The sequence below is a fragment of the Protopterus annectens genome, chromosome 8.part0, assembly GCF_019279795.1.
Source record: "Protopterus annectens isolate FY-2018-M chromosome 8.part0, PAN1.0, whole genome shotgun sequence".
Classification (NCBI taxonomy): Eukaryota; Metazoa; Chordata; order Ceratodontiformes; family Protopteridae; genus Protopterus; species Protopterus annectens.
In genome coordinates this window covers 1,127,526,788-1,127,598,876 of record NC_056741.1, presented here as the reverse complement: position 1 = coordinate 1,127,598,876, position 72,089 = coordinate 1,127,526,788, and positions in this window count along the sequence as shown.

Sequence of the window (72,089 nt, the reverse complement as noted above, 5' to 3'; positions counted from 1 at the left end):
CACATATCTGATTTTACAGGACAACACATACCCACAGTCAGCACTATGGATAACACTTTTCCTTTCTGCCTACATGTTAGCTTATTGTTGTAGCAGTTTATATGCTCCTTTGTTTCATTTTCTTGCTTATTCTATTTCTTGTCACAAGTGGTATGTTACATACGGACATATCTATTGTATGTGACTATTATATGCATTGTGGGATATAATTCTGTCATACGGTCGCTAGATATTTACATTTATCATGGTTTTAGTATGGACACATCTGCCCAGCTGTGTACTATCCCTCACAATGTGGGACAGCTGGTAACCCTGACCATTGGGCTAGACGTAGCTATTGGTGGTGCGCTAACATGATGCGTTTAACTTCCATTTGGTATAACTATCTACACTGCATTAGAATACGGGCACACGGTTTTCAATGTCATTTGTTCAAGGGATGGAGACTCGATATTCCCTACCATGCATTTGTGTTTGCTTCTTAATTTTGTGTTCGCAAGAACTGTCTTGCATGCTTTGCATACGTTTCAGTATCCACGGACACTGACAGGTGTGATTACTATTGCAGACAAATTGTTAGTCAAGCATTTTAGGTTGCACGTCAACAGCTGACATTTCCATGCCTCCGTGCGGCACTTTGACATGCCCTATGCACTCGTGCTCATTTCCTATAAACGTGGCTGTGGCGGCAGTGAGCCTTCATTAATTTGCATTTGGCGCTACTGCACCATCTACATGCCGCATGGTTGGTGCAAGCCTAACGCCAGCCTTGCGCCGAGCTTCATGAATCCCGGGGCATATAAGGAGAATTAAGTTAATATAATTTTGCATATTCCAGAGTAGACAGTGTTGTGCAAATATTTCTTTGGCAAGTTATTTCAGATCATGTAGTGTACTGAATTCTAAGATTTCTAAATTAAATTTGCTTTTGTCATTTAATACCACTTTGCTCTCCCCATTCCTATCTATTGAAATCTGACAATCTTCTTGCAAATAGTCTGAAGAAATTTGTTTTTACTACTTTTCTCCCATTTGCCGTATGCATAGGTGAACAAGAATACAAACAGTTTTTGTTTGCAAACATCAGTTTTTGTGGTACTTTATTTTTTTCACCATGTTAGCAACTAGAATATTGCTAGGACAGTCAAGTGGTAAGACTAGACTGGCTAAAATAGCACCATGCATGTTGGCTGCAAATACAGAATGCAGTTAAAGGGCTGATAACTAAAATATATGGTGTATCCATAGTTTCATATTAGAAAAAGAAAAGACTTAGTAGGTTTTTGCTCTGACCTTGCACTGATGCATATTGTGGCTATCACTCCAGTACAAAAAGACCAAGTCATAGTATCCTTCTAAATAGCCCAAAACACTAAAACTCCAAATGGTAGGCATGAACAGTAAAGTAGAGATCCATAAATGGCAATTTCTGAGTCCCATATATAAGACAACATGGCCATTAGCTGAACATATGGAACACAGATATAAAGCCCTTGCAGGAATGCATAAGGTGCCAGCACAGTAAATGTTGTTTTGCAGGAAAAAAAATGAAAGCAACATATTCATATATGTAAAATGTTTTCAAAATCTAAAAATAAATAAAGATCACTTGACTTAATTTAATGTGCTACCACTGGAATTACCATGATAATATTTTTACAGCTGTCTAGCTTTTGTTTCAAATTAAAAAATTGTCTGCAAAGTAAAATTTGCAGTTTAGATAGTTGCATGCAATTATCAAATGAACTAAAGATGCCAAGCTCCAAACATTAGATTAGGCCAGAGAGGTAGCAAAGCAAAAAAAAAAAAAAAAACAGATGTGGATTACAAAGACAGGTATGGCACACCCGAACAACATTTTATTTTTTTACATTGTGCTGCTTCACATAGAAAATGTCACCAAATGGAAGATGTCAAAACACAGAATTTCACTGCACTAAAATGTTCAATATGTACCAATTTAACATATTGATCTTCCCTAGAATCACAACAAACATACTGTCCCTTAATACACTTATTGCTATAAGTTCAGAGTGTCCCTAAAGGAAGGAAAAAAGATAAAAGTCTGCAGAGCACAGGATTGCACAGATATGGCCAACTGCTCTGGTCTATATTGTTGAATCCTTCCTGCCAATGTTCTTTATAAAGAGTTTGTTGCATAGTAATCACTCGCTTAGCAATAAATGCATCATGAAATACTTATTCAGGAGACCTCAGATGAACAACATATAAAAAAAGGAAAATATGTATAAAGTAAAACCAAAGCTTATTAAGTATTGGCTTTTATAGGGGAATATTATAAGATATATACCTTACTAAATCTTATTATTGAAATCAAATTGCAAAAACTTATACTGAACTTAAACTACATTACATAGCAGCTTACCACATCATGGTAGTGTGGAGAGTCCTTGCCTCATGGGTCCCTGGACATCTTTATAAATGAAGACACCCTACTTTATGTGTGGTATATGTCAAGATGTCTGTTGCAGAGCTTGATTCAATTGTGGACTGTTCATACAGCTATTATAAAGCACTGTATGCATACTTCTGTTCTGTGCAACACCACAGTGCCCCTGTAGAGATGTTCAGACCCACAGAGGTAGAATACATGTTGCTGCTTCACATCCACTAGTAAACACAAGAAGCGAAAAAACTGAACCTTTAAACAAACAAAATGGAGCCACAGCAGTTCAACTGCAAAAAGATTTTACTGGTGTTTCTGGTACCTCGGCTGTTGCCACTTCAGGGAACGGTTTACACCACAAAGCAGTGACTTTTATATTAAATCAATTACCAATTCACACATAACTTGCTAATAAAAGTATTCCCTTAATTCCCCACTATTAAATGATTAACAGATCTGTGCCTCTTTTTGCAGCTAACTACTGTGCTAAAATCTTTTTGCAGTTAAATTGCTTCACATCCACTGTCATATGCTGTGCACAATGGCATATCAGTTTTGGGTGACTGCCGCTTGATGACTTCTGCCATCACTGCTGCTCTTCTCAGATGATGTGTTCATTGCTACAACAAGTCCAACTGCTATGGTAGAAGATGTGCCCATGCAGATGGACACTAGAGGTACGACTGCTGAATCCTACACAAATGCACTTTATAAGCACTTACATGAGTGCATGGATTGTGCTATCCTTAGCAGAACCAAGATGCTTTCCTCCAAAAAAAGGAAGTCAATCTGGTGGCCCCCTGCCATAAACAAACTCTACAACAGAAGAAAGAAACTGTGCAAAAAAAAAAAAAAAGTAAAATCCCATGATTGGAGGAACTCCCTGGTCAGCCTCAGTAAGAAGCTGAGATCCCTCATAAAATCCTCCAAAGCTAGTTATGAAAACAAAATCACCACTGATTCTAAAGACAACCACAAAGCATTCCATAGCTATGTCAAGAATCTCAATGGCAACACTCAGATCTGCTCTGAGTTACAGCACAATGGCACTAAATATACAGAACCAACTGATATTGCCAACGTCCTGGCATATAGGTTCAGTGCTAAGTTTACCCCCCCACCCCCTAAAGGGCCCATCTCTATTACAGAAGAATGCAACATTTCTGTAAGCATGGCTGCACAGGTAAAAACATCAGACAACAGACAAAATCCCAGGCTGCGTTTTACATAAACTACAGAACAAACTGGCACCCCCACCTAAGTACCATGTTCAATCATAGCCTCACCTCATGCTTTGTGTCCACTGAATGGTACACAATGACATTTATCCCACTCCACAAAAGGGGAGCCACCATAAACCCCAGGAACTACTGTCTCATTAGCCTGGTGAGCCTGGTCTGCAAGGCCATGGAATGTATCATAATGGAACTTATAAACAATGACATTGGTAATCTCTAAACTCTGGATCCCACCCAGTTCAGGTTTGTAAAAGGCAGATCATGTCTCCTAAACCTGAGAGACTTCTTTGAAGCAGTCACCAAAGCCATAAATGAGGGTAAGGTGGTTCACACAGCCTATCTAGATCTCGCCAAGACTTTTGACACCATCCCCCACTCTGGAATTATAGATAACCTCGCTAAACTAGGTATAAATCCCTATGGCACAAGGTGGGTTGCCAACTGGCTCACTGACAGAACCAACACCGTGAAAGTAGCAGACTCCAAATTTGACTTCTGACCAGTGACAAGTGGAGTACCACAGGGTTCAGTCCTGGGTCCTCTCCTGTTTGGTGTCTACTTCTCTGAAGTACAGGCTAACACAGAAGGTCTTTGGCTAATGAAGTTCAGAGATGACTGCAAACTAGGAGCCATAATCAAAACTCCTAATGATGTGGACATCCTACAAAAGGGCCTCACTTAGACAGATACCTGATATCAAAGTTATGGCTTCAAGCTCAATGCCAAAAAGTGCATTGTCATCCCTTTTGGTAAAAACTCTGTACTCATGAGCTACCACATAGGCTGTAGTCTACTTAACACCAAAAGTGTGATAAGAGACCTTGGGACACAGGTGGACAGTAGTCTCTCCTTTGATAATCACATCACCACAGTAGTCAGGAAATCCTTCTACATTGCACACCTCATCACAAAAGGTTTCTCATCCAGGAAAAAAGAGGTCATTGTTCCCCTCTACTTGTCACTCATTAGACCCATTATAGAGTACAACACCCCTTTTGGTATGTACCTCACAAGACATCTACAAAAACTGGAAAGGCTGCAGAAATATCTCACAAAGAGGATTACCGGCCTCAAACAGATGCCCTATGCAGACCGTCTCAAAAAAACTCCAGTTTTACTCCGTTGCATATAGCCTACTCAGAGGTGATCTCTGCCTAACATACAAAGCTATGCCAAACCCAGAACTGTTGGACATGCTCCACTTAAAGAAATCCATATCCTTCTGAGCTACACACTCTAGGGACCTCAACCTTGTCACCACAATAAACAGAACATGCTGGAGGGATAGATTCCTGTCTCAGAGACTTCCCAGTCTCTGGAACAAACTACCTATCTATATCAAACAAAGCTCCTCATTAGCACTCTTCAAGAAAAAATATTGATGATTGGATACGAAATAGGAAATTCACCCTGGGGAACACTTCTGTGGCTCTGCTCAACAGGGGCACAGGAAAATAATTTTCTTGGGTGGCAAAAGCCAGGGTACCTTTTTGGCTAGGCTTATATAGGCCCTAGGGCCAATAGCCTAGTACCTACCTATGAAAGTATACATGCTATTCTATTTGCATGTGAATGATCACACAATTGAGCAAATAACATTCTGCAAAGGACTACCAGGCTATGGTGTGGGTGTACTACAGTCTTTCCCCAGATGCGTCATGGCAGTGTATCCAGGATTTATGAAGACTGAGCACATGCTAAATTATATTCTTGGCTTAGGCATCAGATATGTTACATTGCTGTTTGACCATTCTGTGTGGATTCTGTGTGGATGACATTCACCTGGGCTCCACGGTGAATCTGGGTTATTTGTAATACAGAATGAATATAAGGAGTGAGTGATGTAAGTGTGAATGAGACGTGATGCAAGTGAGAATGAAACGTATGCACATATTGTTAAAGGTTAGGTATATGTGGCTTCACAGCTGTGCATTCATTTACCTACTATATGGTCATGCTCTGTGTCACCCGGTAGAATCAGTGGTACTGATGACTTGTACGCTATATGTGGGAATCGTGAGCAGTGGCAGGGATCTGTACAGATGCATAGCTTACTGTCTGCTGTGCATGCACACTACCCAGTACTTAATGGAATGTAGTTCTTCCTATTAATTAAACACCATCGGTGGATACCAGGAGATACCATTATTGCCATGGGGGTACAAATATGGCTCATAACACATTGGGAAGATAGGTAGAATTATAGAAACCAAATATGGTGGTAGCTGTCTCCAGTACTGTGTTAGGGAACAGATGTGCTCATCCTCATGCAACACAAAATGATTGAGGCACCTCTATAAAATTCTGTAGCTGGACACATGAGGCATTCCAAATGTGTTCCATGTTTGTCTCTGGAAGGCTCCTGTAATTGGTATAGTAAGAGTTACACATACCTTGATGTCCACAGGTATAAAAATTACATGCATCCCTCCAGTTTCAATATGAGGGTTGTAAGTCAACAATGCATGCATTAAGTCTCTAGCCTTATGAATGTGGCCCAGTGGCTCCTATTCTAACAAATTGTGGGATGTTAACTTCTGTTGCTACTGCTTTCCCTTATGTGTATAGTCATGTGCTACTCCTGGAAGACTACCTGGAAGAATTCAGTTGGTACTTCTGCACTGTAATCACCACTGCTGCTAACATTGTGGCTTTGGCATTGCTTCAGGTTTTGTGTCTGTTTTTTGCTTTTATACTCGGATGCAACTGCCTGTGTGACTTCATGCAAGATGAGTATGAGTAATGATCTGCTTTCCTTTATCCACATCTGCATGTCATTATCCATTTATTAGACTGTTCTTTATCATTTACATGTCATTATGCAGTCATTTTTGTTTCCCCCTTTTTTCCATACCATTCATAGCCTTCGTCTGATGAAGGCAATAGTTGCCAAAAGCACTTAACATTTTATTGTGTGTTCTGCACTAAACATGTGTATACATTTCCCCTCGGTGGTAGTTTCTTCAGAGTTTCATTTATTTTTTCGACTGTCTCGTGACTTCCCAATATTTTTGTTAAATCTAAATAAGAACATATTATTTTGTCATTTTAGCAAAACCTCTAGGAAATGTATATCAGTAGGCAGAATTATTTTGCTTGGAATTTCTGCAATTTAAAAACATTTCAATAAAGACATGAGCTTTAGTAAGGGGTGTGGAGTTTGACAATGTTTTTGCCGTTATATAATGTCAATGTCAACTACATGTCAAAGAGCTTTGGTATGATATACATGGTCTGCTGCACATTGCTCAACATCTTGCTGTAGATATGGCCTGAAATATTTGAGGAGTTAAGTGACGCTTAAAGTGTTCTGAAGATTTCTTTTTTCTTTTTTCTTTTTACTACAGAGTCCATTGCAGAGGCATCTACTTCTAAATTCATACCAAAGATGCAGATTTGTGTACTTTATACACATTGATCTTCTCTAGATAATACACTGGAATCATCTGAAGACTGTTTGCAGCTGAAAAATGCGTTGTGCAGACCTGCATATATGACTCATCACCATTTAAACCATGAATGTTTTTTTGGTATAGCAAATGTGCAGAGCTGCTGACATGTGCAATATTTGTAGGTGAACATTTATATGAGCTTGTGGCTGTAACTGAACAGCTACAGGCAAGTTGTAAGACTCCTGGGCACATCATCTTTCCAGACAACAGAATATGTCTTTTTTTTCTGTCACTTTGCCACAGACATGACGCTGCATGTAGGTCAGGGACCAATAGAGCACTATCGACAATCTCATTATTTATTTATTTACTTAGTTATTTACATATAAGTGTTTCCTTGTTTGTTTATTTTATTTTTATTAATTTGTTTGTTTCTAAGTTATTTAGTTACACTTAATATTCAGGAAAGCCAATTTTCTAAGTTATTTATTTACACTTAATATTCAAGAAAACCCACTGGGGAAAATCCATTTTCAGGGGACTTCAGTAGAATAAAATCTCTGCTGCAGAAGAGAAATATATTGTAAATATACAGCAACCCTTGCAATTAGAAATAATGCACTGAAGCAATGAAACCTGAAGGCTGCTACAGATTTATAATATACAATTAAGAGTTGATTAATACCATTAAGAGTTGATTAATACACAAAAAAAGACTGATTATGCAGCCTATCTGGATGCCATTGCTGAATTACAATATGATTAAATGTAGCACAAATATAGCAAAAATGAAAATGAGTCTCATCAGTAAAGGGGAAACACTAAGCACTAAGGACACTTTTTATTAAACTTGTTTTTTTACTGATGACTAATCAAAATTACAAATACTAATAGTCAATTGAGTCTAAACATCTCTAGGCAGATTACAATACATTATAAAACTGGAACCATAGGTTCATAGGTTGGTACTAGGCTATTGGCCCTAGGGCCTATGCAAGCCTAGCCAAACAATTCCGCGGATACTTCTTCCCACAATATTTACTTCCCTGGACCCCTGTCTAGCAGGGCAACTGACATGATCCCCGGGGTGAGTTTCCTATCTCCCATCCAATCGTCAAGGTTCCTTTTGAAGAGGGCCAAGGAGGCACTCTGCTTAACATATGTAAGTATGTGTATGTATGCATATAAATATATATATATATATATATATATATATATATATATATATATATACATGTGTGTGTGTGTGTGTGTGTGTGTGTGTGTGTGTGTGTGTGTGTATAAAATGAGTGAAAGCTCACAATATTGAATCCCAAATCATCGAGACGAGTTTACCAAAACTGCAAAAGATCGAAAGTACGTAACATTGAACATCGGAACACTGAAATCAACTCTCTGGTTATCCCTAACCAATCTAACAATTACAAATACAAAAAAAATCAATATAAACTTTCCGGTAACCAAAACTAATAAATAACTCTCTGCACTGCATATTCAACATCCATTACTGACTTTAACCATAATGCCAAACCGACTTAAAGAAAAAAACTCCAATAAATAATTAAAACATAATAGTATATAACACCCTATTTGTGGGGGGGGGGACAACCCCCCTGCACACCCCTCATAAATTAAATATACCAAATCCGAGATCTCACTACTGCAAAGAAAAGGGCACATTTGCAGGTATGCTAACACTGCTGCTACTGACTACATGTCAGTAGCCCTATTCCATGATCTGAGTTTGATGTTGTGTGTGTTCAATGTTTTGTAGTTTCTGCAAACTCCTCTCAGTGATTTGGGATTCGATATTGTAAGCTTTCGCTTACTTGAAGTAGACCCATACACATACACACACACACACACACACACACACACACACACACACACACACACACACACACACACATACACACACACACACACATATATATATATATATATATATATATATATATATATATATATATATATATATGCAAATAAAAATGAGAAAACACTGGCGAAGAAAATTACAAACAGCTAATGCTTTTAATACCTTCTTTACTTCAGCCATATTAAAACTAGCTAAACAACAAAGCCCTGATACCTCTAAACTGCAACCCCTAAACTCCCCTCCCCCACCATTTCACCTAAAACCTATACCAACCTCTTACATATTGTCCTTGCTTCAAAAACTAAAACCCACAACCCCCTCAGCTGACAAATTACCAACAGAATACCTCCAAGTAGGAGCTAAAGCTGTAGCCTATCCCATCTCTATACTGATCAAGAGAACCATAAACGAAGGTACTATTCCATCACTCTGGAAAATCTCTCATATTATCCCTCTATTCAAAGGAGGTGACTCTACTGAGTATTCCAACTTCCGCCCTATAGCACTACTATCTCCTCTCGCAAAAATAATGGAGAAATGCATCCACAAACAGTTACTTAATCACCTTCTAAGCCACAACCTCCTAGCTAATTGTCAACATGGGTTTCGACCATTCCATAGTACTACCACAGCCTTACTATCCTTTATTGACTCTATTAACACGAACTGCAACAATAACACTTCTTCTTCTGCATTCTTCATCGAACTGTCTAAAGCCTTTGATATGGTCAACCATGAACTTCTCCTCCATCATTTAAAATCCCTCTCCCTAGACAGTAATGCCTTAAGCTGGTTCATATCCTATCTGACAACCGTCAACAGGCAGTACTCTGGGATAACCATCTCTCTAATCTCCTCCCAACTTCAATAGGGGTCCCTCAGGGCTCTATCTTAGGTCCTCTACTATTCACCATTTTTATAAATGACCTTTATCTAGCCACTCCTCAATCAACTTGCATTCAATATGCAGATGACACAACCATAATTTGCTCAGCCTCGACACAGACTGAGCGGCACACTCTCACACAAAATACCTTCACTACTATAGAGCAATGGTTCTCTAATCATTGTCTCCTCCTCAACCCTAAGAAAACCAAACTTCTGCTCTTTGCACCCACACACATGTCCCCTTCTATTAACTTCACACTTACATCCAATGATGGTACCCTCATCTCTCCAGACCAAACCACTAAACTCTTGGGTATTACTATTGACAATCAACTAAAATTTGACACTCATATCAACTCTACAATAAAAGCTACCAACAGAAAACTTGGTTCTCTCTATGGAATCAAATCTTTCCTAATTCCCAAAGCTAAAACTACCATAGCTAGATCCCATCTAATGTCTACCCTACTATATGCTTCTCCCATTTACACTAACCTTTCTAAGTATAACCTCAACAAACTAGCTTCATCATACAACAACATTGCTAGATTTGCTACTGATTCTCCTTATAGGACTCATCATTGTCTTAATCTTAAAAAACTAGGCTGGCTAGAACTACCCTACCTAATACAATCTTACCAACTTACTATTGCCCATAAAGCCCTTTATCATCCTGACAACACTCCTATGCTCTCCTCTCTAATACAACCCTACAAAAATCTAAAAAACCTATGCTCTTCTAACAAGATACTGATTCAAACTTCCCTGTCAAATAACTCAGCAGGTGACTCTACATTCTCCAACTCAGTTGGCAAAATATGGAACCAACTACCTCAAGACCTCACTACCACAACTTCACTCCCATTATTTAAAGCTAAACTAAAACATTTCCTTTCCAAACACTGGCTATGCTCCTGTAACAACCCTGACTAACCATTTTCTTTCCCTTCCAGCCATCTGCCTACTTCTTTCTCTCAATTCCAGCTCACTAGAAGTTTCCTCTTTAGAAATGTCCCTGTTACTCTTTCTTTAAATGGAATTATAACTATATATTTTTTGTCAACTTCTTTCATTGCTGTAATAGACTATCCTAGCAGTGTATTTGAATTTCTATTTTTGTCCCCTGCTAAGCCTCACACTGAACTCTATTGCATATAGAACTTGCTGCAGGTTTAATTTATGTTTCTATAGTATTGTATAACTTTGTATTCCTGCACCATGTGATATTATTACTTGTTTTAGTAGATTGTAGTGGAGCTTTTCTCCTCGGGCCTCCGCTGAAAATGGACAGGTATCCAGTTGGACTAGCCCGGTTAACAAATGTAAAATAACAAATGTAAAATAAAATAAACATTATTAAAATAACAAAAAAACTTCTGAAGGCATCTGTAAAACTTAAATAAAACTAGGTATAACACAAGAAGAAAGAATGCAGCAAGTAGAACCTGTGATTAAGCGCACTTTTGTTCTTTATTTATTTAAGAACGTCATCAGAATAAATAAACTGTGCAGATTACAAAGCTTAAATAGTGTAAGAAAACAAATAAAAATAATCTTGTCCAATCAAAATCACAGTTCAACCCCTTTAAACATGATGGAAGTGTAATTCTCAAAGTTCTATTGCCCATAAATATGCATGAGGTGGGCGTAACTTAAACAGAAAACAGAGTAACAGAGCCAAGCTCGAACAACATTCTTAGTGTAATCTGTAAACTTAACTGAAAATAAGAATTATCAAACATCTGTAATAATGTGTAAAAAAGTACAAGTGCAATTAGGTCCCCAAGTATACAGAAGTAGTAATCGCATCCGCTGTAGCAATGCATAAAATCAGACTTGCTTACAAGTAAACAATAAAGTCAGCCCTTTAAGGCATACAATTAAAACCTCTCAGAATGTCACTGCTGCCATCTGAGTACATATTTTAAATTAGAATAATCATTTATCCCTGGGGAGAACTCCGCACCCAAATGGAACTGCCATCTGAGTTCTTTCACTTCCAGTAGAGCTAGAGCTGAGTAGTCCCCAAAAAACAAGTCAACTTGCTCCAAAATAATAGAGTAGAATTTAACAATGCCATGGCAAGCTGCAGAGTATCTAGCTAAAGTATTGTGACTGTTTTTGCCTCTAATTGCAGCACAATGCTCCTTAATGCGTTCAGAAAGTTTCTGACTAGTCTTTCCAACATAAAAAAAACTGCAAGTCATACAAATCCCTGCATAAACAATGTTACAACAATTACAGTCAAAGTGATGGGAAAAAGTAACAGTGAAATTAATATGTTCAAATGTAAAGGAAGGTCCTGTACAGATATATTGGCAACAGACACATTTGCTGCATTTGAGCATCCCATGTGGGTCAGAAACATTGTGAACATGTCCTATTAAAAACTGTGAGTCTCTGTTCTCAAATGAGTTCCTTAAAGTTTGTGTACTTTTGTATGAAAACATAGGGTGTGTACTAAGCAGTTCAGACACAGTAGGAGAGCTTGCAACAATATTCCAATTGCTAGAAACAATGTTTCTAATAGCTTGCATGTTTCTGCAAATTGGAACTGGAAAGCTTAACGTTCTGTCTGCATTTAGAGTGTTGCTTTGTTGCTTAGGTTGGAAACCATACTTTAGGATAGGTTGAAATGAAACATGTCTGGCATTAGAAACGTCTTCTGTTACTTTTAAAATCAAGTTTCTGGGGTAGTGTTTTTGCAAAAAAAGTTCACAAAGAAAGTCAGACTCTTTCTTAAACTGCAAATCGTCACTAACCAACCTGGAAAGTCTAATGAACTGACTTTTTAATACATTATATTTCATGTAGAAAGGGCGATGGCTAGTAAATTCCAAGAAATTATTATGGTAGGTATCCTTATGATAAATGTTAGAATCCAAAAACGTGTTATTGAAATCAGTCGAGATGGAAGTGCCCAAAAAAGACACTTTGCTTCCACATCTTCATTTTAGAAAAGACAGGAAAGAAATACTGTTTTCCATGGTTTGTATAAACAAGTCCAACTGCATAACTGTGTGTGTGTGTGTGTGTGTGTGTGTGTGTGTGTGTGTGTGTGTGTGTGTGTGTGTGTGTGTGGTGTTTGTGTGTGTGTGTGTGTTGAAGCAAATATCATACTTCCACACACTCCCAGACTAACGAGCAGACACCATGACTCATTAAGCATGTACCTGAGTAGCACTCAGACAGAACTGGGATGGGGGTAGGCAGAAGACTATGGACTAGGGATAACTCTTAAAAAAACATGTCTGAGTGGCACTTAGCACAGGTATTGGGAGGTGGGGGGTGGAGAGAACATTAGACACAAAGAATAAGTAGTGTGTCTTAAAATGAAATAAAAAATATTCAAGCCCTACTACTACTACTACTAAAAAATGTCTAATCTCACACATGGAATACTAGTTTTCTGTGTCATCACCAGACCACAGATAGAATTTAAAAATCATAATTAAGAAAAAAAAAAAATCAAAGTACAAAGAGACTTAAACTATGCACTCTTGAAGCACAAGGCACTGCATTAACCCACTGTACTAAGTGGGATGTTAGCACAGCCATGTTTCAAAAATATACTGAATATCTCTGGCATTATGCAATGTCTGCACTATGTTGTGCTGTATGAGTGAGAGGGACAAGAGATGTTAGCATACCTCTCAAATGGGTTCCTATCACATAGTTAAACTTGTACAAGTTCGAACCTTATATGGTCGAGACCATAAGTTTGAACTTGTACAAGTTTGAGCATTTCAACGGAAATATCCGTAAGGGAAGGTTTCCGTTCTGTTGAATGAGGTGTGATCTCGGAGTTGGTATATTTAAGTAGCGGGGGGCATGGAGGGTGCAGGAGGGCATGCCCCCCTGCTTACAACAGTTTATTTTGCTTATCCTTCTTTTTTTTTTTTTATTCATAGTCAAAGTTTTGTAATTTTGAACGGAATGGTTCATACATTTTGTGTTCAAAGTTATAAAACTTCGTGATATAGACCCTCTCAAACTCATTGCACAATCAGAGAGAGTCACTAGAATAACAGCTTTTGACCTAGCATGCATTTACTGAAAGATATGAGGTGTGAAACTTGAAAGTCTGGTACTAAAATGATTGACTCTATTCATCTGAGGCTGTGAATTACCAAGATAGTGAAAAGGAGACATTAGGGCTGTTCAGGCATCACACAGACAGGTATGAGGTGTGTGTGTGTGTGTGTGTGTGTGTGTGTGTGTGTGTGTGTGTGTGTGTGTGTGTGTGTGTGTGTGTGTGCGTGTGTGCGTGTGTGCGTGTGTGTGTATATGTTTGTATGTGTGTATTGTTGTGTGGGAGAGTGAAATGGGGGGGGGGGGGGCTCTGCTTACATGATGCGGCCAGCACTGTCAAATACAGCAGGAAGTGCTGATTTGCATATTCTGTGGTAGGTAACTTTTATTTACAGTCATGCAGTTTAGCAGATAATGAGGTCTTTCCTCATTACTGCTAATAAGTTTGTAGGTAAGTACAAGGCTAGCTGCCCTTGTAGGCCATTTTAAGCTAAGCTAATTTATCTTTTAATCCTTAAATTAACCTATCCCATTTGAAGTTAGATTGGCTTTACCCATCCCATAGTTGATAATTATATATTACACCTAGTAAGAATAAATAGAATTGTAGCACAGATAATTTGAAGGGACCATTACATGGGATAAAGCATTTAGGAGCTGCTTCTGTCCATTAGTAGTACATGGGACAATTATGGTGCATATTTTCTATTACATGTCCATAGATCCATGTTGTGCTTGAATGTGGAGAGTGATGAGCTTTGTTTTACTTTGACTGGTAGTCTGTTCTTAAGCACTGGTATACTATGTGAGATATACCTGTCCACAAACTGTTCTACTGATGTTACATAATAGGTTTAGATTCTCTAGAATGAGGATTTTAATGCCATTTGATTGTTGATGTACAGTATGCCCGACTTGTTTTTAGGCCTTATATCCTTTTAATAAGGTATCTCTGTGGCTGTTCCAGTTGTTGCTTGTGTCTAGACAAATGTATTCCCAAGTGGATACTGTACTCAATAACTAGCCTAATGAAGACTGAATAAAGGGTACAATGACATCCTTAGATCTAAACACAATCCTTTTGTTTATAAGCTGCACAATATAGATGGACTTTCTTATGACAGTGGGCGCATGTTAGTCATATGTTAGGTCACTGTTCACATAAGTTCCCAAATCTGAAATAACTGAGTCAACTCTTAATAGTGCATTGACTGTGGTAGTTCAACAAGGTAAATAATGTCTAAAAGGATATGAAAATACATTTTTTGGCATATAGTTTCTGTTTGTGATTTTGGTGCCAGTTATTTGTTTGAGACAAAGATTGAGGATTCCATAACTGCTTCTAGCTTGCAGTCATCTGCACACTTAGACAGCAAGAAATAGATGCCAAACAGATGAGGTCTCAGCACTGAATGCTGGGGGGACTCCACTGGTGAATGGCATCTTTGTGGATGTAGCTTCCCCTATTTTGATCTCCTGCATCCTATCTGTGAGCCAGTTGGAAATCCAATAGGTGACATAGTGGTTTATTCCCAGTTTATTTAAATTTTCTACAATGCTTGAGTCGGAGGTTGTGTCAAAAGTTTTGGCCAGGTTGAGATATGTGATGTGAACCATTTTACCTTTGTCCATTGCTTCGGTGAACTTTCTCAAAAATGTCCACCAGTTTAAGTAAGCAAGACCTGCCCTTAATAAATTCCAGCTGAGACAGTACAGTGTTTGAAGGTTCCATGTGTCCTTATGTCCAAATCTGTTTCTGAATCACAAGTCGATGCATCACAGAAACAAGGCCATTTTACCATGGTTAAGGATCTTTATGAATCTTTCTGTATGTCTACAGTTAGGTTGCAGAGTAGTGCTAAACAAAAGGATAAATTATATATATGTGCATTGCTTTGTATGTTTAAAACAGTATATGTTCTGGACCAAAAGCAAGTCCAATGCTTAACAATGAAATGTTTATCCAAAAAAATTCCAAGGCGGAAACATATTTATTTTTGAGGAGCATGTATAACAATACTTTTTCTGCTTAATTTCTGTTGCAATAGATACTTATAATCTGAAGGGAAGTCAGTGAAATTAGTTTTTTTTTCAATATGACAAAATAGCATATCATGCCATGTGTTAGTACAGCCAGCAAATGATGTACACTTTCTTTGTATTCAGACCTTGATAAAGACAGCAGAAGAAACATAGCTAAAGAAAATGTCAAAATTCTACTTGTATTTAAATTTGCTAAGACATTTTACAGTTACTGGCTACTGCCTTTACTGCTTGCCTTTTTATCAGTGTAAGTATATAATAGTTTCTATTTTGGATTGCATTTTCTATTCTTCATATTTTCCTTTTGAGCATTTCACAATATAAAATGATTTTTTTTTCATATCTTTTTATTATTCAGATTATTTTCACAAAAGTGTGTGAGAAAGAATGGCAATAGTATTAGAGTTGGTTTGTATATACCAAATCTGAGATCACACTTTCTACTTCATCCCTAAATGGGATTTCAAATGACAAGTAAAATTTGCTAACATGTTTGTTTCTGTGAATTGTATGCATTATTTGTGCTAACAGAATGAGTACAAATCACATTGTTAAGAGTTCATACTTAGTGCCATACTATGCTAATTACTCCCCAGAGATGTAAATTAAATGCAGACATGCTTTCAGAATTTTTTAATAATTTATTTGCATTTGACATCAAATTTCCCTACAAGTTCAACATTCTTGTTACAATCATTGTCCCATGATGATGCTAATGTTTCTTTTAACAAACAGTTTAGAAACATCTTGCGATAATGCCTTTTTCAGGATACTAAAAATATGAGTGTCTGTAATTTAGAGAATATTACACTAGGCAATAGAAATGAACTGATTTAAGTCTTTGTTAAAAGGAAAGATTTATCTTTTTGCAAACTTCTACTGATTATTCCAAAGAGGTTTTTTTTTTTTTTTTTGGGAGGGGGGTGGTAGAATTAGCACCTGGACAATACACGCATTGTAGTATAGTGAATTATTAAACATTCAAACGTTTCTTAACACTATACATAAAAAATATGAAGGAGTAAGTAAACACATGGGTGTTATAAAAACAGTTCAGCTGAATGGGTGTTGATAACGATGGTTTCTCAGGTTTGCTTCACTTACATCACGGACAAAACTTAAAGTAGTATCAATGTGAATTGTAATATATTTCAAGTGTAACAATGAAGCTGTTTGATAGGGACTGCCAATCACAAAAAATCTGCAATAGAAAGAAAAATGCAGAGAAGGGAATATTTGGAAGATCAGGTAGAGTTGCTAACAGCTAATGTGGATCACAGGTCACAGTCATAATTTTAGAATAGAAGGTCTGTCAGAAACACTCACATATACGTATCTTTGCAAAAGTGGAATTAAGATAATCAGACTATTGCTGTACTTACCATCTAAGCTGGGCCATAAGGGGAAAAGAAACACAGGAATAGAGTCAATTCAATATGTTATATTGGCCCTCATGTCTTTCTGCCCAAAATAGTATATGAAAAAAAAAAACAAGTAAGAGATGCAGAGGTTTTCTGTGACAACAAACCACCATGATGTTTATGATACATGTTTTTAAGCAATTATACAAAAAAGGAAAGAAGCAGAAATCTTATGCGGCACCTGGGATCCAAAGGGTTTCAGGCTTCAATAGCTTGTCCAGGCATATTACATGTAACAATGCGGATCAGATTTATACATGATGGGATAGCTGGAAAACACTGTTTTATATAAAGACAGGAAATGAAAGATGTACAAGGAGAAGATAACAGATAAAAAAATAAGGGCACCAATCTGAAAGGAGAAGAGTACAAATAGAGCAGAAATGAGGCAGAGTCATACATGACCTATTAATGGGGAGCTGTAGGTGGAAGTTAAAGATCCAAATATCATGGGGCCAGACCAAAAGGTGGGGAACAAATGAGGAATTGTAATTCTTCACAACATAAAGAAGGTAACCTAAGAGGGAATAACAAAGTTGAGCTAGTTAAGCCAGTGGTCAATTTAGCAATTAAAAAGAAAAAATCCAGAAGGCAAATATAGCAATGGGGAGATGAAAGGCCCGTAGACTCCATCGCACAGGATGATTACTGATGGATGGAAAGAGGCTTTTATCAGTTATATCACAGCCTATTGTTATCATAATCCTCATTCTCTAATAGCCAAACAAGCAAAAGAATACAGATAGCACAGTCAACAAGCAGAACAGCCACTCAGTGGACTGTAAGTGTATGTTGGTAAGCTGATACCCTTTATATATTATTGCAAAGATATTATTTAAAAGGGTGATGATATATTTTTAAAACATATAACGACATATATAGCTGTTAAAACTGCATGGAAAGCTATACAGAGATATAGATATAAATATGTATAGATATAGCGAAAAATAGAGCTATAGTTATATATTTGCAGACATTTCAGCAAAATGTTGTTTTACTGAAGGAAGGAAATGATGGTACAGTAGATCCAAAATCAGATTATCAAAGTGTATTGGCTTTTCTTGAACAAGATCACAGTTCAGCAGGCAGTGATAAATTTGCCCTTTCTATTTGGTATCTATCTATCTATCTGTCTATCTATCTATCTATCTATCTATCTATCTATCTATCTATCTATCTATATATGTATTGGTCTACCATCTTTGAATGAAATTAAGTTTAACGGAAGTTTACTATCCCAACCCCACTTATCCAAAGCTGTATTCTACCGAAGCCACGGACTGCTATATACACTATATACATGTGTGTGTGTGTGTGTGTGTGTGTGTGTGTGTGTGTGTGTGTGTGTGTGTGTGTGTGTGTGTGTGTGTGTGTGTGGGCGTGTGTGTGTACATAGACATATGCATCTATATATATAAATAGACAAATCTATATCTATCTAGATATAGATATAGCTATAGATATAGATATAGCTATAGATAAAGAGTATTAAGAATTATGTTTCTGTTGCAGCAAATGAATGCCAATAATAGGATACTACTATACTGGGTTCATCTATGCAGAGTCTTAGCTAAGTAATTATTCAATTATGTCCAGAAAGTGAGCATGTTAGCATGGTATATATTCTGCATGAAATATGTCTTGTGAAGTCATTTGCTGCTGTATGGCAAAGCATACAATCAGTCCCAGTTTTGTTTTTCTGCTTTTGTTTCTGTGTATGTGTGTCTGCTTGTAGGTTTACTATCATGTACTCAACACACAGGTGGTTGAGTCATCCTATGCTTGAAACTAATTCAATGAAAGTCAGAATTATGAATTCTAGTATACCCAATACAACTACAAACCTCAAAACTCCCTATCACTCTGGACCCAGGAACACGTATTACCATGGGTCCAGAAGGGGGAAAAGGATGGAGAGTCAATAATGTTGTATTTTGTCATTACAACATTTGCAATGAGGGACTCAACCAGGTGATCTCAGCTGCCTGTGTGTTGAGTACATAATAGTAGGTCTATATTTAGTCAAATGGCTATTCAGTGAATAGCCATTCATCAAACACCTATTTAGCAAAGCCATTCTTCATCCAACAGCAAATTTTAACTAGGGCAAACCAGTGGTTGGCCACCATCTGAAATTTGCACTTTTCCTCACCGTAGTGTGATCTCGGAGCGGAGTTGGTATATTTAGTTAGAGGATTATGGGGGGTACAGCCCCCCCCCCCACCACCACCACCTTGGCAAGTTTCACATGTTTTCCTTTTTTTTTTGTTTTGCAGTTGCTGGGTTGGCCAACCGTTTGGTTTTCCCTACTTAAAGTTTGAAAAAACACAAAAATAAAAATCTAGCAAAGGGAGACTTTCCGCTGTGTGATACCTTAGACCTCTTGTATCAGAGGCAATATGGGATATATGCAAGATACCCTTTAAGTAGGTGTTTCAGCTAAATGGCAATTCTGAATGTACATGACTTTTTTTTTACATCTGTTCATGGACAATTTCAGACCAAAAAAGCCAAAGACCTCTAGCTGTAGGCATGCATGTTCCTGCCTTGTTATGGCATTAGCAGGACAGCATAAAAGAAGAATCTGACTTTTGGAAACACAAGGTTGTCGTACCAAACTGATATCCACAAGCATTAGGGTGTCTGTAAAATATCCCAACTAAAAATAAAACAAAGAATAAAAAGGTCACAGAGAAAAAACAATTGGATAAAAAACACAAAAAGAAAAATCTAGCAAAGCTAGACTTTCCACTGTGTGATAACTTAAACCTCTTGTATCACAGGCTCCATGGGATATATGCAAATTACCCTTCAAGGATATCAGGTGTTTAGCTAAATGGCAATTCTGAATGCCCATGACTTTTTTTTACTTTTAAATGTATTGATGGACAGTTTCAAGCCAATAAAGCATACTTTATATTTAATAATATATATTTAATAGTATATTATTATAATATATAATATTAATATTGATATATTATATATATATATATATATATATATATATATATATATATATATATATATATATAATATATATGTAATAATAACTTATAAGAAGGCAAAAACATGCATGTCCACAGTTAGAGGGGTTTGGCTTTATTGGCCTGAAATTGTTCATCAATAGACTTAAAAGTAAAAGAAAAATCATGGGCATTCAGAATTGCCATTTAGCTGAAACACCTGATATCCTTAAAGGTTAATTTGCATATATGTAGAGGTTTTAAGGTATCACACAGTGGAAAGTCTAGTTTTGCGATTTTTTTTTTCTTTTTGTGTTTTTTAAACAATTGTATTTTCTGTGTGAATTTTTACTCATTGTTCCATTTAAAATTTGCTTATCAATGAAGAGCTTCTTCACAAAATAGGTGTTCGCCAAATGGCTATTAGCTGAATGGCCATTTGATGAAGTGATGCATACCTCATGATAGTAAATCCTGCCTCTATGTGTATGTCTGCCAGGGTGCATGTGTGTGTGTGTTTGTGTGTGTGTGTGTGTGTGTGTGTGTGTGTGTGTGTGTGTGTGTGTGTGTGTGTGTGTGAGCAGCCAGTATATACCTGCCTTATATCTTACATGAGGAAAATATAAGAAATTAGTTTCTTAAAGCATGATACTATGTGAAAATCAAAAAACAAATTGCTGTCTGTTCTCTTTCCATGCTTTTCAAATCTTAATGGGATGACTTATAAGATACTGTACATACTTTTGAATATCTTCAAGACTGGACAGCAATGGACCTGAAATAGACAGATTGAGATAAAGCTATTCAGTGCAATCAAAACTGTAAATGCTCTATTTTAATTTGTCTGTCCATAGCCAATACACAGCAAGCACATAAAACTGCATTAGGCAATTTAAGAGGTTTATTGCAGCGTCAAATGGATAACTGTCTCTTTTAGTTGGATGCCATGTTTATGTTTGTTTTTGACAACTGACATAACATGCATGTATCACTAATTTGTTAAAAATTATAAGTGATTAGACCAACACAATACCAACATCATCATCAGTCCCCCTTATTTCCCCACTTTCTGCATGGGGTCTGGGTGTTGTGTCATCTGTCGCCATCTCTCTCATTTCAGTGCTATTCTCCTACCTCCTGTATGTTGTAGGTCATCTCTTACACAATCCATCCATCACTTTACTGTTCATCCTTGTTTTCTCTTGCAGTCTTCCTGTCTGTCCCAAATCTTCTTCATCAGATCGCCACCTACTTTCCTGAACATGCCTAAACAACTGCAGTTGGAGGTACTTGGGCTTCTGCGATGTCATCAGTTCTTCATATCTCCCATAGTGTTCATCCTACCACCCATCTCAAACACTTCATCTCTCTCACCTCTCACCTACTTATCTGCTCTGTTTTCACTGTCCAGGTTTCTGTACCATACGGTAGTACTGGTCTTACCTCTGCTTTGAACAGCTTACTTTTAAGCTTCTTTGACATTCTTCTGTTGCATAATACCCACGACACTCTGTGACAGTTGGCTGCAGTCCCTATAATTCTAGCTTTGACCTCTGCATTCAGACTTCAGTTGTCCTCAGCCATCCCTCTCAGATACTTGAAGATGTTTACCTGTTCCACTATTTCTCTTCTATCTCAGTTATCAGCCTTTTATTATTTCTCCTGTTTATTGCCATCACAGCTGTGTTATTTGTACTCAGTTTCATTCTATGTGCCTTCAGTTTTGCATTGCATTGCCCTATTATTTGTTGATCTTATTCAGACCCTCCCTGTAATGTTCCATGTTGTCTGCATACAGCAACTTTGTTAATCAGTAACCTCTGACCTGTTTACTAATGTAGTCCATTACCAGTATGAATAATACTAGGCTCAGACCTGAAACCTGATGAACACTCACTCCTACTGGGAACTCCTCTCTGAGTTTGAATGCTGTTCATAGCTGAGTCACTGGGTACGTGTACATAGACTGCACTAATTCTACCAATGTTTTTAGGACTATGAACCACTGTAGGACTGCCCAAATTGGCTTTCTTAAGACCTTGTTGTTTGCTTTCTCCAACTATAGGAATCCTCAGTTAGATTCTTTCCTCATCACTGGCTACTTCTCATCTGTCTGTCTCACTACAAGTTTAGGGTTAGGTTGTCTTGCATTCATCTGTCTGTCTCACTACAAGTATAGGGTTAGGTTGTCTTGCATACTAATCAGAATAGAAACTGCCCATCTCCCATCATTCTTCCTTTCTCTTTTTCTTACTTCTCTGCATATCTGATTATCAATCACTCTGCAGAGCTTTCATGCAGTGTGTCTGGAATTTGTTACCTGTTACTGCCCACAGTTGTGAATGCCCTCTTCGTTCTTGTACACTGGCACTAGTATGCTTATTCGCCAGTCATCTGGGATACATCTTTCTGTACATACTGCCATGAATATCCCCAGAAGGCATTTCTCCTCCAACTCACCTGATATTTTGATTATGTCTACCATGAACATATCTGATCCTGCTGCTTTCCACAGCTTCATTTTTCCTTTGTTCTGTTCTTTCTTCTTCAAAGGTAGGTGCCTCTTATTCTTTCATCATAAGCTGTGTCTTTGGCAGCCCAGCTTTAGTGGGATTTTCTGCATTCATCTGATTTTAGTGTCTTGTGGATTAGTGAGCAGGCTGAGATAGGCATCTTTATCTTTCTGTCTTAATTTGCAGCTTGATAGAATTTTTTGTGCTGTATACAGAGTCACTTAGCAGAAGCTGGTAGAGTTGCTCTGATGCCTTGTTCTTTGAGATGGCAACTGATCTCTTAGCCTCTTTGTTATCCAACCAGTATTCCTTCTTAGCCTAGTCTGCCTTTTACATCTTTTTTATCTCCCACTTTTTCTTGCACTCTTTCTTTCTTTTTGTGATTTCATGGACTTTTGCATTCTACTACCAGCTTTCCGTATGTACTTTGTTTCCATACTGGCTTGCCTGCATATCTACCCTACAGTCCTCAACCATGCTGTTTTGATGTGCTGCTGTGCTTCTTTAACTTCACCTATTTCCACTTCTTCCTGAGGTGCTATAGCCCCGAGTAATTCTCTGAACTGTTGTACTTTCTCTCCAGTCAGGTCATAGGTCTTCAGCCTAGTCTCTGTTCACCTAAGAGCATTCTCTGACCACTGCTTGCAGCTAGTTGTAGCAACAAGTGGTTTACACTGTGGACCAAATGTTTCACTGCAAAATGACTTTTTAATCATTGATTCTACCCTATTGTTCTTTCATTACTAGGAGGACATCTATATGAATTGCATGATGGCCACACTCTTATGTGATCTTCTGACTGTCTCTAATGACAAACCATGTGTTGGCTATCATCAAGCCATTTGCTAGACAGGTCTGGAATGGCATGTCCTTCTCTATTCCTATTGGTCCACCCATGTGGACCCAGGCATCCCCATATCCTACCCTGTCTGTCCCGATATATGCATCCAGGTCAGTCTCACCACTGATATTGTCCTGTTTATCTAGTAGGTCCTGTAGCTGCCTACGCATACTCTTTTCCTCTCTATCACAACTTCACTTGTTAGGCATAGGCTGCGATTATGATTAGTCCCAGAGCATTATAATGAGGCTAGCAATAATTTTGATGACATTCCTCATTGTCTTTTGTAGTCTGTACTCCCCTGAATAGTAGATTCTGGATCACAAACCAAGTGGTTTGCTGCACTGCCATTCCTTCTTGTCTCCTGGGTACAGAGAATGCCCAGCATCTTCCTGACCATAACATCATCCACTTCCAAGTTGCATCCTGTTAGTGACCCTATACAGAGTGATGCAATCTTTTGTTCATTTTTGTCAGGCTGGTTTGATGTTCAACTTTTGCTAAGCAGAGCTATCCCGGGTAACTTGAACTGGGCAACTGAACACCAGATGAGTAGTAACTTATTGACTCAGGGCTACTGGGTTTTATGGCAGGCACACATTGGCCATTAGGGACACATAGACCCCTCCCGTTGTTACATGTGCCTCTTGCATAGGACAAAGTAGGTTGAATCCTTCGCTCACTTATAATAGAAAAATACCCATGCCCATTTTTGGAGACATTAGTCAACATGAAGAAATCAAATTAGGTGATTTTGAAATGAAAAACTGTGAAAGAGAAGTTGTGTAGCATATATCAAGATTTCAAAAACTCTTAAAATGTATTGAAAATTCCCACAATTTAAGTACAAATATTCAGAAATCAAATATGTGGAAGATAATTTACATCTTTTGATGTGATTCTAAGACTGGTCAAATGCTATGAGTACATATAAAGCAAGAGATGTGAATTATGCTATAACAGTACTTTACTGCAATGCTAGAAAGTTTATCAAACATGATGATATACAGACTTGCAATATTGTAGCATAACTATGATTTTGTCAGCACAGAGTAGTTGTCATTTTGGCATGTTGTGTTTTCATTGGCCCAATCACATGTTTAATAAAAATGATTTAAACAGAAAATATCACCATGACTTACAGTTCAGATATAATTAGATCATATGAGTAACACATCCCTAGAAAATGTAAAGTTAAGTACAATCTTGTTAATCCCTAAGCAAATAAAGCTTTGATCCATAAATGCAAAGAAAAAAAAAGAAACAGCAGACCCCATTTCACTTCATTCAGTATATTAATGAAAAAAGATGCAGCTGGTATAAAATCTTTCTTCATCCAAGCAAATCAAATAATAGATAATACTGTTCATAACACTGTTCCTGAACAACTTACTTTTTTCCTTTCAAAACGGAACTTCAAACATACAGGCACAGAAATAGCTGTAATGGACTTAAGGTATGCCAGAACACAGCTTAAAAAAAAAACAAAGTAACTGTGCCAGATGACTGCCGTGTGGAGAAGGTACTCAGCATTAGAAGGATGGATTTTATCATTTCGGATGGAGAAAAAGAAATGTCATTATCTGAGATTATTACCTTTTATTACTAAATTATTCCATTCATTAAGTAATCTGCAAGCTTTTTTAATTTAAATATTAACCTAGTAATATCAAAATCACTGTTCTTTTATTTCTGTTCATTAAATAAGCTTAAAATATGATCCAAGTTAAAATGTGAGTCACTGGGCATGAAGTACCCAGGAGCATGTTTATTGTTTCACAAGTTATATATTGTTACCAAGTTGAACTCTACTTACATTACTTTTAAAACCATGTTAAACTCTACTAATATTGCTACTTTACGCCAGATACATAATATCATGAAGACTATCTCAATAAACCCTCCTATGTCTTATACTTCAGATACAAAAAACTATATGGAACAAGGCGATTGTTATTATCTGATTTTCTCATTCATGGACTAGCACCAAATAATAATCCAGTCAGTTTTATTCAGGTGCCAGGATTAATTGTGAGTCTTTAGTGATTCACATTATGATGTATGGTCACTAAGGTGATGATTAAACTGTCTAGTTTTAAAAGGTCAAGGTGATTGTATCACATTGATTTCTCCTTGTGCATTTCACAACAATTCTGGAGTCAATGACTATCTGGAGTTAATGACTATTTATGTAAAAATGGTATAGGAATGCAGCTTCTTTGCCAGTGGTTGCAGAGGGCAGAACCTCCTGAATGCAAAAAAATTTCCTTATGTGATTTGTTTTCAGTTTCACGTTTCAGTTATGCCAATATATTATATATTTCTGTGAGTGACCAGACAAGAGCTGATCACAGAGTTGCACTTTAATCATGGAGCCCTAAAGGTCAACTGATAAAGTCAGAAACTTTAGTTTAATGTCTCAGTGGGGCTGGGACAGACACAAAGAGCAGGGGAAAACAGTAGCAAAGTAAACAGAAAAACACTGGAATGCAACTTTAAGTCAATTAATAATAAGCAGCATATGAGACTCCAGCAGCAAAACTACAATATAAATAGCTAGTAAAGTACTGTAATACAAATCCTAGAGCAGTATTCATAATACTGCCACTACTGCAATCTCATCACAGACAAAGTCACTAGACAGTGCATAAATATACTGTTTATGGAAAAAGAAATTCAGTAATAAATGACATAATGAGGCTCAAATCAAGTATTAATACACAGCTCTGCCACAAGTCTGAATAGAACTATGGTTTTAAGGCCCAAGCAGTGGTCACAATAGAAACAGCTAATTCTTACAAGTAATTTTACTTATGGAGACAGGAGAGCAGTATAATGTATAAACAATGCTGAGTTCCTCTAGTAATACACAATATTCCCACAACTGCAAAGGAAGCAACAGAATCTTAAATAAAAGACCAATGTGAACTAGATGGCACATTACATTATTGGTACTTTTCAATGAACATTGCACTGCATTGTCTCAATAACATAACCACTGCTTTTTGAAACCTTTCAATATTGCGATGATGCATTACTGAAACCAAAGTAGTTTGCAGTATAAGAAGTTATAGGGGAGTCAGCAGCTGCCAGGACTATTGATGATGTACACCATAGTGATAACAGTACTATGGCCTTGGCAGGGATTTGACACACTACGTTGGGCTGGGTCTGGCGCACATGGTTAGGCCACATCAAACAGTCAAGGAATGGTCTGATACTGGGCTAGAGCAGACCACATTCAACAAACAAGGTCACAGCAGCAGGCAGAATAACTGTCATTCCCCTCAGCAAGGAATGTGCTGCAGATACTGTAAGAAGGGACAGTGTTTGTGGACCACATTGACAGATGCAACACAGTCTGACACAGTAGGAACTGCTTCAGTGGCATACAGGGATACAGTGGCATACAGGGATAATGCCCTGATTATGGCCCAGACACCCTGGAGTCAGTTATCGTCTTGGGCACATGACAGAATAATGGTGAAGTATGGACATGGGCAGTTAATTAAGCATTCCCTGCAATGATTACTGTGGGGACTGGAGATAATTTATTTAGGGGTGTTGGCAAAGAGTAAAATCAACCAGCTGATGATGATCACCAAGAACCACAGGGTGCACATAAGCTTTGCTACCAACCCACCTGTATTGCAGTAAGTCCAGGGGATGGAAAAGCTGGGAAGCCAAACAAATATGTAGGGGACTGGATAGGAAAGCCAACAGATGATGCATGGGAGAAAAAAGTGCTAAAAACTGTCTGACACCCTGGTTCAGCAGTTCTGTCACTCATTGTCCAACAGATTACCTACTATGGGAGTGGGGTGATCTGAAGGTCAGCCATTGATGCAAGGGTTTTTCCAAAGGTATATTAGAGCTGTCATGATGCAAAAGTAATATCATTGCGTTGAGAAGTTTACAGCATAAGAGACAGATATTCTGTGGTGTCCCTGTGCAACAGACATTACCTTGGCTTGAATAAGTCATATGAGGGATTCATTGATCATATGTGGTAGGACATGTTGCAGTAGGTAAATGCTGTAGATAGCCACAACTACACAATGCTGCAGACATGTCAGAGTGGGACTGACATGATATTACATACAGGAAACTGGCAACAAAAGATTGCTGATGTCAGGTCTGCATTTGTGGGCTGTTCCCACACTATACCATCCACTCAAGAGACATGAAATCTTCTTTTTGCATTTAATTGCTTGTTTACTGTTTTCAGCATTCATTTAAAACCTGCTTGATCTCTACATTTTGGTCTTTTTGTAATCTATAGTTAGAAAATTTTGCAATATACTTTAGTAAGAATACTGTATTTATTTATTTATTTATTTATCCTTTGTTGACTGAGTTAGTCTCATCAGGTTTGTAGCCTCTTTTCTGGGAAGACCTGATGTGTTTTTTATACTATTAGGGGAAATTTGGCAAGGGCATTGGGGAACTTACCCTGCTTGTCATTGCTGCTAGTGGGACCTATTTTGGAGGACCACTTCCTGTTTCCATTTCAGGCATAGAGATGGCCCAAAAAATAGGGAGGCAGATGGAGAGAGACAGAAATAATGTAGTGAAAAAAATGGAGGAAAAAGCAAATAATACCAGAGAATGTGTGCAGGATTCTGAGGAAATGTTTCAAAGAAACATGTTTAATGGAGATGTGTCAACAAATGATGAATGTATAACTACAACCCTCAAATCAGGAGGGTTGCAGTATGAAATTACTTAAAGAAATGGTGGTGCAGAGTGAGCCAAAAAATAGAGATGTTTCCTGGGAAAACATTATGGAGAAAATACAAAAGGTGAATGCAGAGACAATCTTGAAGAACAGTGATGAGATGGAAAAGAAAACATATGTAGTGAAAGTAAAAAAACAAAGGCAAAAGCGGAGTAGCAGAAAAGAAGGTAGAAGAAAATGAAAAACAGAAGTAAGTGGCAACAATTCAAAGTAAAGATGACAAATAAATGGACAAGTATGAAGTGGGGGAAAATTTAATAACTCCTTTGGGTGTAAAAGCACATGAGGTAAGAACATGTATTCTTTTTCAAAAAGAGACATTTTCTGACATTATACTTGTTTTTTTAAATGTAAACTTTTATTGGAGAATATGAAAATCACAAAGAAGTAACCCATCTTCATGTGATAAAAGCATTTAACAGGGAAACAAAACTGAAAATTCAAGTACAATTTCAGAGGTAGAAAGTGAGACTTTGAAAGGACTTTTTAAAACTTTATGTAAAGAAGTACAGGAGATTGCAAAAGTTTGTGACAAGAGGGGTTTAAGGACTAGTGGCTGGGATTACCAAGCATGATAGATGTGGATGGGGATAGGGGTGTCATAAAATACTGGGGACAACTCAAATTTTTTTTTGGAAAAGAAGGTTATTTTATAAGTAACTGTGATGAAGGAAAATGTTATATTTGTGGGGAAATAGGACTTTGGACATGAAATCAGTTATGGGTGGATTGCAAAAATTAACATAAGAGTAAGGAAAAAGAAAGAGAAGGAAATGAACAAAGAGAAGACATTTTAGAAGTAGTAGAAATAGAAGAAAAAAATAGATGAAAAATAATAAATAGGACACAGAAGAAAATTCTCAAATAAGTGATTAAGAAGACATAAATTGGGATGTAGTAAAAAGAAAAGATAATTCTATTGGTAAAAAGGTAAAGAGAGAAAAAAAAAAACATTTGAAGGCATACGTATAAAAGAAAAAAGAAAGTAAATGGATGATAAATAATATATAGAGATGACTATTGGAGTGCAATAGTGGCTGAGGTGTTTGCCTCACAGGCATGACATACAGTGTTTGATTCTCACCTTTGCGAAGGAAATTGACAAGGCTTAGAATTGCCTATTAAGAAACTAGCCTACTAATTAGCTATGATCTCATGAAACAATTAACCTAAGGAAAAGGGAAAATGAAAATTTTAGAGTTTCTATAAATGTGAATAATATTAGGAATATAGTAAGAAGAATAGATTCAATACAGATGTAATTATACTAGAAGATACAAGATTTTTAACAAATAAAGAGGATTACAAACAGAGAATCTATGTGGAGGAAAGATAATCTGTAATTTGGGAAATGAGAGATGTTTTGAGATAGCTGTATGAAATACAGTAAAGATATCAGATATAATTTTAGCAAAAATGGAAAGATTTAAAATGGAAAGAAATCTAGAATTTTAACATTATATGCTTATACTAAATGTAAAGAAAGGGAACATTTTCCATCAGATTTTAGACTATGTAGTAATAAATATAAATATTATAATAACAGGAGACTAATTGCAATTTAAGAGGCAGGTGTAAAAAGAATGGAAATGATATATGAAAAATGTTAAAAGTTATAAGATGTGGTAAGTTAAAACTCTGGGATAAAAATTATGGACTTACAAATAGGGTATGTATAGAACTGAAACAAACTATTTTATAGTATTATAAGGTTTTGTTACAGGAGAAGCAGAGATAGTTGAAACAGGATTTTCTGATAATCTTTCAATATGTCTAGAGATAAAGGAAAACAATGAATATATAAAAAACAGGCAACAGAAAAAAAAGATAAATGAGAAATCATGGAATGAAGAAGGAAGAAGATTAGTACTACAGTTATGGAAATATATTTCTATGAGAATATTTTATTAAAAAAATGGTCTGAATGGTGGATGATTTTTAAGGAAAAATATACAAAACATGTTTTTACACTGGAAATATGATGTGAGAAAAGTAAAAAAATATAAATTAAAATATTATGATAAATTGGAAGATTTAGAAAATAATAATAGAAAGTATTTTGACAAGCAAAACGAATTATATGAAAGAAATACAGAAAATCCAAGTACTGTTATCTAAGCAAATATATTTTTTACAATAAAAAAGAGAAGTATCACCTTATTTAAGCATATTAGTAAAGAAAGATGGCAGTATAATGAGAGAATTAAAAAATATAAGCAGAACTAGAACTCATGAAAAGATTCTGTATAGTGTAATACAATATGTATAAGAAATGTTTAAAGAAAAAGAAGGTAGTGAAACACATGGGAAGAGAATAAAGATGTGGAAAAAGAGATTTCTTTAAATGAGCTAGATAAAATATTAGGGCAAGTAAATGTAGATTCAACTGCAGGACCAGATGGAATAGGGAATGAAATGTATAAAAAATTAAGGGATTGGCAAAAATAATCTTTAAAGAATTTGAATGAATAGTTAAATGATGGTTTTATGTAGTGGAATAGTTAAATTCATATAAAAGATGTAAGATATTAGAAAATTAGAAAATTGGAGTCTGATAGTATTGAATAATAATGATTATAAGATCTTTTATGAAAATAGTACAAAAGAGATTTGAAACTAAAGCATAAAATATTATGGAAGATAATCTATATAATATTAAGGGGGATGGTTGTCAAGAATTATTAATGATAGCTAGAGAAATTGTGGATTATATTATGAATAGAAAGTGAAAATCATGATAGGAGACCTTAATAAGGCATTTGACAAAATTGGACATGTAATCATATGAGAATAATGAAAGAATATAATATACATGAGAAAGTTAGGAAATTATGTAAGCCAGCATATAGTAATAATAAAGTAACAATACTTGTAAATGGCTGGTTAAGCCAAGAGGTGGCTGCATTAGTTATGAATGTGATAGTATGTGAAAAACTTGCAAAATGAAGGTGGCAGGTTATATAATACCTGAAGGGTAAAGAATTCTGGTTCTATTAACATACGCAGATAACATTATAATAACTGCAAAACACAAATTTTAAATAAAGAAGTAATAATTTACAAACAATGAGTGTCTAGATATGACAGTGATGGCTTTAACTAAAGAGAAAAGTAAAGGTTTATATGATGTAATAGTGATCAGTGGTATATATTTTACAATGAATGGAATTTCTGTGTTGGGTATAACATTTGTGAATAAAGATGTAACTCAAATTCAAAGGGAAAAAAACAATAGAAGAAATAAAACACATCTGTCTTTTCTGGACAATACATAACTTATTCAGAAATTCAGTACTGATGGGAAAAATAGCATACTTAGCAAGTGTACTTACATTGTCAACAGTATTTGAAATGGAAATATCGCAGATATTTTTTCATTTATATAGAGCTCTAGATTGAACTCAGTAAAAAAGAGGAGTTGTGTATGTAAATAAAGACGAAAGAGGTTTAGGGTTAATTAACCTTGTGTTATTTGATACTTCATTAAATTTGTACAAAGTGTTAAAGTGGATAAATGAAAAATATAAGATATACAGCTGCAGTGGTTCAGTGGTAGCATTGTTGACTCACAGCAAGAGGCTCTCCTGTTTGATTCTCGGCTGGAGTGTGGGGAGTGGCTTCTGTGTGGAGTCTGCATGTCCTCCCCATGGTTGGGTGGCACTCAAAAGACATGCGTAAATGGGCGTGCCTTCATTGAAGGTTGGACATCGAGCTGGCACCTCGGCGTTCGTGAAAATCTACAGCCAATCATTAGCGGACCGGAGTTCCGCTGTGGCGACCTCTAACCGGGAAAAGCCAAAAGACAAACAAAGTAATAAAATTATATAAATACAAGAATGATACATTCGGGGCATGGTAAAAAGGAGTGTATAAATGAAGAAATACAGAAAAGGATAAAAAGTGTGTTATAAGAATGTAATGATAAAACCTTACTATGTAAAACCATGGGAAAATCTAATGGATGAAAAAATTAACTATGAAAATAAGAAGCAAATGGTGTAATCTAAAAGTAGAATGTCAAGATTTTTTTGTGGAGACTTATAATAGATAAATTGCCTGTAAAAGGAAATATACCATGTAAAGAAGAAAAGAGATAGAATATGTTTACACATTGCCAAGAAAAAGAATCTATAGAACATGAGTTTTTGAAATGTAAAAAAGTAAAAAAACTACGAGGAAAACTATGTAAAGAAGATTTTTTTGAAGATGTAAAATAGTGGATAAAAATCATGGATACATTTTAATATAGATATAAGAATTGAAGTAAAGAAAATGTTAAAGAATAGACAAAATATTATTTTATGTTTTATGGGTTACATGGAATGAAAGAATAAATGAAATTATGTTTAATGGAAATTGGATTTTAGCAACAATATTAAGTAAAATCCAATGGTGGTTATGGTAAAAAAGTGGGGGTCTAATAGGGATGAACATTTGGTATGATCATATAAACAAATTTATATATCTATATATCTGTACATGTGTAAATATTTGTAAGTATTTGTACATATGCAAATACTTTGTAAATTAGAGTTATTTTTGTAAAAATATAAAGGACCCCTTCTCTTTTCAATAGTTGCTGTGAGATCTTTTCTGACCACCTAAGCTACCACCAACTGAAGCAGATTGGGTCTGGGTTTAACATCTTATCCGGGGATGACACACTCAGGAGTGCAGCCCCCAAATGTTGCACTGCAGTGTTAGTCAGAGATCTACCTAGTATGCAAAGAGAACCCACAACATTCTGCACCAGAGACACATATGCTATCTGTTGCACCACTGGGTAAAGTGGAACCAAGTCTTTTCTGAGCTAATGATTGCTAAAATAACCTGACAGTGTGCTTTTCTGCTATTGGCCAGAAAGCTATTTGAATTTTTTGGTATTTCTCTGCCACAGTAAATTAGTCATATTTGCACAGTACTGATGGTTAGCTGTGCCATGTCCCAACACAGATACTTATAACTTTACCTTTACCTATAACACAAACCTTTAAAATACATTCAGTATACTATACTCTGCAGTTGCATGACAAAACCTTCATTTATGTGCTTAGGAACATTGCTGCTTGTGTTTAGACTTCGATTATCATTTTTACCCAAATAGTACTCCAATAAAATAGTTATATACATCATTAGTATCACTTCTTACAGCCCATGCAAATAAACATTTTTAACCATACGTTTGCCCTTTCCACCAGTCTCAGTAGCCAGCTCCATGAAAATGGATATCCTGAGACAATGTAGCAATTGTCTCATGGATACTGACAACCACCTAATGCTTAAGCAATCTGATACTGTGTGAGAGATGTAATTATATGATGTCACTAGAGGCAAAGTTCTCTCTTACAGCAATTAGAAATACCAAACTGGTTGTCAGTAACACACAACACCACACTTTACCTACCACATACATTAAAGAACAAATGCATAGCTCCACATGTGCTGAGGTCTAAAAAGTAATATACCTAAAACCACAAAGGCCTATCAAATGCAACTATAGTAATAAGTACCTCCAGCAAACTCACTCAACTCAAGTAGAATCCATCATTAAACATGCATCTATAGCTCTCAGTGCCTCAAATTTAAAGCCCATGAGGCAAACCTGCACACAACCCAAGATCCTATTTCTAAGAGATTCCATTTTGAGGTACACTGCTGCACCACACCCCCAAGATGAGCAAAGATAGGGTCATGGTCAGTTTCCTAATGGGGCCAGGATTTGTCACATCATTCATGCACTCACCACAAGTACACATATGACATACTACACCTGAGAGTAAATGACCTGGTACCTCCCTGAGCTATCTGAACAGAGATATGATAGAGCTCTGACAATATGTGTCTGAGTTGAATATGAACCTAGCCCTAAGTAGCAATTAACCTTCATCAAGAGTGATGGCACAATATCAATAAAAGATGACTGACATAAATAATTGGCATAGCGTCTAGCAATATATTTATATATATCAGCCTCTAGGAAGATACTTCGATCAGAGCTATTGAGAGCACCCCATCAGTACAAGGTTTAAATACCTGCAATGCAAAGGCAGAGTCACTATATTTGTAAAAAAAAAATTCACTTCAGGAAGACAGGATAATGACCTCAAACTCCTCCATGTCAAATTTACTATTAAAAAAAGCATAGAACATTGTAATTAATTGTTGGACACCATCTATGTCCATCTTGGGTCATACTTCATACCAGACTAGTATGGAATACCGAAGCTTTCAGCCAACCAACATTCTCATAGAGCACTTAAACTATCCTTCCATCAACTGGATGATGTATACATCCCTTAACATGTATGCCCAGAGATTTTTGGACTTCATAAATACAAATTCACTGGACCAAATTTTGAGATCCCATCTTGGGGAGGCAAAACCCTGGATTTGGTTTTCACTAATATGGGACAGCTCTGTTCCCTACAATTTGTAACCTCCTTCATAGTCAGACAATAAATTAGTCACATTCACAGTAAAACTGAAGCTGGAAATATCCTCCAATAACACAGTATTCAATGATTATACTAAAGATAATCTACTAAAACTAAGCAATGACCTGACTAAATTCAGCATTTCTTCCACTCTCATGACTCCTCTGTGAATATGGAATCCTTCAGTGCCAAATTCTATGCACATGTAAATAAATGCATAGATGCATCTGTCACCCTCCAAACTTTTTCCACCACCAAATTCAAAAATACTCCCCTGTGCCGGAACCCAGATATTTATTTATTTGACATTTCTTTACTGGGAAGGTCCAATTGGACTAGTAGTCCATTTCAGTGGAGGCCTGAGGAAAAACGCTCCACTACAAATTAACAATTATAACAAATATTTGTGAAGTAATATCAAGAATGTGTAGAATAAACAAAGAACAGTATACAGGAGTCTATATCTCCAATACAAACAATACAAGCAGCATACAACAGCTCCAATACAAGCAGCAAGATCAAACTACAAACATTTAGGCAATAATTTAACAATGACAATATAAACAATATTACATTATTTGTAATACTCAGAAATATAAGAGATATTTGTATTTAAGTAGGCAAAGGTACAGCATACCTGAAAAGAACAGGAGGGTAGAGAGGAGAGTAAACAGGATCTACAATACAAGGAAAACCCCATTGTATATAAAAATAAATGTAACTCTCTAAACACTAAGAAGACTGTTGCTAAAATTAACAGGGACCTCTGCCCATATCAAATCAACCAAAATCAAATATGAGTAAAAATAGCCACCTAGTCAAAAGATAATCATAAAGCTTTATTCAAAAATGTAAGAAACCTCAGGGACAATGCTCAAAACTGCAAAAAGTTAATAGTAAACAACATCATATACTTTGACCTAAACAGCATAGCCTATCAACTAATACATAAATTTAGGTCCAACTTCACCCCCCACATACATACCACAATCCCAAAACACATTTTAGTATCCATTCCTCCGCCAAACCTCTCAGGAAGAAGTCCCCAAAGCAGTATCCAAGGCCAAAAACACTGCATCTCTGGGACTGTTTAACATATCAGGCTGCCTAGTGTCAACACGAAACAAAACCTCTCAACCCACCTACAGAGGCTATTTAATATCAGTCTTGAACTGGAGATTGATCTGGGAAAGTGAAGAAGTAACAGCCATAAAGGTGGAGCATCAATGTATCCAGACAATTATACACTGTTAAACTCAACCAGCTTAATTTTTTTAAGGCTATGGGAAGGATCAATATGGAATTAATAAATAAGGACAAAGGCAACATACAAACTTTTGACCCAAGACAGTTTGATTTTGTCAAGGGCAGGGCCTGCTTACTTAATCTGGTCCACCTCTTTGAAGAGATTACTGAAGTAATGGATGAGGAAAAATCTGTACACTGCACATATCTAAACCTTGCAAAAGCATGTAGTACCATCACACACCCAGGTATAGTTGATAAACTTACCCAGCTTAATTTAAATTATTATGTAACTCATTGTTTTGAAAACTAGGTTACAAGTAGAATCATGGAAATTGGGGTGCAGGGTCTATCTCCTACAAAAGACCTGTCACTAGTTTTGTTCCTCATCATTCATTGCACAGGCAACTTTTCTTTGAGATTTACTTCTCAGAGATCAAAGCTAATGTTAAAGGACTATAGCTAAGTTTGTAGATGAATGAAAATGTGGTACCATCATAAACTATCTGGGGAACACTGAGATTCTTTAGAATGGGCTGCCCCAAACAAATAGTTTGTGGGAAAGCTATGACTTAAACCTAAATTATTAAATATATATAATAGTATCCCTCTGCAAGCATGACATCCTCTGAAACTATCACCTCAACAACAAACCCTGGAAATTGATCTAATAGTTTGTGACCAGGGAAACTATGAAGCCAATGAGCTGCCCTTTGATCATCATATGTCATATGTTGTGAGAAATTCCTTTTCATTTGTGCAGCTTGATACTAAGGGTATAGCATCCAGGTTCAGGGAGGTAATTATTCCACCCTATCCTTTACCTATTAGTCCGATCATTGAGTATAATTCCCTTTTTGATATGTACCTATCCAAACACCTGGCACAACTTGAATGACCACAACACTTTCTCCCCATTAAAATAAAGGGCATAAATCACAAAAGCTACAGTGAGCATCAAAAAGCCTTGTTCCTCTTCTTAATATCATATAGACTGAAAAGAGATCTCAACTTTGCTTACAGAGCCTCTAATGACCCTTATCCTTTCAGACACATTCAAGTCAAACAGTGGCAGAAACACATACTTGAGAGATCTTAATTTGTTATGTAGCTTAAACAGTATATGCAGGAGGGATAGATATGATTGACAGATAATACAACTTGTATGGAATTGTCTTCCTCTCCATTTACGCATAATCTGAATGAATGGATGGGAAATACAAGTTCACCCCTGGATTAGCACCTTTGTCTGTTATAGATAGGGGTAACGTGTAAATGTCTGACCAGCTCAGGTTATTTATGCTTAAGGGCACTGTGTTAATCATGCATTTAATACTACAACTAATATATCTTTTTGTACGAACAGCCCAGCAAGTACATATGATCCTTTGAACTTCTAAACAGCCCATTGCACTGTTTGTATACAGCTTCCTATCTATTGTACTGCCATGTTTACTGTTCTCAGTTGTATACACAGTAGGTTTTGTTATCATGCTGATGCTAATTTGCATGTCATTATGTGGTCATTTGCATGTAATGCATACCATGGTATTTTCCATAGTCGAAAGGTTGTGCTACATGTGCCTCTGAATTAGCCCATCCCTGTATGATGTTCTGCACTATATAATTTCATGTAATGCAGTGCACCAACAATTTATGAATATCCCCAGCAGTTTGCTAAGGCTGTAACATTCTATGTCTCCCGGGCATTAATCAGCTAAATAACCTTATTACTATGGGATACTCTGTGCATTGCTTCTCATTTTATTTGCTTTTGCATGCCATTTACCTTATTAACTTTACTGGCTTTATGTAAATAAGATATTGCCTCAATTTCTTACTTATAATCAACAAAGATTCTCTTGCCTTATGTTTGTTTCCATGCTTAACAGCTTTATTCACACAAATATAGAGTATTCCCTTCTTCCAAATGTTTGACCACTTCACAGGCAAAACTGTATATCACTAGCCAGCTTAAGATGCCCCAATATGCTCTCTATCCTCTCAATATTCTTTATGTAGGAAATTCCTCCCAAAAAGTTCTTAGATTATTATAATGTATTGCATGTCTTAGCACAGCGTTTTGGCTAAACTCTTATTTTACAAAGGATATTGACATGTAAATCTACAGCATTTTGCCACTCATTTTAATTCTGAAATTCCTTGTGCATTAATGAATACAACAATCCAAAATGCATCTTCCCTTTATTGATAAAATGTAATCATGATAATAGCATCAACATTGCCCTTTTATCAAGGAAGTAGAGTACTGCTTGATTCTTGGGGAGAAGTCTCTCTCCATTATCCAGTTAACATTTAATAAATAAAACTTCAGCCGTATAGTCAGAATTTCCTCCTCTTTCATCATCTGTAAAAATCCATTATTTTCATTCAGTCTTAGACTCTAGTGCCTTAAAACCTAGATTTATAGCACCATTAGTCACCATTAGTCGCTAAATATACTTGTTATCTCCCACTGCTGCTTTAGTTTGTTCATCTTACTATTTAACCCTGCCATTATCAAGAAACACCTCACCAGCATTATGCCTCTTTGTTAATTTAAAATCACTACCTACAAAACAATGAATAACATTACCTTGTTTAAATAGTTGTAAAGATAATTTTTATACATATCTTTAAACCATGAAACTCATGATCTTAGAACTCAGTTTTCTTGTTGTATCGGAATAGTAGGTCAGGACTTAAAAATGCAAGGGGTGTATCTTATTTATTTATTATTTATTTTACATGTATTGACCGGGATTGTCTGACTGAGCTGAAGAGCCCTTTTTTAGCAGAGGCCCGGGGAGAAAAGCTCCAACATATTAAACAATTTTCATTATAAATTAGCATTAAACAGCAATGTTACAGGATTATTATAAGGCATTAAGAAGCAATACAATGCTACACAGTGTCAATAATCAGGAGTATAGCAAAACTATTTCAAGATGTATAAAAATAAATATGTCATTCAGATTAATATAGTTTTTGGGGCAAGTGGTTACAAAAACCCACTTTTATCATAATGCAGTTGCATCAGAAGTGGTGAACTTCATGACACACATGCAGATGGACAATACAGTTACAACTGCTGAATGCTACACAAGTGCACTTTCTAAGCACTTACACGAGTGCATGGATCGCGCTATCCCAAACAAAACCAAGACGCTATCCTCCAAAAAAAAGGAAGCCAATCTGGTGGTCCCCTGCCATAAACAAACTGTACAACAGAAGGAAGAAACTGTTGCAAAAGAGAGTAAAATCCCATGAGTGGAGGAGCTCCCTGGTCAGCCTCAGTAAGAAGCTGAGATCCCTTATAAGATCCTCCAAAGCTAGCTACGAAAACAAAATCGCCACTAAATCCAAGGACAACCACAAAGCATTCTATAGCTATGTCAAGAATCTAGATGGCAACACCCAGATCTGCTCTGCATTACAGCACAAAGGCATAAAAATTACAGAACCAACTGATATTGCCAACATCCTGGCAGATCGATTCAGTGCTAACTTTACCCCCCTCTCACCCCCTAAAGGGCCTATATCTATACTGGAAGAATGCAGAGTCCCTGTAATCACAACTATGCAGGTAAAAGCTGCACTCTCTAAAGTCAAAAACACAGCATCCATGGGACCGGGCAACATCCCAGGCTGTGTTTTACACAAACTTCAGAATGAACTGGCTCCCCACTTAAGCACCATGTTCAATAATAGCCTCACATCAGGCTTTGTGCCCACTGAATGGTGCACAGCAACAGTTATCCCACTCCACAAAGGGGGAGCCACCACTGATCCCGGGAACTATAGACCTATTAGCCTGACAAGCCTGGTCTGCAAGGCCATGGAATGTATCATCATGGAACTCATAAACAAAGACATTGGTAACCTCCAAACTCTGGATCCCACCCAGTTCGGGTTTGTGAAAGGCAGATCATGCCTCCTGAACCTGATCGACTTCTTTGAGGCAGTCACCAAAGCCGTGGATGAGGGTAAGGTGGTTCACACAGCCTATCTTGACCTCGCCAAGGCTTTTGACACCGTCCCCCATTCTGGAATTATAGCTAAACTCACTAAACTAGGTATAAATCCCTACATCACAAGATGGGTTGCCAACTGGCTCACTGACAGAACTGTAAAAAGTTGCAGACTCCAAATCTGACCTCAAGGCAGTGACAAGTGGAGTGTCACAGGGTTCCGTCCTGGGATCTCTCCTGTTTGGTATCTACTTCTCTGAAGTACAGGCTAACACAGAAGGCCTTTGGCTGATGAAGTTTGCAGATGACTGCAACCTAGGAACCATAGTCAAGTCCCCAAATGATGTGGACATCCTACAGAAGGGCCTCACTGAGACAGATGCCTGGTGTCAGAACCATGGCCTCAAGCTCAATGCCAAAAAGTGCAGTGTCATCCCCTTTGGTAAAAACTCTGTACCCATGAACTACCACATAGACAACAATCTACTTAACACCGAATGCATGATAAGAGACCTTGGGACCCAGGTGGACAGTAGTCTCTCCTTTGAAAGTCACATTGCCACAGTAGTCAGGAAGTCCTTCTTTGTGGCACACCTCATCATAAAAGGGTTCTCATCCAGGAAAAATGAGGTCACTGTTCCCCTCTACTCATCACTCATTAGACCCATTATAGAGTACAACGCCCATTTTGAAATGTACCTCACAAGACATCTGCAGCAGCTGAAAAGGCCACAGAAGTACCTCACAAAGAGGATTACTGGCCTCAAACAAATGCCCTACACTGACTGCCTCAAAAAACTCCAGCTTTACTCCGTAGCATATCGCCTACTCTGGGGTGATCTCTGCCTAACATATAAAGCTATGTCAAACCTAGAGCTGTTGGACATGCTACTCCTAAAGAAATCCCAAACCCTCCAAGCTGCATGGTCTAGGGACCTAAACCTTGTCACCACAATAAACAGGACTCGCTGGAGGGATAGATTCCTATCCCAGAGACTTCCTATACTCTGGAACAAGCTACCCATCTATATCAAGCAAAGTTCTTCATTAGCACTCTTCAAGAAAAATCTTGATGAGTGGATGGGAAATAGGAAATACACCCCAGGGATCACTTCTGTATCTCTGTTGGACAGTGGCACAGGAAAATAACTTTATTGGGTGGCATAAGCTATGGTACCTTGCTGGCTAGGCTTACATAGGCCCTTGGGCCGATAGCCTAGCACTTACCTATGAACCTATGAACCTATGAAGGCAAGAAAATTACAATAGAATGTTTCTCTGAGGCGATTTGATTAATAGATTTTAGAAGACAGTAGAAAGAGTAGTCAAGGAAGATTAGAGAGAGCTAGTGAGAAGAGTGAGTAAAGGGCAGAGAGTAGATTAAGGTATGAGAAGTAGGGGATGTTAAGGAGGGAGAGCACAGTGGCAGGACCAGTGACTTTTAAAGTGCTCTTTGGTGGCTGTTTTAAATTGTTTAGATTGTATCTGATCCAATTAGGATCCCTAATATGGCAAAACAAGTAAAAACTCTATTTAGCTTTGCCCAGAAGGTCAATGCTTCTAAGAGGCAAGCATAGTATCTGGCTTAAATAATACAGTGGACATATCTGGCCTAATCAGAATTCATGCAGAAGCTGAGCAAGCAAACCCACCTTGTAATATCACTAAGTATATCATGGTACCAGTAAGTAAGCATGCTTTTTTGTTTAAAGGATTGCCACATTTGCTATAAGCTCAACTTATAGGACACATCACTGTCAAAACCTCAGTCCTCTCAGGTGGCTAGAACTGCCTAGCCTACTTCTGTTCAATCAGCTTATAGTAGCACATAAAATTCTGTACCACCCTGAAAATACTCCGGCGCTCAAAAATATCATAAAGCCATACAGCAATTCAAGGCAACTATGATCATTCAATAAACTGTTGGCCCAAACCCACAAAGCCATTAATTCTGCCGGCGACACCCTGTTTGCCATAGTCATTGGTAAAACTTGGAATTCACTTCCATCTAACCTTACCCTCGAACCTTCTTTAAGTCTCTTCAAAAAAGGCCTCAAACAGTATTTTAAACAGCTTTGAAAACTGTCGCTTTTTCAGTAGTTTGGTCTAGTTGTGGTTTTGGTCGAGTATTTTAAACAGTACTGGCTTTGTCCCTGTACTAACCCTGATTAATCACTACTTATTCAATTCCTTATTTAAATTAATATTGTACTCATCTCTTGCTCATGATAGCTTGCTGCAATCTATTGTTTTTGAATACTATTACACACTGTGTATATTGTGAGCACCTACTAGAGGGTTTTGTAAATATGTTTGACTCATATATGTTATGTTCTATCTGTGTTATCTGGAGCTTTTCTCCCCGGGACTCCACTGAAAATGGACAGATATCCAGTCGGACTATCCCATTCATCAAATGTAAAATAAATAAAAGATACAAGGGACATATCATACATATTCAGTATCACAAATGTGGTACCAGGGCTGAATCATGGTCAAATTGGTCTCAATGCAGAGTAAGGGACACATGCCAGCTTTACCAATATATCATTACTTGATTATCTCCCCAATTATCATAAAACACTGTTCAAATCTGAGAGTGCATGCTGTTTTCTTTTTTACTTTTGCAATGATCACATAGATTAGGATTTAAACTATTTCAAATTTTACAACCAAAACTCTGACAAACATTTGCTAAACAAAATAAAACAGTCTTACATTAAAAACAGACAGCATAGGCAGCAGTAAACTTCTCTTCTCTTGAAACTCACATTCATTAGAAATGATTTGGCATCCCATTAAACTGCAATGCATGTGCTGGGATTCAAAATCAAACAGCATATATTGAAGCACAAATTACCTGGTGTCTGAGGAGTGCAGGAATTCAAAAGACAAATGTGTAACACATTTGCGAATATCTTATGACAAGCCACTGGATGCAAGTATCCCTTTTCAGGAACAGCCTAGGAGGACTGCCTGTTGAAGTGACTTGGTCAGTGTCACACAGTAAATAACTGATGGCTCAGAGAATAAAACACTGCACAATAAAAGCAACTCATAATCTTACTCATCTGCACTATCTATCAGGAAGACTGTTGTGGCCCAACACAGTTATTTCACACCTATGTGCCAGCAAAAAACAAGCAACATTAACAATGTATTCATTGTTAAAATATTAACATTTAACCTGTAGGCTTCATGTAGTCCAGTTTGCTCATGGCCAAATTAAAAAAAAAACACTTTCAACAATCAACAAAATAAGGAAATCAAAGATTGTATCCAAAGAACATGACAATGCTCCAGTTTACTATAATTTATTCATTCCTTTACACCATAACTACCGTGGACTGCAGAAACTAAATATTTATGCACAGACTGATTACAACCAATTATATCATCATGAGCTCAAGTGAATAAACCCATTCATAAATAATGGGACAGGAATATTTCTCGCCTCTGTACTGTCAGGACCATACAGTGGGAGCCATTGCAATCCCCCTCTCCCATATGCTAACTCAAGAATGAGAGATAAAGGCTCAGAAACCATGAATGACTTTTATGTGTTTCTCTTATATACTTAAAAAGTTGCAAAAATAACATGCTTTGCATTAGCATTTTTTGAAGGATAGACACTTGGAAACTCCCAGGCCTGTCATTGTTTAATGAAAGTAATCCATAACAATTTGTCAGAAAGTGGCAAATTGTTCTAAGAATGAACAACAAAATATCTCCAATTCTTTGTTCAAGAATTCTGGACTAGGCCAAAAATAATCACACATTTTTAACCATTTGTTTTTATCTATTTGTTAACCATGTATAATCACAAGACAACATATCAGTTTTCAGGGGTAACAAAGTAGCATTGTATTAATGACCTGCTAAAAGTCACACAGTAGGTAAATTGAGGTGGAAGGATTCAAGCCCTGTACTTTTGACCACAGAAAGTCGTTTCTTAACAGCTACTAATTTACATGAAAGTCTAATATAACAATAGGTGTTGCATCAAAATGCATTTCTGGAACAACAGTAACTATGAAATTCTAATTTTTGGCATTATTGACTGACTGTAATCATGAGTGAATTATCATTCTAATTGCGGGCATTATTCACTAATTGTAATCATCAATGATTTATCAGAACATGAAGTCAGTGAAATTCTGGTAGTTAGTACAGAAGATTAAGGCTCTATGCTCCTAATGACCTGCTTCCTGCAGGCAAGGGTACATGTTTGATTCTCTCTGTCTCCATTTTCCTACTGAATGACTCTGAGCAAGTCATTTAAATGGACAGAGCTTCAGGGACTTGGTTAATAAACAGAAAAGAAAAACAAAAGAGGAAAAGCCATATGGATACATTTTCTGAAGAAGAAGAAGAAGAAAAAAAAATATATATATATATATATATATATATATATATATATATATCTATGTGATCATGATCCGAACACATGCTTGACTAGCATATGTCCGAATCACAAAACATCGAACACACACATACATGAAAGCGCTTAACATCGACAAGCGCTTCTGTGTATGTGTGCCTGTTTCGTAGATCGGACTACAGTGCGGATAAGGGAAAATTCCCTTTTCCCCATTGTAGTGCGATCTCAGAGTGAGAATAATAAAGCAAGTGGGCTGTGGGGGTGCAGGGGGCAAAGCTGATGTTTTATGATTCGGACATATGCTAGTCGAGCATGTGTCCTAGATCCATATATATATATATATATATATATATATATATATATATATATATATATATATATATATATATATACACACACACACATATATATATATATATATATATATATATATATATATATATATATATATATATATATATATCTGAAATGTTAAATACTGGTATTAGAGTTTCACACTTCTTATTGGTCAGAAATGGCATGTTGATACATATTACAGTTTCACACTTCTTATTGGTCAGAAATGGCATGTTGATACAAAGACTGCTGCTTTTTTAATGTTTTAAGTGAATTAGAGTACTATTTAAATATCTCTCCTGACTTGGGCCTTTGTCTACCTATTGCTTTTTGTTGTGTTCTGAACACTTGAGTAAAGACTAGGTTAGTTCTGAGCTATTGGCTGACAGGATCAGTGGATAGCCAGTATGACTTCTGCTTCCTTTCTATTAGATGTTGAATATTGTGTTGGTTGGGGTGATGGTTGTGGAAACAAAGACCTCTAAGCAAGTGCTCCATGGCATTCTATAGGTAAGGATTTGAATGACTTTCCTTTGTTTTAATGGCAGACTTGGGATTACCTTGTAGAGTGTAGTCTGCTAGCTACTAATCTCTAAGCCACAGTGTTTTAACATGAACTAGGCTGTCTACATGATGTTTACTTTTTCAGGAATTCTAGTCTTGCTATGGAGAGTGTGGTACTATATGAGGGAGTAGTGACAGCTTGAGTTAATCACACACAACCTTGTGGCTTGAGATAATTGCTTTTGGTTCTTTACATAGCAGAAGATAGATCTTAAATGACCTTACTACACTGCTACTACTGATATAATTTATCATTTACATCAAGGCTCTGTGTGTAGAATCTGCACAGGATATGTGGTTACTCATGACTGGTGAGATGACTAGTGCAGCACTTGAAGTCTGGGACATATGTTATAAAAAAAGGAAAAAATGTTTGATATTGAATATTTAAAACAAACAATATATATATATTAATTAATAAACAATTAAATGTTCTACAGATGGCCACATTGAGAAGGGTGGCACTCAGCCAAAGAAACAAAGCAAAATGCCAGGTGATCAGTAATACTGAGTATGTCAACAGGTAGTCTTTTCATTTTGTGAGGTTGTTTCTTGTAGGCAAGGGTGCAGGGTAGGATTCTTATGACTTTGACTTCCTCCCCCTTCAAGTAGATCCAGGCTTGTTGACAGATGTTGACAAGCAGCATGATTACCTTTGATGCTAGAAGAGCAGAATGCAGTGGGATCAGTTTCCACCCCAAGTGACTGCATTATTGTCACATGCATGATGGGGTCCTGGGTGCCATGCTGGCAAACATTCTAAGGGAATCTCTAATCTGTGGAATATTAGATGGGCACTGCTTGTATAATGAGAACAGAGTTGCTGGAGACCATTGTGTAGGGCCACCACACTTTGACAAGAGGAAGAGGTAGGCAAGAGCCACTTTGGTACTGTGCACTGATCAACTGGGAGGGCAGAAATAATGGTAAGTTTGGCAAAGCACAAGTCTGACCAGCGAGGTAATACAAGTCCTTGCTTTGCTACAGCAAAGGGAAGCAAGTGGTATCAGCTAACTTGGTTAAGGATAAGTTTAAACAGGTAAGAACTCAAGCAGCATTATTCTTAGCCCAGAAGAGAAGGAATAGGAAGCTGAGTGGGTGTACTGGGGTACCCTGAGAGGACCTAGGCCTAAAGAGTGGGTTTGATGGTGGAATGGAACTCAAACAAGAAATAGAGTGCATAAATGAGTCAAGTGTATTCCCACCAGGATGAAGTGGGATGGGAGGATGACAACCAGGGAGAGTGGCTAAGCATGGAGTCCTAGGCAGAAAGGGATTATAAGGAAGCTGTGGTACCCCAGCAAACAACCAGCAACTGGTCAGGATGAAAGAAGTAGAGCTGTTGCAGTGGGGATATGAGCACTGCTATGTCAGTCATAGAGGCACTTCAGTTCCACTGACCAGTGCAGACTGCAGGTAATCATACAGAGTGACATATTGTGCTTGAGTGTGAGGTGTGGTAATGCCCCCATCAGGGCTGGGGGGAATATTTCAAAAGCACACTGGGCATTCTGCTAGGGAAGGGTTTGAGATCATTTCAAGAGGTACTGGGGCCAGAAATGAGTGAGGCATAAGCACATGGACATGAATGGAAGTATGACATGCCAGACAGGGGCTGTTATAAAGGTGAGAAGGGTACCTGACAGAATGTCTTTGATTGTCTGATAGCCCACACCATGCAAAAGGTACAAGGAGACAGTTGGGTTGAGTTTTGCCTGTAGTGATTGTCAGTCATCAGAAATGGTAAATGCATGGGTGGCCATGATGCTACGCATCCTGCTACCAGTCGAAGAACAATTTGGAGGAAGAGTACATCAATGCATTCAACATGAATGAAACCATTGCCATTCATAGAAAACTTGAAGAAGATGGGCAGGGAAATGAAGATCTTTCTGCATGACTGGTGTTTTTTAAAGGAGTTAAGATGTCATGGGTGAGAACACGAAATTGGGACAACTAGAAAATGAGTTTCATAGATATTATGGACATCAGCTTGGAAAGGAACCCATGGCAAAGGCTACCAATGATAGCATGTTTCTTGGCACTGAGGCTTTCACAGAGGTATAAGGGTGACTCATCTTGCTGTTTGTGTAGCCAGAAATTCTTCAAGATTAAAACTGTGTACAAAATCTAATAATGAGGATCAAAGCCCAGGGACACCTGGCTTGATACAATGGATCAACCACAGCTGCCCTGGGATGGGGCACTGGACATGAAGCAGCTTCCTAGGATGTGCTGAGGTTTCAACACTGTGAAATTACAATGAAAAGCATTTTGCTTTGTACATCAATGCACCCATTGTAGAGGAGACCACCCAGTCCTGCACTGTTGTTTCAGGAAAGACCCCTTTGGTCACACAACAGAATATGAGTTTGTAAGATCTGCCTTCAGTGGTGACACCAACTCCCATTGCACGTTTCTCAGCAGGGGAACAAGTGCATTTGGCAGATCAGGTTGCCCAATCTACAGGCAATGGGGGGAGGGGTTATTTCCCAGTGAGAACTGCTCTTTTGTGGTGTATGCTGGCTGTTGACCCTGATATGGAGATGGCCAGTCATCTAACAGTGGAGTTTCATATATACGTATATGATTAAAGTGTACCATAAATATATGAACAAAGTTTGTAAAAAAAAATTTCTACCATAAAAGGGTGGGAAAACTAGATACAGGAAATTGTGGGTATTAATATTTGTCTAAGCTGTGTGGCCAGACCACATGACACACAGCTATTTCCAAGCTAGAAGCTCTTTCCTCTCAGTCTGGATCCCAAAAGGAAACTTGTGAATTTCATTTTGTCTATCATTTATCCTACCTGGGACAACTACTCAACCATTCAACTGGAAAAAATGAAGTAAAGATGCAGCATACATCACTTGTTGACACCACAGTAAACACCTTGAAGGTTCAAGACTTCAGATGTATGGCCAAGCAGTGAGTCTGTTTTTTAAGTTGTTACCAGTACATCCATAGGAATAGGCTATGCCCATGGGCTGTACTGTGTCATGTGTCATATTTGAAAAGTTTAGCATGGTTTTGCACTGCATCTGGGGGTCTTGGCAAGAAAGATGTGCAGTTGCACATTAACTGGATGATTTCTTGATTACGGATCCATCCATATATGACAGAATAGAGTGAGTGTGAAAGTTTCTGGCCATATGCCCATCCTTAGGAGTATCACTGGCTCAGGATAGAAAAAAAAGGGACATCTACTATGTTGACTGAGGGATGGAGAATGACCCCAGGGAGCAGTCAGTGTGTCTACCAAGTAATAGGTTGTCCATACTGTGATGCAAGATAGAGCAGATGAAGTGGAAGAAAAAGGCTAATGTAGGTGAGGTCATGGTTTGGATGACTTATCTTTGTAGGGTCATTGCCACAGGGTGCACATTTAGCAGAACATTTGCTTGAAGGATAAAAAAAGTCAAGCACAAACATTACAGGGCCAGGATCATGCAGAACCTGCTAGCCAACCTTGATGTCTGGCTGCAGTTTTTACAACAGTCCAACAGGACTAAGTTTTGGCAGGATGGTTGGCTCAGCAATGGTGAACTTGACTTCAACACTGATGTAGCAGCTTCTATTAGAACTGGGAGCTTCTTTGCTGGGATGTCGTTCTCAGTGACACGGCCACTAGAATTGGAAGCAGAGATAAGGAAGGCCATTGCATTCCTGGAATCGGTGCCTATTTGACCCACCCTGCTGATATGAAACAGCAGCTTAATCTATTATTGAAATAAGTGGTAATGGCTTTAAACATCAGGTATTCTGGGACATGCAGGGTTTACAGAGTAGTTAGGAAACTTGTTCTGCATGCCTTTCAACAACATTTCTTCTGCTGAAAATTATGTGGGAGTGCAGTGGAAAGATATCACTGGCTTTCTTTCCTCACAGGAGTTTGATAGATTCAGAGCAGTAGCTTCAAATCTAAAGATCAGGGCAAACACTTACTGGACATGGTATGGAACACTGGTCTCTCATGACAGGGAATGTAGTGAGACAGTCTTAGGTGTCCATCATGAACACAGCTTATGTAAGAGAACTATAGTGCTCATGGCATTCAGAAATAGTCTTGCCAGTAAGGGAGAGGATGTTGTGTCAGTAGCTGGTGAAGAAGTACTTGTTGCATAGCTCGGAAATGGGGAATGCATTTGCAACCACCCAAGTACACATGGACATTACCAGTTGGGTACTGAAGGGAGAAGGTATATTTAATTTGACCAAGGACTGGTTTCTGGTCAGGATGCTGAATGGATGCTGATGAATTATAAATAGGGATGAAGATCTTAGGTGACCCATCAGATAGAGGTTTTTGCTTACAGTGATGAAGGGATCACAGAACTTACTCTGCAACTGTCAAGATTTTACGGCTTGGATCAACATCTTCTTGGTAATGGATTATGGGACATTTTGCAATCTGGAGATTGTACCTTTGGTAGTGGGGGCAGAGAAAGGCAGTGACCTTAGCTGCAATATTTCACCGATGTCAGGGTTGGCATTCTAATTTGGGTGTAGGCTTCAAGGACAGACCAGGCAGTTGTTGGGGAGTAGATTACACTCAGGCTGATTACTGAAAGATCACTGTGCCCAGTTGCATGCTTGGACACCCTGAACCATTTCTCAAAGGAAGCTAGCATTGAAGTTCTTTTCTTTCAGATAAGGAAAGGTTATCCTATTATGGATCTGCAGGCAGAAAATGGACTGAAGGCAGGTCTGGCAATACAAGGGATTGACCGCACCCTTTTTTTTTTTGTTCTAGTCAATATTTCAGAATAGATGAGGCCTATGATATGGGGGATATTGGGGCCTCTGTCATGTGATTAAAACAGCTGACAGATGGAGATCAAGAGCCTTCCCAACCTACATCAGATAAACAAAGAGACATGAAAGGATAACCATTTGCAATGTCAGGACCTGCTAAAGTGAGTCCCAAAAAACAATGATTGAATGGTCAAAAAAATGGCCTTACATATAACAAGTGTCATCATTTTAAGAGGGAGCCACATAGAAGATAGTAATCAATATTTTCTTATTAAAAAATATATATATATATATATATATATATATATATATATATATATATATATATATATAATTTACTATCAAAATTTGGAAAGGTAGTTGTGCGTGTATTCACAATGATGAACCAAAACCCCAAAATGTACTCACCGTGTATTCTAAAACATCAGGAATGATAACCGTGATGACCCCATTCAACACTGAACTTTCAGAATCGAAAGTCCGTGTTATTGGAATGTTTTCAGGGGGACAAACCTCCCTGCACCACCCCATATGGGGGACTGCACCCACCACACCCCCCCAGCAACTTAAATATACTAACTCTGAGATCGCACTACAGTCAGGAAAATGGGAAATTCCACACTCCCCACTGTACCTTGATCTACATCCACTATGCAGAACCCATAATAATGAATGCAGCTCTACATTCATTCTTATGGTTCATAATCTTGCAGTTTGGCATGCCAAACCTTGAGCACCATGATTTCGACCAAGCTGCAGTTATATAACTGCCATTCCAAATTTTGATAGTAAACCTATATGTGTATATATATATATATATATATATATATATATATATATATATATATATATATATATATACATACACACACACACACACACACACACACACACACACACACACACACGTGTGTGTGTGTGTGTGTGTGTGTGTGTGTGTGTGTGTGTGTGTGTGTGCGTGTGTATATATATGTGTGTGTGTGTGTGTGTGTATAGATATATATATATATATATATATGGTTCTACCTGACTAGAAGATCGAAGTGAAGAAGACCAGTGGCAGAACATCGACAATGCAGAAGACCGACACGACGGATGACAACACCAGCGCCGAGCATGCCGACATGGGGAAAGGCTGTGTGAGTATGCAGGTAAGTGGGGAGAGTGACGGTCTGTGGGGATAGGGGTGGGTTAAGTGAGTTAGGGTTAGGGGGCGATAGGGGTGGGTTAAGTGAGTTAGGGTTAGGGAGCGATAGGGGTGGGTTAAGTCAGTTAGGGTTAGGAGGCGATAGGGGTGGGTTAAGTGAGTTAGGTTAGGGAGTTAAGTGAGTTAGGGTTAGAGCGGGTAGGTAAGTGTGATAGTGACGGACCTTAGCGTTAGGGTAAGGTTTAGTGTGGGCTTGTAAGGATTTTGGAGTGCATGTGATGTGTGTGTGGTTTGTCGAATGGGGATGTGTTTTGTTTTAATTGTTATTGTGGTGTGTGCAGTGTATGGGGTTTCGTGTTTGTGTACCGGTTATTTCGTTGTCGGTTATGTGTGGTTTCGTGTTTATGGACTGTCGAATATGTGGTGTCGGTGATGTGGTTGTCGGTGTTGTGTGGTTTCGACTATGTCAGGTAGAACCATATATATATATATATATATATATATATATATATATATATTTTGAAAGTATATAGATAAACTAGTTCAATGTACAAGAAGTATATGGCTATAATTTGATCAAAATAACATGCTGAAAGACATAAATGTTTTCCTGCAAAAACCCAAAAGGCAGAATTTGTTGACCGCTATCAACTAAGAACATAATGAGCTTCTAAAACAGATACCATAGCATTTTTACACAGATCACATCCTGCTTACATACCACATAATGCTTTTTGAAGAATTAATAAAAGGTGAAATAAAAAAAATTCTTAATGATATTGTGCAAATCAAATGAGGTTTTCTTTAAAATTTTCGGCAGCATTCTGGATTCAACATAGTGCTAATATTTAGCTTTACATTCACATGGTTTGCAAAATTGTTGTTTTTACTTCCAGATGAGTTATGTTTACTATGTTTTTAATATAACATATAGAAGTCATGCCTTCAGTCAACAGCAGTACATCTCCGGTACATAATAGTATGCTGATTATTTCCTGTTTATGTTGATCCTTCATGATATGAGGTTTATTTTGTTGCAATGGGTTTTTAAAAGATGAGACAGTTCATGGGTTAATGCATTATTTATGTGCACATTCACTAACTCAGTGTGAGAAGCTGAATATTGCGCACATATTTCTCTTCATTAAATCCTGATTTTCCAGCAGGTTAGCAGACAAAAAGGCTCACTAACTGCTCAGCCTCAGTAATCATAATTGATATCCAATGTTGTATATTTTAATGGGGTACAGAGACTATTTAATAACTGTTAATTACCTAATGAAATAAAATATTTATGTGTGATTTATCGCTCAGGGTTTCAGAACAGAACAAGTGCTATGCATCTCTAAATAAACTTAGGACTTACAAACTGAGACGTGTAATTATGCCTGCAATGAGACATCACAGTCAGAGTGAACCTTATTAGCAAATTAAACTCATATTTCTTGGAAAACTCGGCATACCAGTTTGCATCTGATCATAAAAAATGCTGAGAAAAGCTCGATAACCAGTATGCTGTCTTGATATAAAAATGCAATTCAGAAGAAAAGTGCATAATTATATTTAAGCACTATAGTAATGTGAATTTACATAGTAAGTTCTATACAACATATCATGTCTCACTGTATATAATATATATGTATTTAAATACGCTTACATTATTTATTCATGCACTACAAAAGAAAAAGCAAGTGTAGAGAGCTGTGCTTTTAACTGATGCTCACCCATTCCCTGAAGTAGTTTGTAATATAGGATCTCTCCTCCTGCCAATATACATCTTCTGAAGCAATTATATAACTTTGACTCCTTTTCACTCTTGTCTGCTCTGCCACCAAACATACTTGTGCATTAGTAACACATCGACAGACACTTATTGTTTTGAAGAAATTTCTTCTTTCGATCAACAGGGCCCAGGTTGAGCCCTTGCACCAGGGGTTAAAATACACAGCCTCACTGCTATGATGATTCACCAGCTTCACCTTTGTCTTTTCCTTTAACCACTTCAGTGTCTACTTTGAGACCAAAGCTTATAGTTGAAATGATCACAGACATTTGTGCAACCTGGGAGGTTCTGAACAATTCCAATTGTTTGACCATCTACAATATGAAAACCCTTGGTTACACTAACCCTTCAATGGCATTCTCTGTCATATTTTGTTTCTAACAGGTGGTTTGTAAAACTCACTAAGTATCTGATATTATAGCAATAACCCATGCCTGGGTGTGGGTAATGCTGGATTTACCCACGGTTGACGTGGTTTGGTCCCGAGGGTGAAGCCCGAGGGACCAAACAAAGCCAACCGTGGGTAAATCCAGCATTACCCACACCCAGAAGTGGGTTATTGCTATTATACAATGACATTTTTTAAGAAAAGAAATAATTACTTTTCTTAAATAATGGCATTGTATAATGCCTCTTTACTGTCCTTCCGCAGCTGTCTGGTATTCTGCGGCAGTTCTGATGTACTGCGCATGCCTACGCAGTACATCAGAGCTGTGGGCAAAAGCACTGTTTCGCTATGTTAAATGGGTTTAACATAGCGAGACAGCTTTAAAATAAGCAACGGAGATTTCCGTTGCTTATTGTAAACTGTCTCGCTATGTTAAACCCATTTAACATAGCGAACAGTAAAGCAACGGAGATCTTGCGATCTCTGTTGCTTTTAAAACTGTCTCGCTATGTTAAATGGGTTTAACATAGCGAGACAGCTTTAAAATAAGCAACGGATATCTCCATTGCTTATTTTAAAGCTGTCTTGCTATGTTAAACCCATTTAATATAGCGAGACAACTTTAAAAGCAACGGAGATCGCAAGATCTCCGTTACTACACTGTGTCGCTATGTTAAAGGAGTTTAACATAGCGAGACAGCTTTAAAAAAAGCAACGGAGATCTCCGTTGCTTTTTTTAAACCTGTGTCGCTATGTTAAACTCTTTTAACATAGCGAGACAGTGTTTTATACTAATGGAAAAGTCCGGCGACGGACCTTTTCCGTTAGTATATTGAGGGATTTACAACGGGCACGCTGGTTGGGCTGACCAATCAGCGTGCACGTTTTAGGGGAGGAATTGTATAATACCTAATTTAGACACTGCATCTGTGTCTGTAAATAATCATACCTGGATATAATTTTAGCTAACATGTAGTCAAGGTTCAAACTGCACTTCTACCATGTCACTAGCACTACAGCCATTCAAACAAAAAAAAGATTTAAACTCCACCATATGTCTAGCACTGCATCATTCTACCACAATAATGGTTCAAACTGTACTTCCATCATGTCTCTAGCATTACAGCCATTCTACCACAATAAACAGAGCACAATCTCTTGAATTCCTGTACATCACTGAGAAGACAAGTTTACTCTCTCAGAATCTTCTCCTTCTTCTTCTTTTGGCTTTTCCTGTTTAGGGGTCACCACAGCGGTTCAACTGTCTGCTCATGACTGGCAGTGAAGTTTTACAGTGTCAAGTTGCCAGCCTGGTGCCCATCCTTCCACAGAAGGCACACACATGCATGCACTCATGTCTAGGTCCAAATTAGAGTGTGCAGTCCACCTACAGCATGTCTTTGGGATGTGAGAGGAAACCAGAGCACCCAGAAGAAACCCACACGACCATAGGGAGGACAGGCAGACTCCACACAGAAGGCACCCCAGCCGAGAATCGAACTGGAGAACTTCTTGTTGTGAGGCAGCAACACTAACCGTTGCACCACCACGGCCGCCCCTTACTGTCTCAGAATATTAATGCTATATTCCTTCATCTCATTTTAAACACTGTTCTTATGTCAACAATTCTTTTATTCAGCTTGGCCAAAATGTCATTTGACAACTACCTTTGTGTACTGGTCATGTTCTACCTTATCCATGCTGAAAGCTTTTATCTTAATGTCAGTCATGTAGCTGATCTCATAGGTGACAAAAGTAGTGAGGTTAAAACAATATATTAAGCATTAAAGACAATGTTTACCCCTTGCTGTATGAGTGTCAGTTAATCTAAAAGACATAATCAGTGTAAGCAAATGCTTGATGAGGCCTACTGATGTTATATCAAATCTTCAACACATCCTATTAGTGTCTTTAGAGTACAGGATTCAAGACACATTCAGATATGGTGTTCTACTTGTGAAAGTCTAGGAGAGTACAGAACACCCTGAATTCATCCTCCTCCTCCAGTAACACAAATCATGAAACAAACTGAAATGTCCATCCCCGGGATCCATCCTCGGGATTCATGAAGCTCAGCGCAAGGCCGGTGTAAGGCTGGCGCCGGCCGTGTGGAGTATATATGGAGTAGTAGTGCAATATGCATATTAATGAAGGTGTGCAGCCGCCACAGCTACATGCATAGGAAACGTGCATGAGTGCATGGGGCGTATCAAAGTTGTGCACGGAGACATGTCAATGTCGGCTGTCGATGAGCAACCTAAACTGCTGAATATTATATTCCACCTGCAATAGTAATCACACCTATCAGTGTCCATGGATACTGAAATGTATGCAAAGCATGCAAGATAGTTCCTGCGAACAGAAAATGAAGAAGCAAACACAAATGCATGGTAGGGAATAATGGGTCCCTAACCCTTGAACAAATGACATGGAAAACCATGTGCCCGTAGTCCAACGTAGTGTAGATAGCTATACCATGTGTAAGTGAAACGCATCATATGTTAGCGCGCCACCAGTAGGTACGTCCAGCCCAATGGAGAGGGTCACCAGCTGACCCATAATGTGAGGGAGGGTACATAGCAGGGCAGATTGTCCATAACAAAATACACGAGGAGAAATGTAGATATATTTAGCGACCGTATGTCCGAATCATATCCCACAAGGCATGTAATAGTCACATACAAAAGGTATGTCCGTATTTCACATGCCAAATGTGATAGGAAATAGAATACGCATGTAAACAAAACAGAAGGAGCATATAAACAGCTACAACAATAAGGGCACATGTAGACCGAAAGGAACAGTATGATCCGTACCGTCAACTAAGATTACCACCTGTCCCAGTTTGCGAGCGACAGTCCCTCTATGGGCAGATGTGTCCTGACACAAACTTGTAAAAATGGCAAATGTCCAGAGATTATAGGACATAATTATTCCTTAGACGTTATGTAATAGTTGCATTAAACAGTTTCTCTGTACGTATATTACATAAATGTAATAAGAAACAGAATAAGCCACCAAAATGCTACAAGAATAAGCTTATATATAGGCAAGAATTGTAAGCTCTATCTGCCCAGCTAACCGTTGGTATGTGCCGGTCTGTAAAATGTTATGTGTTCACCACAAATGTCACACTGTGGCCAATTGAAAAAGTGGAAACCCTACCGTCGACTGTGAGGAGGCATTGTCCACAACAGTCGGATATGTGTAAGGAATAGCTTGGACATAGGAAAAGGTGCCATCCTACCAATGAGTACAACAGGCTGGCAAAATCCGGAAGTCAGCGGTATAAGCCAAACTTGTATATGACACAGTTGAATGGGTAGTACCTGGGTATACCAACCAAGTAATGAAAGTTAAGTATGGGCATGTACCTATGTGAGGTATAGCATATGGAAAGCAAACATGGCAGGGTAGTCTACACAACCATAAAGGTACCTGACACATGTAGGGTATTCAATATGTTACTGTGGCTGTGTCATGGGCCAACAACCAAAGTAGTGATCTATGGGGTGTGAGGAATTTGTGTGTGAGGGGTGGATGGGTAATGGTAAAATCCTCCAAGGCGATACTGTGTCTTATGCAAAAAAGGTGAATCGTAGCTGTATGAGGGAGCAGCGGGTGAAGCTGAAAGAAACACAAACGCATGTAGAAACAGCTGCAAGACAAGCAGACAGGCCATAGTGTAGAGCACAATCCCACAAACATATGAATATGGAAATGTGCAATACAAATGTATAGATATGTCACCGTCACATACCCACAGATTGGTCCTGATGGAAGTGGCCATAACAAATGCAACACACCTGGATGCATAATGGCCTACCCAGCATCCCTTCCACATCACAGAACCCACTCCCATACCAGAACGTCCACCAAATCCAGCCGTACTTGGCCTACTGGTTCGTTGCAGACACAGCTACACATAGTGACCCCTATGTAATAGGTAGTGTCACCCTAGGCAGTTTCAGGATTGCAAACCATGTATCCCTTGCATGTAAAACCCACTGCATATTTTCAAGCCAGAAAAATCTTTGGAATCTGTCTTGTTTTGGTCTTGTCAAATTTTTAGGATATCCCTCATGGGATAACTAATTTGTGTAAATAGTAGAATGGGTATGAAGACACGATGTCCAATCTTGTAGATATCTGAACACAAGTCAGAATGTGCAGTAGAGGTCCATGACACTGTCCAGCCCTAAGTGGTCATGCATAACCTACTACCTAGGATAAAACACCTTCCCATGATGCATGTGTCCCAACACGAATAGGCGGGAGAATATATTGCACACATTCGCATAGTGGCAAATGGCATAAGGGTGATGAAGACACTGAAGTAAACAGGATAACCCTGATCAAGTGTGAGGGACACTTACTGTGTGCAGGTGTGACCAACCATACCTGTCAACCTCTGTGAGCAAGATATCTGGACAGAGCTGTGAATAAAAGTGAGACAAAGGCCCAAGAGTAGGGACAATTTGTAAAGATAGCTCTTAGAAACACAGAAATGTAATAGAATAACAGTTTGCACATTGGCATTAATGTTCTGAAGAGTATGAAGTCTGAAACCCAACTGTCTGTCATCACGTTCCGACTTCAGTCTTTAATGATTAGCTACTGCTTTGCCAGAACACAACAGTGTATTACAGAGGTCCACTCCGTACATATTTACAGTAACAACCTTTCACATTTGTGTAATGTACAACTGCATACCTGTAGTCACTTCATGTCCAAAATAATAATCCCATATGACTGAATACAGGAAATAGTCAAATGTGAATGGAAACACCCCTTACCGTGGAGTATGGACTGTAACAACCCCACCCATAATATGTATTGCCAACACAATAAGCTGCTGACAGGTGCACAAACACCTGTGTCTGTAAACACAGGTAAAAATTCATAATAAGGAGAAACTCCCTGTCCATGTGCTTCATTTGACATTTGAACTTGGCCAGGGAAGTTCCATTCACCAGGCGGACAAGACTAAACCCAGATCACTACATGAATACCCTGACAATCAAATATCTGTATGTGCCAGGACTATAAGCCCTGGTGTTCTGCATATCCTTGGAGTGATTAACTATGCAGCTGGGGTCCACAGCAGTAGGCAGTAGGGAAAGTGTAATATGTAGTACCGTGTTTTTCCCAGCAGGAGAATGGATGCCTGTGTTGTAAGTGAAGCGGTGAGGTGTATGTTGATGTAGCTAAGTACTATGGGTATGCATATCGATGAGGCAGAACACCAATAGAATAGTGGTTCCGCCATCCGGCCAACTTGAATGCAGTCCCGGTTGAACTACGACCACAGCACATATAAGTTTAAAGTGTAATGAATACGTTTGTGCTGTAAACACATTTAAATATGTAAAGGTGAACGTGTGTTTCGCATATGTCCGTAAACCAGAATACAGATATGTAACTGTTACGGTCACAATTAGGAAAGGCCACGTAAGCACAAATATTTATTAAACATATATAACCCACAATATGGATATGCAAGTGCGCCTGCGTGTGTGTAATCTGCTCAGAGCATAGCAAATGAATGCTGTTTTCTCCACGTTTTATATATATATATATATATATATATATATATATATATATATATATATATATATATATATATATATATATATATATATATATATATATATATATATATATATATATATAGCTCATACCTGTTAACCCCGTAAAGTAAGAAACCAGACAAAGCCATTAAAACAACTGGTACAAATAGGGACAATTCCCAAATATTGCCCTAACAAACATAGAAAGTGGATAGAATAGCAGGTGTTTCACTAGCATGGATTCTCTGAAGGGTATGAAGTCGTAACCTCAAAAGCTTGTCATCATTTTCCAACGTCAGTCTTTAATGATATGCCACTAATTTGCCAGATAGCCACAAGGTTATGAAAAGCGGACCAAAGATAAGAGGCAAACATATGTACATTCTGCGATAATCTGCACAGTTGAAAGGTATGATATGGATATATATATATATATATATATATATATATATATATATATATATATATATATATATATATATATCTGTGTATACACATATATCCACAGACTTAAACCAAAGAAATTTATGAAATGAGGAATGTACAGACATATATGGACATATGTATATATGTACATATATATATATATATATATATATATATATATATATATATATATATATATATATATACACACACACACACACACACACACACACACACACACACACGATACATTAATAGATATATACACAACAAACAAACATATGTCCTTATAGATATAACACATGTACATAAATAGGTCACGGTATAGGTATTATGGATAGACAGACAGACATGCATGAATGGTGAATCCACTGCTGCTTTCCAAACCATTGACCGGAAAGTACCAGTGTGACAGACCTGCAAGTTCTACACTTTAAACATGGATATAGATGTCCTTTGCAGGACCCTAAAAGTTGATCCCGTACTGAGTGTGTACAATAATCATCGACGCAAAGAAGTCACAGCTGCAACTACGATATAGCTGTACATGTAGCAGTAGCAGGTAAAAGGGTAATAACACATGGGTCGATAGAATGTATGACGTACGACTTGATATCCGGAGAGTGGAGAGTGCTTAGAAGTGTCTTCATACTTTATTATCGCTCACATTAAGTATGTCTAATGAGTACTGTGGAGGGGTGTCAGGTATGGGAATCATGGGTATGCAGAAATGGGCCTAGGTGTTGGTTGGCACAGATTTATTAGGTCCGCCCCATGGGAGTGATCAATATACCTATGTGGGTATAGCACACACCTATATTCTCCATAAAGGTTGAACCCATCTACTGGATATTATGTAAACCATTGGGGGAAGACGTAGGGACTTATATCAGTGTCATGTAGGTGATTATCATGGATAGACATGCGTACGACCAAGATAGTAACCATACCTTCCAACCTTTCAGAATAAGACAGCTGGACAAAGGCATAGTACATGAAATACAAATAGGGACTATATTAAATATACCCCAGACAAAGTCAGAACATTGATAGAATAATGGCGTAGTCAGGAGTACAAATGTTATGAGGGTTATTAATCATGAAATACAAATGTCAGTCATTATAATCTAACTTCAAAGTCCTTAATGCCTTGCCAGTAATTTACCAGAAAGGCACATTATTATGAAAAAAGTAACAAAATCGTAGGTCAAACCTCGGGACATTTACCCATAATGTGTACAGGTGAGAGGTATGAAGGTAACCTGTCCTAAATAAATGTACAGAACTAGTGATACTAGGTGGACAAGTGAGAAGAAAGATGTCAGGACAAATGACAAAACATGTACAAGTCAAAAGCATGTACCTCGACAAATGTGAATGACAATGTATGCCCTGTGAAATTCAACGTGGAAGGTTAATAGAATCAAAAGAAATGTGTCCCTCAGGGTGTCATGCAGTGTCCCCGATACAGTGTCCAGTCCCCCACACTCACACGTGAGTTCTGCCACTGACAGAAAGCGCAAATACTGGCGAACACATAAGGTACATGATAGAATAATAAGTGTAGATAAGCACCTGTTGGCCTTTGTGAGAAATACAACCCTCTGGGTGGGTGTGTCCTGCAATAGGAATATAATGGCATCTGGCCTGTGATACCGCCATATATTGTGTGTATTGGTGTAAGAAAATGATATCCTGTATCAGAAACAGATACATTTCAGAGGAAACAGTATTATCGACTGCAAGATAACTCAGAAGGTATGAAAAGCGCTGCAGTAGGAAGTTCAGTATTGACTGCAGGTATGTGCTGACATGTCAAATGACACAGCAGTCTATATAAAGTACCTATAGGGCTGTCACCTTTACAAATGATGACAGTGGGAGCTGCTCTGTAGAAATATCAGACATAGCAGGTCACAACATACCCACAGCCATGCATACACCACAAATAGATATAGCACACAGCAAAGCCTAGGCCATGATACACAAAGCCTCTGGCGTGTATGAGTAGAGTGAGAGTAGAGCAAGGAAAGATGTCTGCCAAGCTAACTCCTGTAGGGGCGTGGAAGACCTCCCGTAACATGAACGTTGCATAGACAATGTTGGGATTTGCAACATACCCCATTTGTAAGTGAAAGTTATGCAAATGATGTAAATATGCGATACATGAAACAGTAAGCTGTCCGTGCAAGAGCAGAGTTATGTGCAGAAATGTACCCAGATGTTAAGCGAGTAATGTTCTGCACATTGCTACATGGAGCAATGACAGCTGCAAATACAGTATGAATACAGTCGAAGAAGCATGCCAATGCCCAAATATAAGGCCAGTGGCATTATTGTCCATTGGATATCAATAAAACTGTAGTTGTCCTCCCCCGATCTCCCGTGTGGAAGCGTAGCACAGTGGCATGAGAACACGCTGCACTTCAAAACAAGTACAATATGTATAATATACATAGAAAATGTAGGTTATGTAGATGTTAGTAAGGCATGCAGATGAATGGCAAGCTGTAGACAACATGGCTACAGCGTACTGGTTGTTATGTGTGGAAGCGCTCTATCAGAGATGTAACCAAGCATTTGTAGTGATGCAAGTGAGGCTGAGGATAGTGAATCACAATATGTCATGCCATATGGGCCAAACCCCTACAGTGTAGTGTAGCATAAGGGGACTATTAGAGTAGAAGATAGGTGACAACATGAGTGTGTATGTATAAAACACTGTAATCTTACCGGAGCAGTGTCACATGTTTGCTGTCAGTACTCATCAGTGTAAGAGGCATGTTATGATCTATCCTAGGGAAAGTCAGGAGACCGACGGTGTACGCCATGGACACCACTGATGTTTGCTGCAAACCTTCCTACAGTGTGTCCGTGCCTGTGCACGCCAGTAAGCATGTGTGCACGTGTGTCAGCCCGTGTGCGCGCATTGAAGAATGAGTAAGCTAGTGTGCGAATGTTGAAGCCTGTGTAATGTCGTGTAAGCTAGTGTACGTATTTGTAAGCATGTATAAATGTGTACTACACACATCACACACGTACAGCACACTCTGAAACACATGCTGCCATTACTACACACATCAGTGAAATGGCACATGGATGGAGAATACATCATCAGAATTAACAGTGTTGTAAACTATGCTACATTGATGGCCATAGCTGCAATGCATCATGCCTGCTGATATAAACCTAGAAGGATATCACACTTTGTGTTAACAACATTCTAACATCACTACAGTGGTATAAAGCCACCGTGTGCATCAGCACAAGGTTCGTCTGATCCTGTATCAATGATACACATCACAGGTGGTGGCACAGGTGACATCATATGCACAGGGTGTGGTGTTACATTTCCAGAGCTGTCATTGGGCCATCCAATCTACACGTAGGTATGTGTGTGTGTGTGTGTGTGTGTGTGTGTGTGTGTGTGTGTGTGTGTGTGTGTGTGTATGTGTGTGTGTGTGTGCATGTGTGTTGTGTGTGAGGGACAGCAGTTATTGCATGGCCCAATGGTGATGCAATGGGTGTGTGTATGTGATAGCCCTAGCTGTTTGTGGTAAGTGTGTGTGTCTGCATATACACAGGTACAGCATGTGTCAGCCGTATACAGGAGGTTGTGGGACATTCACAGACCATACCTGCCAGGCTGTACAGTTCACCATTACTGGCCATGGACACCCCTCCATGCATCCAACACTAACCCAGTCCTGCACCTGTCAATGTATACACATACCGTCCTGGGATCTGTACCACAACCTGTGGATAAACGTGAGTCAGTAATGTTAACCTGAGTTGCATAGTATTGTCAGTTAATACATACGGATATGAGCCATACTCATCCACCAAAGTAATAACCACTGCTGACTGTTGCCGAGATGTGCACACGACCATTCAAAGGTGCTGTACTAACATTGTTTCCAATGCCCCTTGTAATACCCAGCAACACAATAACTGGTCACTACACAAGTATAACCCAGGATCACTACAACACACAGTATGTGCACTAACACAGAGCCATAGCAGATGTAGATACAGCCAAGGTAATCATGTACAGATAATGCAGCACATTCAAGAGTGGTAATCTCAACATACATATCTATATACAATATATATATATATATATATATATATATATATATATATATGTAGATAGATATATACACACAGACACACAACACCCTTGGCAGGGTTGAGAGCAGAACACAGACGTAACCACTGTGCCACACAATAGCATTACACAGTTACAGAACACGCTACCATGATTAGTAGATCACAGCATTCACACAGGCATACGTCAAGCCTGCAGACAGCAGCATCAAAGGCAAAGACGCCGCACGGTTGTTATGGAGAGTGAATACTGTAAAAACAATGTACTGTTGTCATGCAGCTGGAAACACACACACACACACACACACACTTGGCAGGGATGAGAGTCGAACATACACCTACCTACCCTATCACACTACAGCATGACGCATTTACAGAAAGTGCTACCAAGATAACTGAACACAGCAGTCCCATAGGCATACTTCTAGGCACGTGTCATCATCCGCAAAGGCAAAGACGCCAGTAGGAAATATCTGTGGTGTGAGGCGTCTAAAAGCATGACTGAGTTGCCAGGTGGATGGAAGCATGCGCACACACACACACACACACACACACACACACACACACACACACTTGGCAGGGCTGGGAGTCAAACATACACCTACCTACCCTATCACACTACAGCATGATGCATTTACAGAATGTGCTACCGAGATTACTGAACACAGCACTCCCAGAGGCATACTTCTAGGCGCGTGTCATCATCCGCAAAGGCAAAGACTCCTGTAGGAAATATCTGTGGTGTGAGGCATCTAAAAGAATGACTGAGTCCCCAGGCTGATGGAAGCATGCGCGCACACACACGCACATACGCACACACACTTGGCAGGGCTGGGAGTCGAACATACATCTACCTACCCTATCACACTACAGCATGACGCATTTACAGAACACACTACCGAGATTACTGAACACAGCACTCCCAGAGGCATACTTCTAGGTGCGTGTCATCATCCACAAAGGCAAAGACGCCGGTAGGAAATATCTGTGGTGTGAGGCATCTAAAAGCATGACTGAGTCGCCAGGCGGACGGAAGCATGTGTGTGTATACACACACACACACACACACACACACACACACACACACACACACACACACACACACACACACACACACACACACTTGGCAGGGCTGGGAGTCGAACATACACTTACCTACCCTATCACACTACAGCATGACGCATTTACAGAATGCGCTACCGAAATTACTGAACACAGCACTCCCAGAGGCATACTTCTAGGCGTGTGTCATCATCCGCAAAGGCAAAGATGCCGGTAGGCAATATCTCTGGTGTGAGGCATCTAAAAGCATGACTAAGTCACCAGGCGGATGGAAGCATGCGCGCACACACACACACACACACACACACACACACACACACACACACACACACACACACACACACACACACACACACACACTTGGCAGGGCTGGGAGTCGAACATACACCTACCTACCCTATCACACTACAGCATGACGCGTTTACAGAATGCGCTACCGAGATTACTGAACACAGCAATCCCAGAGACATACTTCTAGGCACGTGTCATCATCCACAAAGGCAAAGACGCGGTAGGAAATATCTTTGGTGTGAGGCGTCTAAAAGCATGACTGAGTCGCCAGGCAGACGTAAGCATGAGCACGCGCGCACACACACACACACACACACACACACACACACACACACACACACACACACATACACACTTGGCAGGGCTGGGAGTTGAACATACACCTACCTACCCTATCACACTACAGCATGACGCATTTACAGAACACGCTACCAAGATTACTGAACACAGCACTCCTAGAGGCATACTTCTAGGTGCGTGTCATCATCCACAAAGGCAAAGCCGCCGGTAGGAAATATCTGTGGTGTGAGGCATCTAAAAGCATGACTGAGTCACCAGGCAGATGGAAGCATGCGCACACTCACACACACACACACACACACACACACACACACACACATACACACTTGGCAGGGCTGGGAGTCGTACATACACCTACCTATCCTATCACACTACAGCATGACGGATTTACAGAATGCGCTACTGAGATTACTGAACACAGCACTCCCAGAGGCATACTTCTAGGTGCGTGTCATCATCCGCAAAGACAAGGATGCTGACAGGGATTGTATAGAGAGTGATCAGTCTGAAAGCATACAGACATATTACTGTCCCACGGTAGACATAGACAATCACACGGCAGTGGTGTGACTGGAGCAAATAAAGATTTACGGAGCACTACTACAACAATACATAGAGACGGGATGCTCCACAGACAGCGCACCCTTCAAGATAGTCAACCAGTGTGTACACGGTAGGCATCCATCGTGACGTTGAAAATGGACATCTGTTGCCTGGATGACCACCATCGCTATACAGGATGTCAACGGCCATGCCCATGCACAGAGGGACATCACTGACACAAGGTGTCACTGGCCATGGCCACGCGCTTAGTAATACATGTCCATTCAGACTGTACTGTGTGTCAATCTACACAATGGCATACTGGGCATGCTCACACACTTAGAAGTTGCAAAGGGCCGTCTTGCATGCAGACAGAGTCTAAACATGCAACGGCTCAGTTTGGACTGTCCTGTGTGTCCATCTACACAACAGCGTACTGGGCATGCTCACACACTTAGCAGCTGCAAAGGGCCGTCTTGCATGCAGATGGAGTCTAAACACACAAGGGCTCAGTTTGGACTGTCCTGTGTGTTCATCTACACAACAGCGTACTGGGCATGCTCACACACTTAACAGTTGCCAAGGGCCATCTTGCATGCAGACGGAGTTTAAACATGCAAGGGCTCAGTTTGGACTGTCCTGTGTGTCCATCTACACAACAGCTTACTGGGCATGCTCACACACTTAGCAATTGCAAAGGGCTGTCTTGCATGCAGATGGAGTCTAAACACGGAAGGGCACAGTAAGGTATAACTGTCCCCACGCACAGGGCGGACACTCACATGCAGTAACCAGTACACACTCAGGTGCCATCACAGCTGTCACAAGTGCAGATCACAGACGTACACACCGCAGTCTACACTGTAGCCCTCAAGACATCACCATGTCGTTGGTGCAGCAATACACAGCCATACATTACCACAACACCGTGTGACACATGACCAGTGGACTGTACAGAGGTCTAAGCAACTGTGCAGAGTACACATGTACCGACAGGGTTCCAACAGGTGTTATGCATTGCAATGATACCACTATACATGACCAGGTCAGCTCAAGACATACCAGCGGCCCTGGGTCTTACACAGATGGGTGTTGCTGTACACCAACGAACACACATGTTTGGATATGTCATACATGTGATTGCAGTGGATGTGTGCATGGACCACACACACAACACATATGTACATAGCATAGCTTTTGCTGTCCCCCGTGCAGAAAAGTGGCTTAAGAAATCATACGCACGCAAATGGAAGGTGGGTCCATGTCTTTTGAATGCTCACAGTACAGGAGGTAACAATGTTGACTGAGGGCACATTCCCATGTACTAGTCACCCATGACACCCGTGATATCATACTACAGTCCATGTGTTATGTATGTCAACACACGTCCACCAATAGCAATGCATACAAACATGGTTACAGGAGACACATGTAGAACCAACACACATGTACACTCTGTACTGTGCATGCAGCAACCATGCATGTGAAGTGGCTGATGTTCATAACTCATCTGTGCCTAACTACAACATGCAGCCGTAATGCAGCCCCATCATTGACACCTGTATATGGTGACATACTGACAGTACGGTTGGTTGTACATCACGTATGGAGGGATGTGTGTACATAATGTGGTGATCCACCTGTGTAGATGGATGTTTGCCGGGGATGGCTTACAGGTGTGTCACACGCCATCCTACCATGACATGTGCAAACAGTACGCTATGTAACTGTTACTTGACAGTGATGACATAACACTTACACAGTGGTCAGGTGTTACCGACTGTACGTCACATGACATCTGTAACACTTACATCCTCCTGTGTGCATATAGCAGCACAATTGCCAGACATAGCATTGGTACACATAATGCGGACAATACCGCTGCATGTCTGTCAAATGTCTCATCATATGGTAGGTGTATCATTCCCAGCACTGTCATGTGTGTCCGCTTGTGTGACCACATATGCCACATATGGTGGGGATTACATCCCAATTGTTACACACCCTGTACACCATTATAGGGATCTGTACATACTGCAGTGTGGAAAGCATGACGTCGGCAGGTGTGGTGCGTTACACACATCGGCTATCCATATACACATTTGTGGTCACCACAATGTGTGTGTGTGTGTGTGTGTGTGTGTGTGTGTGTGTGTGTGTGTGTGTGTGTATGTATGTATGGCTGTCTAGTGCTTGGTGTGAGGGTGTATGCTACCATACAGTGAAAACAGGATCACTAACCCCTCATGGTGATGCAGTCTACTACCCTGTTGATGCCATCGGTCCCAGCCGAACTGGCTACCTGTGTATGTTCCTTCTCTATGTCACGTCGTGTGGGTGCAATGTACTGTGAGTGTGATGACCACATAGGCAAGGGTCCTCACTTCAACACTATGGGGTGTGCATTATAGTGTTGTAGACCCCGTGAATGTGGGCATGTTCCTGTAATGTGACAGGGTATTACTGCTACACAGTGTGGCCTCATGCTAACAAGTGGCTTCTAATGTCATCATTGGCCAGACCGCTGTGTACAACCCCCTGCACCATGTCAACATACCTGCAATGTTTCCTGGTATGTATGTCATGTCTCTGGCCGCTGTAGCCTGTTCAACTGACCACATGCTTCGGGTGCAGTATATGTGCGGACATCTGTGTCATGTTAGACTGTCCAACAGTCAGGTTGAGGGTATGTTTAGCATGCTGATATTGCCATACGTGCCTGTGAGTACTCTGCATGTTACACATGGGGGACTGCAAACACTGCTACCTGTAGGCACATGCCAGTACACCATAGGAGGGAACAAGGGCATCATTACCAACATGCCGTTACTGTTGTAACCGAGACACATACTGTGAACATATCACAATGCATGCTGCACCTGTACTACATGGTATGTCCGGTGCATGTCAACAGTACAGAACCGATGTCATATACACGTCTCTCACTATTCACACACAACCAATGCAACATACACTTCCCTCACTATACATACACAAGTAATGTAAGATACACCTCTCGCTATTCTGTTCACCCTGTGCATCAGACCATTTGAGCATATCCCTGCACCGATGGTGTGGATGACAGGGATGCGGCACAGGCTTCATCATATGCACAGGGTGATAATTTTTGCCAGGGGCATAGGCTGCACCACTGGATGACATCATGTGTGTGGGTAAGGGCCGGTGATTTGATTGGACATATTTGTTCAGTACGCATGTGGGTGTTGTGGAGCCCTACAGTTGTGTTTGCTGTGTGCGTGTATGTGTGCACACAGTTCTGTCATTTGTGAGGCCTACACAAGTGTATTATTGACAGCTCCAGATTGTACAGACCAGGTTGTACAGTTCACTGTGTCCGGCCACGGCCACGTGTCCTGTGCCTGCCAGGGATTGCACGGGCACTACCAGGTGGAAGTACAGAATGGCTACTGTCCGACAACACATGGCCACTGGAACCGTGTCCCCACTGGGAATGTCCAGGGCCACGTCCACGTGGCCTGCTGTGTCCTGGTGTGGACAGCGCAGCACCAGCTGCACTGCTACTGCTACCTGCACTATGGGAGTGGCCATGTGAGGTGGCATGCTCACGTTGACCTGCATTAGGTGGTGTAGCTGGCCTATGTCCATGTGGCATACACCTCGACCCTACCAGATGTTCCAACACAAACAGCTCACGCTCACGGATTGCCATGCCACGGTCAAGGATTCTGACCATGTCACCCAATCGCCTGTCCAGAACATCAGCAATCTGCTGTTGAGCACCTGCCAATGCCTGGAAGTTGTTGTTTAGGGTATGGATAGCAGCCCTCTGCAGACTCTGCCCTTCTCTGTTCTGCCATTCGGCACATGCCTGTGCCACCATTACAGTCTGGAACATGCGTCTGGTGATTCCAGCTGCTGCGCTATGTCCTGCAGGTGCATGTCTGCCAGAGGTCCTCTACGAGCAGCATCGGCCACATGCCTGTGTGGCCCATCTGCAGTCAGTACACTGACACCATGGTGTGGAGACACACCTTCTGTAGCCACCACATGTTCCTGTTCAACGCTAACAGATGCTGACTATCCTTCTTCTATGGCCACTGGTGATGCGGTATGTGTTGACAGCTGAACTGTGTGTGGGGAAGAGGGGGACATAGCTGGGATGGCAACCGTTGGCACAGATTCAGCTCATGACAAATCTGCCTGTACCTCATGCATATGTTCATCACTGCTTGCATCTGTGGGGACACTAACATCAGATGGACCGCAGGAAGGTAATGCACCTACATCACCTGAGAATGCAAAGAAAGACTCTAAATTACAATAGACACACACTGACACACACACGCACTGACACACACATGCACTGACACACACATGCACTTGACACACACACTAACACAAACACACTGACACACCATGCAAGTGATATGACAGATGGCATGCAGCATGCTTGTGATACAGCTGACAGCATGCGGCTCAGACATTAATAGTGTTTGTAAGCATACCCCCTGGAATGCACACTACAGCAAGCAGGTGTCATATCATTATCCATGCAATTCACACGATCATGGTAGTATGCATGCATCCCCGTGATACACCATGTGGACCAGAACAGGATAACAGTACACATGGCTGACGTGACCTTGACATGTAATCTGCTGACGTGTGCATTAACATGCATACATGGCTGACACAATGGTGTCCTGACACATGTACAACATCGTACTGGGTATCACATTGTGGTGTTGTCCATATGCCCTACAGATAGAATGCATGTTGAGCAAATCCATTGCTGTACAGTGTGAAGTACAGACACTGTGCCATTGCATGGCATCATGAGGCATCTATATTGCTGAACAGTGCATAATATGTACACATTGCATATCCAGAATTGCATGCATACCCATGCATACCTGTGGATTGTGACCCATAATGCTGAGGTGTATACACATCACACCAAACCATGTGGTGTCATGTGACATGTCACTGGAGGACATACAGATGGCACCCCTGCACGATAACTACAGAGTGTTAGCTGCCTGGCAACCATGTCCACACATAGCATACCTGTCACGTCACCATTTCACACATGACATGGATGTACCACACACACGAGGTGCACAGCTAACAGTGATGTCCTATGGCAGCAAGGGAAATGTACAGTATCTGTGGCCTGGTGTCACTGTCAGTGGAAGCTGTAAAGGTGACTACTGTCATGCTATGACACAGGCGTCATGTTCAACACATCTTATGAGGTAGATGTCAGTGACACCTCCACTAGCTGTGCACAGGCATTTAAGATGTGCAGCATACCACATCACCTGTACAATTGGTCTAGTAGGGCTGTAATTGGACCATGTGTGGACAAAGTGAGACAGGGTGTATCCACATCACATCTACTGTGTGGCTACATGTCTCTGGCCATCCCCCATGGCCATGTGTGCACATGTGTTGGTCATATGTGTGTGATGGCCGTCTATCACACATGTCTGTGTTGTCCCATATGACATACACCCATAGCTGTCGGATATGTCACCATCCACAGGGCTATGCAGACAACAGGTGTATGTGTGGTATGTGGGGTATGGGTTATGGAAAAGTGTGACAATATTGCAACCAAAACACTACGTGTCTGAGACATATCGGATGGCACATCACAATGCGTGAACCCATTGCAGGGGCATATAACACAATGGTGACGCCTGTGGGCTTCCCATATCACTGCTCACTGTGTGGTACTGTTTTGTGTGCCACACGTTTTGTTCCACTGTATTGTACATATGCCTCCATTGTAGAACTCCTCCACCATTGTATACACAGCTGGACACACATGTAGCAATGACAAATACTGTGGTTTCATGTCTGTGTGTCATTTCATTTGTATATATTGCACATGGGTGGCCTGTGTGGATGATGGGTGATACGACCTGTATATCATGTCTGGAATGAACATCATGTGTACAAGTATTAACTGGCCACATGGCAAATAGATCTATGCTTTGACATGCCTGATACCGATGAAAGTCTTTCCTGCAACGGACTCTTGTCTGTGCAGCACGCCAGAGGTATCTGTATAGGGGTGACACAGCAGTATGAATATTATCCATGACTGTATGACAGCCACGGGGTGCACTGTGCAAGTTAACACATTTGCCTGTACAATAGCATATAGTAAGCACATGTGTGCATACCATACCTCTCAACCTCTTAGAACAATAAATCTGGACAAAGCCTACTATGATGGGGACAAATAGGGACAGATGTTAAATATTGCACTTACAAACTTAGAAAGTTGCTAGAATAATAGGTTTGCATGCACATGGTTTTTACAAGGAATGTGCAGTCATAAACACAAATGTTTGTCATCAATTAATGACTCCAATCCTCAGGTATTTGCCAGAAAGGGACAGATATTAAGGGGAACACACTGACAATATGAGTCAGACATC